Source organism: Phyllostomus discolor, chromosome 5, assembly GCF_004126475.2.
Source record: "Phyllostomus discolor isolate MPI-MPIP mPhyDis1 chromosome 5, mPhyDis1.pri.v3, whole genome shotgun sequence".
Taxonomy (NCBI): domain Eukaryota; kingdom Metazoa; phylum Chordata; class Mammalia; order Chiroptera; family Phyllostomidae; genus Phyllostomus; species Phyllostomus discolor.
The window spans coordinates 8,236,770-8,307,983 of NC_040907.2; the positions used below are offsets into that span (position 1 = coordinate 8,236,770).

The 71,214-nt window shown below is 53.4% G+C and overlaps 1 non-coding gene across 1 annotated transcript; it reads right to left on the reverse strand.

Annotated features, from left to right (window-relative positions):
• Positions 1-45,804: 45,804 nt before the first annotated feature.
• Positions 45,805-46,027, reverse strand: LOC114498356. The gene has a single exon (XR_003684779.1). It is a non-coding gene; the product is annotated as a small nucleolar RNA U85 (small nucleolar RNA).
• Between the last annotated feature and the right edge of the window lie 25,187 nt (positions 46,028-71,214).

Consider the following 71,214-nt stretch of genomic DNA (forward strand, 5'->3'; position numbering starts at 1 on the left):
TCAGCGAGACGGCACCTGCCAGGCACTCAGCATGGAGCAAGTGCCTGGTAAACAGCAGCTCTTCCTGAAGCGAGCACACGTGTCTGCCGCGTAAATTCGGAAAGGTTGCTCCAGCCAGAGAGACTGCAGTCATTTCTGGGGGCAGGGGAAAGGGAAAATGGTATCGGGAGCTTCCATAACAGAAAAGAATGTGAATGGTTTTGCATGGGCCGCCCCCCTCTGACATGCCACTAGTTTAGAGGTTCAGTCTTTCGGGAGAAAATATTTTGCGGGACTCGATTTTAAAATACTGCTATCCCTCAATGAGTCTTATACGTGGTCAAGACTTAACTCTGAGCCCCAGCTAGTGTGGCTCGGTTGGTTGGAGCACCGTCCCATACACCAGAGGGTTGGGGGTTTGATTCCCAGCCAGGGCACGTGGCTAGGTTGTGGGTTCAATCAAGAAGCAACCAATCAATATTTCCCTCTCAACACTAATGTTTCTCTCTCTCTCTCTTCCTTCCTCTCTAAAATCAATAAATATATTTTTTAAATTTTTAAAAAAGACAACACCGAATCTGGATGGATGCAAATGGAATTTAAAATCCCTAAAACGCTCCTCCCGATTTCTACTCCACCTTGGCCGCTCTCTGCCCATGTGTAAGGGGAGCACCGCCCCTTCTTTCTGAGGTGCTGGCTCTGCTGCTGCCTGTGGCTGTCGCTCCTGGTTGTTGCTCACAGGAGGCGATGACACCCTGTCCCCAGAGTAACCCGTCACGCTGGTGAGCTTGGACCCTCTCCCACCCTCCACAGAGAGGGTCTCGGTCTTCCTAAGCCAGCCACGGGGGATTCTGTCTCGTCCCGCCCAGTGACTGAGTCAGGAGTGGCACGGACTGTCTCTTGGCTATCAGTATGTGACAGGGAGTCCACTCTGTGGCTTCTGGGAGAGGCGTCCTCGGAAATGAAAAGAACTGAGGGGAGGACCTGTCCCTCTTCTCCACTGTACGCCGCTGTGTCTGTAAGCAAAGCCTGAACTGCCGTAGCCAGCGAGGACCCCCAAAGGGGTCCATCGCATCCCACGCAGTGGCTCAGAAAACACCCGGGTCTTCTGCTGGTGGTGCTGAGCCTCTTAGCACCGCCCTCTTAGCACCGCCCCCCCCAACCCCCAGATTTGCCCCATCCTCAGACTTCTTGGTAGACAGATGAGCTGCCGAGTGGCCTTTCTGTTTCGCAGATGCTCGGTGAAGTTTTCAGTTGCTTACAGCTAAAAGCACTCTAAAGGTTGTCCCATCTCAGGACAGCCCCGCAGAGGACAGCCGTGGGAGAAGGGGCACCTGCCTGGTTGGGCAGGTGCCTGAATCCATTCTTGGGACCAGTGTGGTGAAGGTGTTACAGTTCGAGACTCTGATAAAGAAAGAAAAATCAACCAAACTTCTGGCTTTCTCTGTTGCGAATTCATGGATGTGTAATATCAGGGGTAAAAAGAAAGAGGCTGCATTCTTTATGAAATAAGGAAAGGAACAGCATGGAAAGAAACAAAACCGTAAAGGCAGATATTCAAAGTTGCCAAATGCCCTCACCCCTCGGAAAACGCTCCTGTTCTGGTTCTCTGAATGAGGGAGAGAGAAGCCGCCAACAGGTGAATGCGCGAACTGCTCTAGAACCCGAGCCAATTGAGTATTCCTTAAACAGGAATGAAGTGTGGTAGGCACGGGGGGAGGGGAGGGAAATCAGAGCTGGTGGAGGTGTGGATGCGTCAGCGCGCCCCAGAGACACAGAGCCTATTGGGTGTCGCTATGTGTGGAGACGTGTTAGAAGAAATTGGCTCGCTTGAGTATGGAGGCTGGCGAGTCCCAGGGCCTGCAGGCTGAGTGGAAAGTCTGCAGACCCAGGAGAGCTAATAGGGTAGTTCTCATCCAAAGGTTGGCAGATCCAAGGTCTAGGGAGGGCTGATGGGTCGGCTCAAGTGTGAAGGCAGGAGGGGAAACTGTCCAGCTCCATGGCAGTCAGGCAGAAGAAACCCCCGCTTATTTTAGGGAAAGTCAGTGTTTGTTATCTTCAAACCATCAACTGATTAGACGAGGCCCACCCCAGTAGGGAGTGCAGTCTGCTTTACTCAGTCTATCAGTTCGAACGTTGAACGTACCCCAAAATGCCTAGGGTAATGTTGACCAAGTTCTGGATGCCTCATGGCCCAGCCAAGTTAACATATAAAATTAACCATCACAGGCAGCAACAACTTCTCTCTAAAAATAGTTTTTACTCCTTCTCATGAGTTGTCTTGAGACCCTTTTCATCCCAATTAAGAAAGCACCTCTGAACTGGGGACGCAAATGTGCACATGACACCTATCTTTTTATCCCGCTAGTCCGGGCAGCCTTCCCACCAGCTTCGCCCTGAGTTTCCCAGGCTGTGGCTGGCTGAGGAATTTTGCACGGCAGTGGACACATTTACATATCCGGATGTTCCATACCCCTCGCTGCTGAAAGTGCAGCCGCTAAAAACCTCACAAACAAGGGAAGTGGGGTGGAGGGTCTTCCCTCAGGGCGCTAGATGAATGCATGCAGTGCGTTCCGAGCATTTCCATGGTGCCAGGATTTGTCTTTGCATCAGGAAATTGCTGGCTCACTGGAAGCTACTTCTTAGTTATCTCTGGGTCCCCTGTGCCCCATCTCCGTGCTTCACTCAGTGCAGACATTCGGGAAATATGTGTGGATGTGGACATTAAATTATGCAGCTGTTTTGAGAAGGTGATTGCACCTCACCAGGTTTTACTGCTCTCCAAATCTCTGATGACATTTCAGCCAGTCCCTAGCACCTAGGAGACGTGGAGGGCCCTGACGTGGGAGTCAGAAAAAGCCGGGTTCAAATCCCAGCTTGAGCAGTTGCTGCATGCGCTCCAGCATGCTGCTTAACCTCTCTCCGCCTCAATGTTTTTTTTTTTTCCTGGAAGGGAAAAATGTGCCTTGCAGTTCAAGGTTATGCTTTATCTAGAAGACCCCTCCCTCTCCAGGTTATTTGATTTTTGATTTGTGTAAGTTAGACAACTGATAACAGTGCAAAATACTTCTTGTCTGCAGACACGTACACCATGCTCTGTCCTCCTGTAGGGACCCCGCTGACTTCCCGGGCTCCCTGTGGGACAAGCCCGTTCTGCCTCCAGCTGCCATGCACCCCGACATTCCCGGGCTACCAATGTCTCTTTGAATGAATTGTATCTGCATGAGAGTCACTGTTTCACTTGACGTGGGGAGATGATGGGGGTCTCAAAAAGCTGTTCCGGTGATCCAACGTGATGTCCTGCCCTTGACCCTCTCCGCCAAGTTCTTCACAGCATGGGGGGCAGCGACCCTGTCTCACCTGAAGTCAGGTCCTGTTGCTCCTTGGCTCAGAGCTCTGTGGTGGCTCCCAGCTGACGAAGTCCTTGCATGCTCTCGGGAACCCCCACCATTTGTGGGGCCCACTCATGCTCCCTGCACCCCTCCCAGCTGCGAGGGCCTCTTGCTACTCTGCCAGCACACAGGACGCCCCTGCCTCTGGACCCTAGCCCACGTCATCCCCCCACCACCCGGATTACTCCACCCTCGGTCATGTAGCTGACCCCTCAGTTCCTCCAGGCCTTGACCTGGCATCACCTCCCCTAGCTGTGCATTTGGGAGGTCATTCCACCCTGTTCCCCAACCACCTCTTCCCGTCCCTCGGTCCTGCCTCCTTCTCCTGAGCATGGACCACTCGGGGACATGCTGTGTGCCGTACTCATTTGTAGCAGGTATTTCCTGCCGCACCCCCCCCCCCCACAACAAGCATGTGAGCTCCCTAAGGGCAGGGCTCTCTGTCTGTGCTGTTCGCCGCCCTATCGTCGGCACCTAGAACAGAGCTTTGCACACAGAAGGCCCTCAGCTAATGATCGCTCTGAAAAAAACTCACACGCAGCCCTTAGCCCAACGCTGGGCAGGCAGGAAGGGGTCTAAAATATGCCGTAACAGGAGAAGCAAAGAAGAAGGTGCGGGCATCCAGGTGCAAGGGGTCAGGAGAGGAAGTCAGGGCTCCTGACAGAGTGAGAAGGGAGCCGGTGGGAGGAGCGGTGGGCTGAGGGCCGGCAGGGGGAACACAGAGCCTGCGGGACCCGAATCAGGTGTGATTTCTCACACGCTCCTGTCCGGTAGGCCCCTCAGTGCTTAGCTGGCACGTGCCGCGTTCCAGCCAGGGCCGCGTTCTGACGGAAGTCACCGTAACTTCGAGAGAGCATCAGTAATTGAGGATGGGTGGGGGGGATTTGAGGGAGAAGATTAGGGAGGCTATTGGAGCCCACTTCATGCATATTTCTGCCACACGCTAGCGATCGGGGAAAATTGGCACAAATCCGTGGAGATTGCTCTGCACGGAAGTGCTTGATTGCAGGAGCGAGAGATAATTCCTCCTCCTCGGTGGAGAGCTATTGATAGAAGGTCAGCAGATTCAGGGGCGGGGGAGGGGGCTCTCCGGCGCGGTCTGCGGGTTTCCTGTCCCCCCGCAGCACCGGGCGCTTTGCACAGGCCCTGCTTCCGCAGCCGTGGGCCCGGCAGCGAGCTGCCCGCGGAGGGTCACCGTGTGGGTCCCGGAAGCCCGACTCGGGGAGCTGCGTTCTCTCCGGGTTGATGTACACTGGGGCCACAAACTGAGGTTTGTTCATAAAACAGTTTGGAAACCAGTGGACTTTTTTTTTTTTTTTAAATCTTGCTTTCAATGAATCCCTCTGCTAATTAGTTTTAGCTTTAATTGATTTTGAGGCCCATTTTGAGACACTTAACAGTGGCTGGCAGCCACCTCCCTTTTGCCTGCAGGGTTCTCTGAGTGATGATGGGTACCCCGGCGGCGGTCGACAGTTGGTGGAGAATTAGAGGGTTCAAATGTCGGCCATCCCTGAGCCTCCAAGGTGGGACCGACACGAAGATCTCAGTGTTATGCACCTCTGACGTCTATCACTTAGACAAGAATGAGAGAGGGGGGAACAATCCCTATTTTTCCCTTTTTCCAAGTGGGGAAACCGAAGAGGCAGCAGGGAAATGTGCGGGGACAGGAAGGTGGTGTTCGAACACCACCGAGGGTGGATCCATTCGGGGGGGCGGGTGGCATCACACACATGATTTTCTCCAGATACTTGGAGCCCTTGGCCTTAAGATCAAGAAAGCTTAAGGAGCGGTTAGGTCAGGGACGTTACATTCATTGGAGGTTCGACATGGTGGGCGCAGAGGGCCACTGAGGAAGCAGGCTCGCGTTCCAGCACGAGCCAATCAGGGCTGACTGTGAGAAAGGACTTTCACTCAGTTGAACGGGTATTTACTGAGTGCATCTTGCATGTTGAGCTTTGTCCCGTGCTGTGAGAAATTCGTGAGACAACCTAAGGTGTGCTCCTACCCCTGGAGGCAACTTCCCTGTTATTGGGGAGATGAGATGGAGGAGCATGTGACACAGAGAACGGATCAAACCGTGCACCGGATCAGGGGCCCGTGGTACACATGATAAAGGATGCTGGCTGGTACATGTGATAAAGGATGCTGGATGGTACACATGATACAGGATGCTGGATGGTACACATGATACAGGATGCTGGATGGTACACATGATACAGGATGCTGGATGGTACACATGATAAAGGATGCTGAATGGTACACGTGGTAAAGGATGCTGGCTGGTACACATGGTAAAGGATGCTGGATGGTACACATGATAAAGGACACTGGAGCGGAGTCAGCATTGGTCCAGGCAGGATGCATGGCTGTGAGCCCTGAGCCCAGCCTTGGACAATGGGAAGGACTCAGGTAGATGCAGAAAAAGGCCTTAGGAGATTAGTTTTAAAGAGAAGACCCAGATTCAGCCCAGAATCAGGCCACAGATAATTTTTTAACTTGAATAACCTACCAAAAATCTTTAAAGGATGTTACATATATCATTCCAAATTCAAGTTTTCTTGAGAAACTGCAAATATCCAACAATCCCAGTCCCCAGTCCCACAGGACGCGACAGAGAAGCAGCTGCTGTCTAATTTGCCACAGTCTCCACCATTCCCTAAGTCTCCCCAGAGGTTGATTACCTTTCACCGTCTTGCACTGAGCCCGCTTTGTGTTTTTTTTTCATTTCACCTCCTAGCTCCCTACAGACATCTCATTTTGAGATCTGAAATGAAAGAAACGGCCCCAAAGTCAAATTAGTGGAGTGTACCCAGGGTCAGAGGGCACTCTGGTCTAAATCATATCGTAACAGGAGATCGGGGCACATGGGGGCTGAAGGCGGCAGCTCTGGTGGAGAGGACACTCAGGAACACTGTGTGTGGTCAGGGTGTGACAAGGACACGCACTGGGAGACCAGCCTCCGGTCGGGGGTGAGGCGCACTGCCCCTCTGGATCTAGCTGACCCCGGCGCCCACTGCGGAGGCGAGCAGAGGTGGATCCAAGCTATGGCCACGGGTTACCCGCCTTGAGAAAAGTGTTTACATTCTCGGAGTCTTCTCCAAAGCCTATAAAACAATGATGGAAGGAATGCCTAACAGTATTACTGTTAAACAAAATGAGGTGTGATGAGCACTTGGCCAGAACGCAGTTCCTAATGATGCTTGTCTTCGGTGTTGTCATTGTCATTGTTAACAACTAAGAAGGGTCCAGAGCAGTGGCCATGGAGGAGGGCATTTCTCTCCCCAGGGGCTCGTGGAAGTGGCTGGAGATATTTCGGGTTGTCAGGCTGAGGATGGCTGCGGCTCTGGCCACATGGCCGCCATCATAGGCAACTTAACTTCTTCAGAGCTGGCAGCGAGAGAGAGACTCTGGCAATGACAGGCATTGATCCTGTGTGACACTATCATGGCGGTAACATCTCATCACTTCCGCCGTGTTCGCCAGGGAGCAAGGCCCAGGTCCCTCCCACCCTGGAGGTGAGGGGCTCACACAAGGGGGTGAACGCCAGGAGGCGGGGATCACGGGGCCACAGACTCTGGTCCGTCTGCCACAGCCAGTGTGGCTAGAAGTCTAAGGTGCGCACCTACTACGCACAAGGCGTTGTTCTAGGCTCTCTACACGGACTATGGATAGCTGAAGCCCCCGTGAACACGCGAAGATCAGAATTATTTCCCCTCCACAGCTGGCTAGCCTGAGCTCCGCAGCGACTAAGTCATTCGCCCGACGTGCCCCGCTGGAAAACCACAAACCCAGGATTCCAGCTCAGACTCGTGTGACTCCCAGTCTTACTCCTTTTCCTTTTCCCGCCCAGGCAAACATTCGCTGATTTCCACGTACAGTTGGCCCTCACACAGTGAGCAATGCCAGGGGCTAGGGGCCAGAAAACCCGCCTATAATTTTTTAAAATTTCATTTTATTGTAGTTTCCCATTGCTATGTAACCCCCTCACACCTCCCCTCCACCCCCCCCCCCCAACAATCGCCACACTATAGTCCAAGTCCAGGAGTCCTTTTTCCTTTTTGCCCCACCCTTCCACGCCCTCGCCCCTCCACCCCTGCTCCCGCAGAGCTGCGCTTACGACTTAGGATTCTACAGTCGGGCCTCGGAACACCTGGGTTCAACCACCTGCTCGACGGGAAATCCACGGTTGGAAATCCATAGTTGGATCAGAAGCCCAGGGCCAGGAGGGCCCACTGCATTTAGTGCAAAGAAAAAAAAAATCTGCTTATCAATGGAACGGCAACGTTGAAACCCTTGTTTCTCAAGGGCCGACTCTGGGCACGTCAGCTGTCTTGATTTCATCCCCGGAGGCGCTCCACCAAGAGAGAACCTGGTGCAGAAAAGGGCCCCGCCTCCATGAGGCCCCCCGCTCTGCTCCCCAGAGCGCCCGCACAGCCCCTGCCAGAGCCCCAGGCCCTGCCTGCTGGCCCGCGCTGTTGCTGCTTCCTCCCCTCTCCTCCTGCGGGGGGCCATTAAAGATAGAGCTCCCAGAACCGCCATCCTGCCCCAGAAGGCCCCGCACTTCCCCTCCAGGGAGCCCTGCTTGCATTTTTAAAGGAAATCCAGTTCGGCGCCCATAAAAGTCCTCATTACCCAGGTAAGGTTGGCAGCTGGGGACTCGGAAAGAGCCGAAGTCTCTATAAACCACCCCTGGCAGGCATCCATCTCAGCCTGAGACACAGAGGAAATGATCGGAATGATGCCGAGGTGATGTTTAAACATCTGTAGCCCCCACCTTGCTGTTCTAAGGCCTGGGTGTGGGGGTGTGCCCCAGCCCAGCAGAGGCCTGCACGGGCTCCCCTGTGCCCCCCCAAACCCCCACCCTCTGGCTGTGAGCCATTCTCCCTCAGGACAACCCCAGTGAAAAACAACACATCAAAGGTGGGTTCCCTTGCACATTTCTCAATTCTGTTCCTTCGGAGGGGTCAGCGAGCTTGGGCTGGCTGGCCGGCCGGCCACATCCAGCCAGTGGCCTCTTTCTTGAGAACCCTCAGGCTAAGAATGGATTTCACATCTTTAAAGGGTGGACAAAGGAAAACGAACCCAAGCGACAGAGACTACGTTTGGCCTGCAGACCCTCAGACATTCACTGGCTCCTGACGAGGAAGTTGGCTGCCCCGGCTCTAGACTCTAACTGTGTTGTGCACGGGCCTTCCTGTGCGGTCAGGTAACCTGGGGAACCACTGGACTGAAACAACGAGGAGGGTTTGGTTTTGGTTTTGGTAAGCGTAGACCTTGTCAGAGCCGTCACGGATGCCGATTCTGAATCTCAAAGAAAGGGATATAGTGCGTGATGGTCTCGCCCTTCATTTGCCTCCGAACTTTTTTTTTTTTTCTCGTGGAATGAGCTTCAGGAACAGCACATAGTAAGGCCGCCTTCAGGAGGGTGGCATTGCTGCAGGGTCATGGGGTCTGGGTGCATGAATGAGGCCCTGACATCGGCGTCCCCCTGGTGGCCCTGTGGCTGTTTCGGCCTCTGCCTCCTCAGAGCCAGAGAGCCCATGGCTATGAGGGAGGGTCCTGGGGGGCCGCCCGAGGGGCCTGGGGAAGTGCACGCCCCACCCCGCACCTCCACTCCTCTGCTGCTCAGTGGGGGTGCACTCAGCAGCTGTGCCCTAGGGCGGCTGCACCAGTCACGTGAGGTGCCGTTTGTCAAGCACAGGGCATGGCGGCTGGCACAAGAAAGCTCTGGAGAAACGCTGATTCCCACTGCCATCCATCTCTACAACGGGGATGGTGAGGCCTGGGGAAGGAGCGTCGTAATGTACAAGGGAGTGATTCATAAAGAGAGAGCAGTGTATGTTCCCAGCAAAATACTGCCCATCGTGAAAATGGAACTATTACCATTCTCCGACGAAGGCAAGCTTTACTCATGTTAATGAAGTGGATTCGCTTCCCAGGGCTGCTGTGACAGAGTCCCAGCAACCTGGGTGGCTTAAAACAAATACGTTTTCTCGGAGCGCCGAAGGGGTCGGTGGAGCCCCGCTCCCCCCAACCTCTGGGGAAGGGTCCTGCCTTGACTCCAGTGGCGTCGGCAGCTCCCGGCACTCCCTGGCTTGTGACGCCCTCCCTCCGGTCCCTGCCTTCTTCTTCACGTGCTCTCCCCGTGTGACTGTCTGCATGTTGGCGCTCCTCTTCTTACGAGGACACCCGCCGTGTTAGATCTAGGGCGCACCCTACCCCGGTATGACCTCATCTTAACCAATGACTCCGGCAATGGTCCTGCTTTCAGATAGGGCCGCCTTCCGGGGCGCTGGGGGTGAGCACTTGAACGCGTGTTTTCAGACGCACAATTCAACTCCCAACAGCAAGGTTTTGCAGCCTCAGCACTGCTGACAGTCGGGGCAAAATAATCCTTGTTCTGGGGGCCGTTCCATGCACTGCTGGGTATGTGGTAGCATCCTTGGCATCACCGGGTGCCAATCACATCCCTCCCCCAGACATACCAATCAAAAAAAGCTGTCTGATATTTCCAGGTATCCTCCGAGGGTCACACCTGTCCTGGTTGAGAATGATTGGGTTAAAAATACAATACTTTCAGCCCTGGCTGGCATAGCTCAGTGGATTGGGCTCAGGCCTCAAACCAAAGCATTGCAGGTTCGATTCCCAGTCAGGGCACATGCCTGGGTTGCAGGCCACGGCCCCCAGCAACCGCACATTAGTGTTTCTCTCTCTTTTTCTTTCTCCCTCCCTTCCCTCTCTAAAAATAAAATCTTAAAAAAATACAATACTTTCTAGACCAACATTAAACAAAAGTGTCCCCTCCGATCAGCCCGCAGAAGTGGCTGGTACACCAGTTAGGCTCGAAGCCTGGCTTATCCCTCTCATGGCGTGTGGCTGATAATAAACGCTGAAAATTCTGCACTGCTTAGCAGATCTTTCTGCGGAGATAAATTTCCCCACCTGGAGGCCACCGTTATCAGCGTCAGTTCACAAGCGAGAGCTTAAAATGTACATTGCCGGGAAATAAACCAAATTCGGTCACAGAATAGTAAAAGGGAAAACCGGTTGCTCCAGAAACACGCATCTGTTCGTTAAAGCTGCCTGCCAGTCCCCCGCAGCTGTTTGCACTTAAAAAGCCAAACCTCCAAACACAACCCCTTACAGCGAAAAATTGGTGGAGAACATACTTATGGAAGCCTGTGGAAATGGTTTGGCCTTTACGTGTGGCTTACTTGGGGCGTGAGTCTCGCGGAGCCCTCTGGGTATTCAAATGGGAAAGACGGCATTGTGAGCGCATCTCCACGGAGGCTGCTGGCCATCCATCCACTGTCACTGGTTCAGATCCTGCTGGGACAGGGCAGGAGGCGGCAGTTTCCTGGACAATGAAACAGACAGTCCTTCCTTTGTAGACTGGAAACTTGCAAGGTTTTCAAGATAAGTGTCATAGCTGCATGGGCAGTGATCCAGCGACTGGTCACCTGTGTCACCTCTCTCGGGGCGACAGAGCTAGAGAACCTGGACTGAGTCAGGAACAATGCCAACATCACTTCCCATGGGTATTCTTGGCTTCCATGCAGACCAATCAAAAGCTGAACCTCCCCTGGCTTCGTGCAAAGACAGTGACGGCCAACTGAGTCATGTGATTTGGGGAGGGTCTCAGGGAGACCTCGCCCCTACATGATTACCCCCACCTGTGCCACTTTTAGTGTATTTTCCAAGTCCTGCCTTTTCTCTCCTTTCCCTGGAGATGCTTCAGTTTGATTGCACCTGACCCACTGACCCCATTATATCGTTCAGAAGGACCAGGCCACGTGAGGTATGAGAGTCCTCGAAGGACAAAGGGGTGGGTGGTAAGAGCCTGGAGTGTGATCAAAGTTCAATTCCATTTCACTTCTGGGCCTCAGCCACTTGCAAAAGTGAGGTCAGCCTCGGGCCCCCTGGGAAGACCTGTTGGCTGACCGCACCTGCCCATGCCGGCAGACACAGCTCGCAGGAGTGCCTAGTGGGAGACCCCACACGCAGGGCATTCAGTACACGTTTGCTGACGGCTGCACGGGTGCAGGGCACGGAGAGAAGACAGGGAACAAGGACAGGTGTGGCCTCTCCTCGGCCACTCCATCACACCTGTCCGCGGCTCCAGGAAGTGGCCTCGTCTTTGGAGAGCAGCGGTGACTCCAGTGGGAAGGTGTTTACTGACGGAGTTCACCTAAAGCTGGGGTTCCGCTCCTGGGCACCAGCTGTGCAAAGCAGCTGTTTTCCAAGCAGCACGAAATCACACTGTGGCATCAGAGGGACTATGAACGGTCCATCCATTAAGCCCTCCCGTGATGAGCCTGGGTCTCGGGCAGTTTTACCAGCCACAGAAGCCACTCTCGCAACCGGTACCAGAACCAGACCTTGTAACCACCTTCGGGACCTGGAAAATCAGTTTGGTGCAGAGTTCACAAGCAGGCACAGTGGTCCAGGGTAATCTGCATAGATGGGTGTTACCTGTGATGGGTCCTACTGCCGGGCCTCCCACTCTATCCTCCTTTCAGCTGGGTGGCCCCTGCTGTCCTTTGTCCAGACCATGCAGCCGAATGCAAGCAAGAGAAGGTATTGCATTCATGGTCAGCAGCTGGGTTTTCATTGTGTCAAAAGCAACTCATTAAATTCACAACCCCTTGGTAAAAATCCACGTGCCTGTGGAGCATGTGGCCAGAGATTAGCAAGGGCTGAATCAGGGAAGTGTGGTCTCTGGACCCCCCAAAGCAGCCCTGTCCCTTCAAGAGGCTGAGTACTCAAAGAAACGAGTTTCTTGGTGCTCGTTTTACAGATGCTGATAAAAAAAATACTCCCACAGAAAACAGGACAAGGACGTGAGAACACAGCCCTGGTTCTGTTCACTCAGCAGCATCAATAAATATGCATCGGCCCCCTGCAAGGGTTGGGGTGCTTGGAAGCAGAACCAAGAATCCGGAAGACCCAGACCTTGTTCTCCAAAGAGAGCACATTCTACCTGGCTGGCGTAGCTCAGTGGATTGAGCGCGGGCTGTGAACCAAACCATCGTAGGTTCGATTCCCAGTCAGGGCACATGCCTGGGTTGCAGGCCAGCTCCCCAGTGGGGGCCATGTGAGAGGCAACCACACATTGATGTTTCTCTCTCTCTCTCTCTCTTTCTCCCTCCCTTCCCCTCTCTCTAAAAATAAATAAATAAAATCTTTAAAAAAAAAAAAAGAGAGAGCGCATTCCAAAGGGAACACCAGGAAACAGGAGAATTATCTTTGGGAGGCGGGGCGAGGTGCCTCCCTGAAAGACTGTGGCTGGATTCTCACAATGGAAACGCTCACTTCAAGGAGAGCTTCTGTGAACCGAGCACGGTTTCAGAGGCGTGCGCCGAGCCAGCTGCCTGCAGGGACCTGGCAGGGAGTCCTTGTGGGAACAGAAGAGTCACTTACGAACGAGCATAACCGTCCCCCTCATTCAGCGACTGTGTCTGCTTCGCGTCTTCATGTCGGGGCGGGGCGGGGGGGTCGGAGCGGGCTCGCGGTGGGAGAAGCAGCTGGCGAGTCTGCATCAGAGATGCGTTGTTAAATGTCCACCGTCTTCCGCTGGGTCAGCTCAGGCCACCCTGTGATGCCGTAGGGCGGGGCTGTCAAACTCATTTTCACCGGGGGCCACATCAGCCTCGCAGTTGCCTTCCAAGGGCCGAATACAATTTCAGCTCCTTAACAGTTAAGGAGTAGCTACATTTACACAGTCCTAAAATTATTTTGGCCCCTTTGAAGGCAACCTCAGGGCTGATGTGGCCCCCAGTGAAAATGAGTTTGACACCCATGTCTTAGGGTCATCGTGTTGCTTGAGGTCAATAGTAGGAAAAGGTGTCTACAGTTGCCACGGGATGATGACTGGCATTAAGTATATTTTCTTGGACTTCGAGCCTTTGGAAGTGGTAACTGAGGTCTGGAGAAAGTGATCGCTCCCAGACGGGGTTCCTTCACCTCAACCCCGCTGCCCTGGGCACTGTAGGGTGCGCAGCAGCACGCCTGGTCTCTACCCCCTGGGTGCCAGTCGCTCCCCCCAGTTGTGACAGCCAGACAATGCCCCTGTCCATGCCCACACGTCCCCTCGTGGCCCTGACACAGCATGGACACGCACAGTCAGCACCCCCACTCACTCCGACAGCTCTGTGTGCAGTTTCCTCAGCACAAGGCCCGCATCACGAGTGGGGTCCCACCCCGCAGCCCTGGTTAGTTCTGTCACAAGTGGAAGGGAAACTATTCTAAGTCATTTTACTTGTTCACCAAATACACGCTAAGCACCTATTATGTGGCAGGCACAGGGTTTTGAGCAAGATGGACAAGGTTCCTGCCCTCAATGAGACTACAGGCTCGAGGGAGGGTCAGTGGCCAATGAGTAAACAAAGTAATAACTAATCATAAAAAATAAAATCATGTGATAGAAACAAAGGGTAGGCACCGAAACTAACACAGAAACAGCCTATCTAGGCAGAGTAATCCGGGAAGGCCTCCCTGAGGAGGTGACATTTAGGCTCAGTCCTGCAGGATTCCTAGAAAGAAGCCATGTAAATAGCTGGACAAACCAGAGTTGATGCAAAAGAAGGACTGGACCAAAGAAAGTTAGAACAATAGACGAGGACTGTAAGAGGCAGTTTTCTAGGACTCGGATACAGCCTCGCAGGCCAAACGGAAGTTTGTCTTCTTTCTCTAGGGAAAGGGACGCGTCCGACACAGCCCTGGAGCCCTGGGGAGCAGGCATGCCCTGGCACGTTCCCTCTCTGGTCCCGGGCAATGTGTCAGGTGGAAAGAGGGCTTCAGACTTCACAGGGAACTGAGGATTCTTTCAGAGATCAAAGTTGTGCCACGGCCCTGAGTAAGAGGACATTTGCTGGGGGCGTGGTTGTCTGGGTTGTGTATGAAATGGATTTTGTATAAAAACGAAAAAGAAATCCCCGCCATTCTTGCAGAGCAACTGCGGAAACTGACCTCGGCCACCGTGAACGCGCTCCCCTATTAACGTTCTTGTTGGCAGTCACCGACAGCCACCGGCAGCTGGAGGGGGCTGGGAGTGAGCGGCTCTCCTGCAGCCCTGCAACCAGGTCCTGCCGAAAGCCCATTTCAGACATTTACCAACAAGTAGACACCAGACGGTACGATGTGTCCTGTGAGCCCCACACAACCCCACACGCCTCCCACGGAAGTCTCACCCGATGCGGACGAGACCGTTTTGAAGAGGGAGGGTGGAGTCCATCTCCCAGTGGCCACCAGGCCACCAGAGTCCCCCAGACCATTTGCTGGGCACAGGGCTGCCTGGGGCTCACGTCTCCAGCCCCATCCCAAAGGGAGATGGGAGAAGTGCCTGTGAGATTCTTGTATCTGCTTGTGGCAAGGTCGGGGGCTTCTGGAAAGTATTTTGGCAAAGCCACACATCTTGAACGCCATCAGCTCCACCAATGGAAACCCAGGTCTGGTATCTGTTGTGCTAAACAATGAGCCCCATGTCAGCCAGGGGAGTCCCACTGGGACTCTCCTTTGAGCTCACTAGCGGAGCCTCTGGTGATGATCAGGGTTCAGAAGCAGAGAAAGATGAAGGGGTGCAGTCCTCCTGAGTGAGAGCGGGGGTCACCACTGGGGGCAGTGCATTCCTGGCCGAGGCCCCGCCTGCCCCGGGAGCGCCCTAGACCCACCAGCAAACACCTCAGGTCACGCCCACTGTGCCGCAGGACCTTACGTGAGCCATGTGTGTCAAACAGCAGGCACAGGCCGAGTCCACAGGGAATGGGAGTGGGAGGAGGGAGGCTGGTAACTTGGATAAACTGAGTCACCAAGAGTGATCTCATGCATCATATCGGGACGGCCAGTTTCCAAAGAATTCAAGTCCAATAGACTATGCTTTTTCTAGGCACTGGAGCACGTCAGCCTTGGGGGGCAGAGGCCCAGGCAGGCTGTGAACTTGACTCAGGAACCTCTGCGGCAGCTCTGTGTTCGTTGTCTCCGGCCGTTTCCAGCAGACGACCCCTAATGTCACGACTTTTGCCAGAAGGCGTTTGTACTTCAGTGCTGGTTAATTGAACAGATAGATAATAATGAAAAGTTGTTATGAATTCAGCAATACTTTCAACTTGTCTTCTATTCATCAGAGCTGCATTGCACGTGCTTGACAAAGAGTGCAGGATGTCAGCCTCCACAGGAAGGGGCACCCCAAAAGGCAACCCCCCACCCCGGAAAGGCCCCAGGCGTGTTGGGGACCCCCTTTCTGTAAGCCAGCACAGCAGGGCAGCCTGTGCCCAGCGACAGAGCAGGGAGATGCCTCTTTTTCAGCTGAGTCCAGGGGGGACATAGGAGGCTCGTGTGTGTGGTGGTGTGGTGGAAACACTGGGTATCTTCAGCCCTGGGGCCACACGCTTCCTACGGGAGATGCTCACACCCAGGAGACCCTAGAACTAGACCCGCTGATGCCTGGGTGGCTCTGCACTCCCCGTCCGGCACACACCAGGTGGCATGAGGTCGCCGCGTGCAGTGACGTGAGGAGCTACTGTGTGCACGATCAACTCGGTGCAGAGGTGGTCCTCAGAGTCGGTACAGAAGCAAGACCCCCTTGCGAACACTCCCTGAGACCCCAGACAGGCATGACTCCAGGTCCTCAGCTGACACACAGGTGAGAGTGACGCAAACAACAGAAAAGGGGTCATCGGTTTGCAATGTGCGTGTACCCAACCAACACGCCATACACCCTCAACTGACCCAATGCTGCAGGTCGATTACATCTCAGCGAAGCCGAAAAACCATCAGACTGAAAAGGGAAGAGGGGTATGCCAGGACGCAGCACCCCAGCACCGTGAACGAGAACTCGGCGCGGCCCCACGTTCCTGGGGAAGTCTTGCCGTCTTGGTCATCTCCGAGGGTGCACATTCAGAGCCTGATATGCACGGCCCGGCACATGCAGGGCACCCAGAAAGAACACATTCCTGTCATTCCTGTCACTCGGCCCCACATCCTGGCTGTGCAAACTCAGGCAAGTCACATGAGCACGCGGAGCCAGGTAAAGGGGAGGACCCAGGTAGATGGTGTAGTCAGCACTCGGTCGATGGTGGCGAGCATCTTAGCCATGAGATGCAGGGCATCAGATAAGGGCAACCACAAACCAAGAGGCAGGAGGAGAGATGACGCGGTCTCGGCCGTGCACGTTGTCATTGGCAGAGCAAAGGCCCCCCTGGTGTCGTGCGTCTGCTGAGTAGCAAGTGGAGCTCAGTGGGTAGGAGATCCTCCCTGTCAGCCAGACCGTCCTGTGTTCTTTATGTTGGAAAAGAGATACTGTCTTGCATAACAATTGAAGAAAGGTAGCGACTTTACCCACGCTCCCTTTCTTGTTCCTTCTGAGTGAAAGCTAACAGGATTGAGAGCATTTTGTTGCCGTGTTTAAGTGGGTGACATTCTGTGCTCAGCACAATACAGGCGTTTGACAATAGCACGGGAGTGGGAACCGGCCCGCCATACAGATCTCCCGAACCAGTAATTAGATTCCCATCCATCAGTCGGCCGCTGCGCAGGCTTCTGTCTATTTCGGAGATGAGAAACACGACACGTAGGAGCCTCGGAGCACCTGGAGAGGGCAGGTCCGGGGCCACCGCATCAGCGCGGAGACCACGTGCTGTGACAGCCCCTCAGCCCCAGTCCCCTTGTGTTCAGAGACATGCTCTCTCCACGGCAACAGCGGCAGCCAGAAAACGTAAGAACTCGCAACGCCACCAGCCTCGACCCGCTTGGGCTTCCATGGACCCCGCCTCCTCCAGCTCCGTGTTCACCGTGGGGCAGGTCACCTGGTGGCAGAGAGAGCTGCCCGCACAGCTGATGTAACACTGAGTGGTCAGTGGGCCTTACTGCCAGGAACGAGGTTGCAACACTCAAAGTCTGCTAGGGGCAGGGAAGCGGCCTCCTGCGTGGGGAGAGCCCCCGCTGGCTAGCACCCATGCCGGAGGCGGGGTCCCGGGCACACGGTGACACTCGCCTGTTTGATTCGAGTCCCAGCCTCTCGGCCTCTCAAACGTCGGAATCTGGGGCTGGGCCGTCCTCTGTCCTGGGCACGACCGTGCTGCACGCTGCAGGGTGTTTGGCAGAGGGGACGAGAGAGGGCGGAGAGGGAAACGATCTTTCTGGGACAGAAGGGGGACGGTGAGGGTGTGCGAGAGGCGGCGATGGGCGTGCAGGGCATGCCCAGCCGCGACTGCCATCTTTCCTAGTCACTGTGATGACGACAAGGAGAGATCAGACGGTGCCTTATCTTGACTTCAGGAGGCGATTTATTTCCGACGGGGCCGGACCCGGTTCCTGTTTGTGTAGTCTGTCCTCAGGCACTCAGTGAAGGCCCGTGCAGGGCGCTGGAGACACAGCACCCACCAAGAGGGCCACGTCTCTGGCCTCCCTGAGCTTCGCTCCAGCCTACGGTTTCCCAGCCAGGGCACCACTGACACTTGGGGCCAGATAACTCTTCGCGGTGGGAGCCGTCTGCGCCCTGGAGGAGGTTTAGCAGGCAGTAGCAACGCCCCCTGCTGGTGACAACCAAGAATATCTCCTGACTTCCACAAATGTCACCTGGGGGTGGGGGGAGTTGCCCTCCTGATAACCTCTGGTCCAGCCCAACGGAATCAGAACCCTGTCTCCTTCTGGGATTCCCCGGGGGCTTCTCCTAATGGGTGTTGCTGGGGCACCACCGGGGTCTACAGAGTAAGCGCGTCCCCTTTTCAGTGAGGAGGGGGAGGGTATGGTCCCCCTTGGCTTTCCTTCCCCTCTAGGGGATGAGGTCCCCCATCCACACAAGGTCAAGTGCAGGGAGACAAGAGCAATCTGCGGCCCCTCAGGCTCTTTTCCCCCAGCCGAACGATTAGTCCAAACACACACGAGTATTGTTTTCTTAAAGGCCCCCTCGCAGCTGCTCTGGGCTCTCTTCCCGCAGGCGCTCACCAGGGCCAGCCTCCGTCACCTGGCCAGTCAAATGGCCAGCCTCCGGCGCGGCACACGGGACCGGTCAGAGCCCCGAACAGGCGCTTTCTCAAACTTCTCTGCCCAACGAACCCTTGTGTGCATGCACTCCTGTTGGTCTTGCGCACGGACGTGGAACCCCTGGGATGACACCTGGAAAGCACTTGCGCACCTGGCCCAGCGGGGAGGGAGGGGCACCCAGTGGTAGGTGCCGCTCTGTCCTTTTCACTGTGATGCTCTCTGGGACGCAGCGTGACCCACGCCTGCTCGGACAGTCCCCAGGACGCCATTGCTGCCCTTCTGCGCCCGAATCGGCACATTCCCTGCTTACAGAGGTCATGCAAACATCTCCTATGGAGGAGAGGTTGGGGAAATGCAGCCAGGAAACCCTTTGGAGACTAGTTTTCATGGTCCCGGGGGCCTTAGAGCTCTGTCGTCAGGCTCTGAGGGTCAGAGGCAGCCGTCCCCAGTGGCACGTATTTACCGGACACCACGCAGCTGCTTCAGGCTCTTCTGTTGTTGTCGTTGTTGTTGTTTTTAAAGATTTTATTTATTTATTTTTAGAGAGGGAAGGGAAAGAGAGAGAGAGAGAGAAACATCAATGTGTGGTTGCTGGGGGCCATGGCCTGCAACCCAGGCATGTGCCCTGGCTGGGAATCGAACCTGCGGTCCTCTGGTTCGCAGGCTGGCACTCAATCCACTGAGCTACGCCAGCCAGGGCTGCCTCAGGCTCTTGATGCCCTCCCACCCCCAGACGGGTGGGATGGGAGGAAACCTGGCTTCTCGTGGTGGGGACGTCCACCCCAGCAGGACCAGGGTGTGCCCCGGGGAGCCCGTCCATGCTCGTGGTGCTGGGTTTCCCGTTTCTCTGGTGTGCTCCCTGCGTGGGGAAGCTGGCAAGGGTTAAACATGGCACACGCTCTGATGTCCAGATTCGGAATAGTAATGGCCTGGGACCCTGGGACCCTCTGGCCATCCCGCCGTTTCAGCAGACAGATTGATTTCCGATATTCCCCTGGCTGGACTCTTTCAAGGCTCTTGGTGAATAAATAATGAGGGAGCCTGGGCTGAGGTGGGGTGGGGTGGGGAGGTCACCTGTCCGGTGGTTCAGGGAAAGAAGTGAGGAGCTTGCTGAACTCTGCGCCGACATTCTACAATAATAGATGCTGGCGTGTGGGTGATGCTCTTCCTACTTTTATGTCCGGGGCCTTACACGTCTGACCATACATACTCAGCCCCAACCCCCCGGGAAAAGGGTAGAAGGTAGTTCGTATTCGCCCCACTGAAAATAAAGAGCAAAATCCCGTTGCATATCGATACCCACTATTTACTGGGCCTGGTGTTGGGTGCTTCACCTCTGTGGTCTCATCGGAAGCTCATGAGAACTCCATGAAATAGACAGAAAGTGTTCCTGTTTTGTAGCTACGAGGACAGCAGCAGATCAGCTGGACTAATACGATCCAGGTCACCAGCTGGTGAGGGACAGAACAGGGACAGGGTCCAGACCTAGGGACATGAACCTCTCCTTGGTCCGGTCTACTTCTTTTTCTAGGAGGGTCCAGGTCTCGGCTGGGAGCTCTTGGGTGTCAAAGACTGTCCAGCTCATCTCTGTCTCCCCAGGACCTCGCCCAGGGCCTGGCGCAGAGCAGCGGTGAATCCGTGAGGGCCGGAGGGTGCCGGGCGGGGGAAGGGGGAGGAGGAGAGAAGGGGGTGGAGGCCCCAAGGGATGAGGGAGAGGGGAGAGGGGAGGGAAGGGAAGTCCTTCGGTTTTAGGTGCATCCACCCATTTCTGCAGAGGGAAGACACCAGCGTCGGTGTCGTTACGTATTGGTGCATTGGCCGCACCATTGCATCCCCTGCTACCCCCACTTTTTTTTTAAACCACTTGGAATAGTCAAGGTCCTGGCAGGAAATAGATGCACAGTCAAACGGGATGACTGAGGGGAGTTTCATTTAGCATCTAGTTACAAAGGTGCGGGCGGGTGTAAAGCGAACAGTAGGAGCTAGTGAAGCTCTCTGGGCCTGGTGGGGGCTCTTAACACCTGTAGGTGTGAGGGAGGGTTCAGGGAGGGGAAAGTCCTGCTGGGACCGGCAGAGGAACGCGCCTGCTGTCCTGCTGTTGCCAAGGCACCAGGGGACTAACATACCCCAACGCCTTTCCTCTCACCTTTCAGCCCCCTGCCAGCCCCTCCCTGACCCCCACGGCCAAGCCCAGTGGGAAGCTGGAAGGCAAGGGCATCCTTCATCAAATACATCAGCCTCCCCAGGAAAGATGGAGAGGGGATTTGAGGGGCAGCAAGAATATCCCAGAGTTAGAGGAGGGGTGTGTAAGCTATCTAAGCACCCGAACAGCAGGGGGCGCTAAACCGGACTGGGCTCTGACAGTCACAGCACGACGTGCCTTTGCAGGGCTCGCGCCATCCACCGGAGCACACCAGGGCGGGTCTTGGGAGAAGGGAGCTCCTGGCTCCGGGGAGGCTCACACAGTGTATGCAGGCTTCTCTACCTCGGCCACACCTGGAGGGACTGCCGTGCCACCGGCTATGGCTCCCCCGGGGAAGAGCTGAGTCCCTGCCAGTCACGGACCCTGATTCAATGGCTCTCAGACATACGGACTCAAAAAAATAAACCCGGGGAGGGCGAACCATCCTTTACCCAACCCAATGTCTAACACCTTTTCAAACTTGTGAGCGTGCCAGGGCTTTGGAGAGGCCCTCCCGTCGGACTCACTCTTTTAACACGGAATACATTTCCAAACAATCTGACAGATGAAATTGCACATAATTAGCCCGGGCTCCGCCAACTTGAAATTACAGGGGATGGCTCCTGTGGCAGTGACCTTGGGTTTCTGGAATCGAGTCACACATGGAGAAATGGGCCGGCGCTGTCCCAGCCTTGCCCCTGTGACTCATCGTGATGAATGCGAATGAAAACTCTGAGCCGGTCCTAAACACCCGTGACAAAGGTGGGGGAACGCGTGACTCAGCACAAGCCTCGTGGCCCGGACCCGCGTGCAGCAGTGAGCCTGCAAGAGCGCCGCCGCTGGGGTGCCTCTGGCTGGCGTCCACCGTCTTTTCAGACAGGTTCCCTCCCCTCTGCTCTGTGAGGCTTTTTTTTTTTTTTAAACTTAGAACAAGACTGACACCTGAAAAGCACAGGAAGGTGTATGGGAAGTTGGTGTCTCCATCTCTGTTCCCATATGCTCCTCCTTCAGTGATTTGTCACGTTGGATATTGACGGCTGACTTCTCTCCTTTTTCCAGAGAGAGCCTAGAGCCCTCCCTCCTCTGTGAGGTTTGATTTCCTTAACGGCCCCACTTGACTCCTCCCTGCATTCATTCCCCCCATCCTGTGACTTCGGGGGGAGGGACTCCCAGAAGGGAGAGTCTAATTGCCCTCCCCTCCTGTCTTGGTCGGATCTGCTGCCACAGCAAAACCCCATAGGCTGGGGGGCTTCAACAAGGGACATTTATTTCTCGCAGTCCTTGAGTCCGTTAGTCTGAATTCATGGTGCCGGCATGGCTGGGTTCCAGCGAGACCTCTCCTTCATATTTGCACTCAGCTGCCTCCTCATTGCTCCCACATGGGGTGGAGAGAGCTCTGACCCCTTCCTCTGCTCACAGGGACACTGATCCCGTCACAGAGGCCCCACCCTCACAATCTCATTGGAACCTAATTGCCTCCTGAATGCAACAGCATTGACTCTGTAACGTCATGTGACTCACTCTGACCAATAGAATAAGACCGAAGTCACAGGCTCCCAGAGCCCTCTGATCCCTCTTGCTTTGTTGCAGAGAGAGCTGAGTTTCCCCAGCTAAGGTGGCCCAGCCATTCCCAGCCAAAGCAAAGCTCTCAGTTGACCCGCAGCTGCACGAATGAGCCTAGGCAAGATCAGCCGAGCCCAGCTTACACCAGCTCACAACTAGCCTACCTACAAACACATGCGTTAGTAATGAATAATTGTGCTTTTGTGTTGCTGAGCCTTGGGGTGGCTTGTTATGTGGCAATAGTTAACTGACACTAGCTTGGCTACTGGATAGTCATTTTTTTTATACTCTTCCTAGAAAGGAAACTAGTGTAGGTTTAAAAACAGGGAGTAGATCCAGACTTCTCAGATTTTATTCCTGCCTTTGCCACTTTCTGTTGCGTGACCTTAGGCAGGATGCCTCCATTTCATCGCCTGTAAAAAGGATCTCGTAACAGTATCACGTAGGGCGGTTACGCGCGTCAAATGGGGTGATGCATAGAAGGTGCTCTGAGCCAGCCGTGCCCCGTACAGAGCAAGCACCGGAGAAGTGTTTCCTGTCGTCCCTCTCAAAGGACTTGGGACTTGGCAAGAGCGGGCCGGAGGCAAAGTTGCCTGATGCCCAGGTAGCTCAGCGATTCCATAAAGGGCTTTGATCTCATGTCTTAGCACGAGACGAGCTCCCCGTTCCCAAACTAGGGAACGTGACCAAGACTGTGTGAGAATTCCCTTCGGTGACTCTTTGTTATCTTCTCTGAGAAACGGACACGCCTCGTCTAAGACACATCTGAGATGCAGACCTCAGCGGGATTCTTCCCTCTCCGGCCCACCTCCAGGCCCGTGGGGTTCTCGCATGTTTGCAGCCAGAGTACCCGGGAATTTCATCACTCTGCAGCTGGAGCTGCAGCTGCCACCGCCACCCACAGGCTGCCACCACCGCGGAGGCCCACCCAGGGCGCTCGCCACCCTGGACCAGGATTTTTTGGTAGCAGCTGATAGGTTAATGTTACCTGTCCGCCCCTTAAGCAGCCTATGTGCTGCTTATCAACATGTTTCTTAAACAGTGTTTTATCACGGAAAAGTGAGTTTGATGATGGGAACCCCAAACGACCTCCTGGTCGTTGGTAAAGATAATTAAAGGGCATGTAGGCCTGCAGGACCCTCCACAACGTGCAGGTGGCCACCAGTGGAAGCGATCCTGGGCCTTGAGATGGGCTCGTGGGTCAGCAGCGGGATGCACTGAGGGCAATCGCACGACCGTCTCAGAGCCCTCTGTCCTGTGTAACAGCAGGACACACTGATGCTGCTAACGGTGGGAACCTGCTGCCCTCATTGCCCCACCTCCGAATGGTGGCACGTGATGTGCCCGCACCAATCACTACCGGCCCCCCTCCCCCAGCCCCTGCTCTGCAATCAAACCCAACCCGTGCGGCCCTGTTCCATGCCACCTCCTCCAGGAAGGCTTCCCTGAGGCTCTAGCTGTCCGTGACCTCTTCCTCCTCTGGCTTTGCCACGGCCCTGTACCAAGGTGTCTCTCCAGTCCCCGATGGGGCTGTCAGCCCCTTGAAGGCGGCAGCCACGTTGTGTCCTTCTCGTCGTTTCTCACAGGACCTGGCAGACTCACAATGCATCGAGCTCTCCGTGAATACTCATCGAATTAAAAAAAGAAGAAGAATGAGTGATTTCACAGCCGTCTCATCCATTTAGGAGATGATACCCTCATTCCTCCCCACGCATGTGATAATCCCCTAACCCAAGCTTCTGGTAGGCTCCGGCGGCTTGTAGAGGTTCTGAACCCTGCCTGCTGTCCTCCTTGGGGCACCTGAGACAGAGAAAACATGTTTAGGGAGCTCTGTTTGCTCACCTGTCTTTCTTGAATGGCAGCCGAGGCAACATTTGTCTTACGAGAATCACACAGGAAGAACTATCAGCATCTTTGAGAGTAATGTGAAAATAACGTGGCCAAGTCCCATCATCAGGGAGTCGAAAGCTTGTCCCGGCGTTGTGCTCCTTGCACTGTAAGCTGTCATAAACCGCAACATCACAGGACTCAATAGACATTTAGGAATCTTCCGGTCCAGTCCACCCATAAAAGTGGGCATCCCCTGCCCGGGGCAGTCCACGTGCAGCACAGTGGGCGTGGCCCAAGGACGTGGGACCAGACCCAGGGCCGGGGCTGCCGCCCAGCCCTCCAGCTCCTCCGTAGAACACACTCCCCGCCCCACGCTGAGCCAGATGGAAAGGGACGGGTGGGTCACTGTCTTCAAGCCACCCTGTCACTGCAGCAGGAGCTGTAATGACTTGTGTACAGAGCAATAAACCTCTGCGATAAGCCCGTAATGCAGAAGCTTTATTCGGCCCATTAATCCTCAGTAAATGTTGCTGCCTGCTTGCTCTCTCCCGGGCCCCGTCCCTGCGGCAACGCCCATTGTTTTGGAGCCTAAGTAATACTGTTTCTTGCGAGGCGCCGCCAGATGTGGCTGGACCACAAGAACCGGCATCAGACACCGATGAAAAGTAAAAACACTTTTCTCATGATATTCCTGTCTGCCTAGTGGGTGCATGTGTGTGCCTGTGATAAGATGTGATAAGCAAGAGCAATAGTGTCATAGAGACATTCATTGGACAAATGCATACTGGGTGTTTAAGAGGAAGGCCTGTGGTGGGCACTCAGACAGGCGTGGGATCCCATACAAAAAGGAAAGCGTAAATCCCGCTGGCACGGAGCGGCAAGCTGGGCCGAGGCAATGGATTTCCAAAGAGGAGGCGAGGGGGCGAGGGGGCAAGGGGGCGGGGCTGGATGGAAACGGAACAGGGCTACACAGAGGTGGTAGCACTTAGTGAGACCTGGACACCTGAGGGTTTTTTTGAATTGGGAAAGAGAGAGGGTACCTTGAGCCCAGAGATCTTAAAGGTGAGTTTTACCAAAGCTAGCAAAAGTAGATAATCCCGTCCTTAAGCAAATTGTTTAGATAAAACACAAGAGTTAAAGAAGACCAATTTTATGACACTCTCAGTATAAGAACATGTAGCGATAAGCTAATCTCACTTGCAGAACGCACCGGGGAAAAAGTCCTAAATAAGGTATCAGCAAATGGAATCCAGAAGGTTATTAAAATAAATACATTGTGACTAATGAGCTTTGGCCTAAGAATGCAAGAATGTTTTAAACTCTATCAGTGTAACTCAGCCCATTAACTGATTACAGGGAAAAGGGCAGCATGATTAATTCAGTAGATGTGGTGTCGGTGATCAATACGTCTCAACACTTATTCATCATTTAAGAGCAAATAGAAAACCTCTTGCCAAACTGAAAATAGATAAAAAATTTTCTCAGCCTGATAAATTAACTGCCAAAACTTGAGGACAAATATTATATGTGATGGCGAATTGTAGAAGCATTTCCAGTGAAACGCAGGACCAGGCAAGGATGCCTGCTTTCATATCTGCTATTCAGCATTTCATCTGAATTCTTCACCAACGCAGAATGACAAGACAAGGGAAGAAAAATAGGCATAAGAATTGGACAGGCAAACACGACGTTTTCATTATTTGCAGAAGTTCAACTCTCTAGGTAGAGAACCTAAGAAGATCAACACATAAAACTTGAGAACCAAAGAGAGAAAGAAATTCCACAAGATTGTTGGATCCGAGGTCTACATTTTAAAAAGTCAACAGCTTTTCTAGAAATCATAACACGTTAGAAAGTATAGTAGAAAAAGCACCCTGTTCACTAAGCAGCAAATGTATGAGATAAGGTTAACTGCTAATAGTAATGGAGTCCCTAGCACTGTGGTAAGCCTTTACATGTTCTACCATATTTCGTTCTCACAGCAAGCCTGTGACCTCTTCTGACTATGAATAAACCGAACACAAGCATTACGAGAACTTCGTAGGCAAAGTTATATATGTCACTAAGCGCATGAGGACACACAGAAACGGACACGTATGCCCTGGTGTTGGATGACAAGACTCAGCGTATAAATGTCATCCATGATTAAGTCTCCCCAAGTTCATTCCTAAATGCATTCCAGTTTAGTCAAAGTCCTAACAGGATGTTTTCTTGGAACAGAGCTGGAGGAAGAGACTTTAAAATTCTCACCAAAGAGTAAAGATCTAAGAATAGCCAAAAAGAAACCTGAAGAACAAAAAGGAAGGGTCCACTCTACCAGTTGCCCAGATGAACGCTCTCATAACGAAAATGATGCAACAGTAATACAGAGCTAGATGAATAGATGGATACAGGAGAATAAAGGCCTCACAGATAGACATATATATATAATGTTATAAATATTGTAAATTGTATAAATATATGAAATGCACGCTACAGTTGACATTGCACACTGGTGGGGAAAACACAAACCATTAAACACTTTTACAAATGATGCTGAGACAATTTACTTTCCATGTAAGTGGGAAAAAAAATGAAAATATATCCCTACCTCACCCCGTGCACAGAAATAAAACCCAGGTAGATCAAAAACTTCGATGAAAAAAAATAACCCTTTCGATCTATTTTTTAAAAAATGAAACAAAATATCTTTATGTCTCCAGGCTATGGACAGGACTCTTAGTAAAGACCCTTTTTTCTCCCCACTTAGAAAAGTCAGCAAATGAAACAATCAATTTTGTTTATTTCCACGACAAGCCTTTTGCGAACAAAGTGAAAAGACAGACTACAGATGGGCAGGAGATATTTGCAATAGGCACCTGACCAGGGAGCTGGCGGAGGTAGAGAATTCTCAACCCATCTGAAAAAGAGGAGCAGCCACGAGCAGAAGAAACAGAACAGGAAAGGAACGTGACTTGGCGGGGCCGGTGCACACGGGAGGAGAGACTTGACCTCACGACCTCACGACCTCACGAGCCGTGTGGGAACTGCAACCAGCAACCAGGGGTCATTGCACAGCCCCCCCTCCCGCTGGGGAGAGCTTTACACCAGGCAATATCAAGCACTGGGGAGGGGGTGGGGAAATGACAACTTGCATATGATGCTGCCATCGGGACAACTTCCTTGCAGAGCATTTCTGCAGCATCTAGTTAACATCTAAACCGAGAAAGTGCACTCACCCTGGGCCAGCAATCCCATGTTAGTCCTGGACCGGAGAGCATTTCCCTGACATGCACCCAAAGAGACATCCATGAAGATGTTCGTTGCCGTGTTGTTGACTCTTGGAGAGGACACAAAAACTTAGAAACGGTTTCAGTGTCTATCCATGGGAGAAAAACAATGGACCCTGTTCATAAGATGATTGCTTAACCACGAAAGGAATGCACTAGTGAAAATTCTTAAAAAAACGTCGTCGTGACTGATGAGAAAACCCAAACTGGGGAACGAACACACATGACCACGGATGAAAACACATCGTCACTGGCGTGGATGTATGTAAAAGCGTGCGGGAAGGTGACTTAAAGGACACTCAGTAATTTTTGTAGGAGACACCCAGTGTCCCTGGGCTCTCCGGAGCCTGGCATTCTGTCCCGTTAATGTAAAGGGGAGTGGCAGCAAGAGCACCTGCCCAGACTCCCTGCTGGGAGGGCTTGTCTTACTAGGTGCTCTTGGGCATTCTTTACATTTTTTTTGCATTGTGTTCAAGTAGCTAAGAAACCTTCAGCTTTGAGGGGGGCGGGGTGGGAGCGACCATCTGTGCGCACAGGTGCACCCCACTCAGAGAACCCCCGAGTCCCGCGTGAGACGTGCTTGGCAAACTCGGGACTCTGCCTACCACTGCTCTGCACAGATGTGTTGTCATAACGACAAACACGATGATGTGAAATGCAGATCCTTCTCCTTTTGCTCCGATAGAAGCCAGGGAGGAATGCAGGACACTTTGTATTGGACCTGAGCCTGGTGGAATCCAAACGTGCGATTAGAAATTGGTTGGATGCCCGGGCAGAAAAGAAAGTGTTAAGATTTATGAAGTATCCGAACGAAGAATCAGATAGGTTCTCAGGAAAGGCTGTCCATGTAGATTACACAGTTTGGACACTTATAAACCCTTTTTTTAAAGCTTAGGAGTCTTGGGAGAGTATTTCTGTGTTGTGCTGGAGAGGCGTGGGGTCGAATGGATAAACGCTCTGGCTGCAAAGCCCAAAAGACCCGCTTTGCCACTTCCCAGCTGTGCGGCATTTGGGCGTAACTTGCTGTGTTAATTAGGGTTCTCCAGAGAAACATAACCAGTAAGACGTGCATCTATACACAGAGAGAGAGAGTTATTATAAGGAATTACTTCCCTCGACTGTGGAAACTGACAAGTCCCAGGGCCTGCAGAGTGAGTTGGCAAGCTGGAACCCCTTCGGTGGGAAGACAATGAGGCAGAAGGATTTCTCTCTTACTCAGGAGGGAAGGTCAGCCTTTTTGGGCTCTCCGGGCCTTCAGCTGATTAGATGAGGCCCACCCACGTGGGGAGGGCAATCTGCTTTAGTTGGTTCCCTGATTTAAATATTAGTCTCATCCAAAAACACCCTCACTGAAACTCACAGAAAAAATGTTTGACTGAGTATCTGGGCAGCCCACAGCCCAGTCAAGTTGACACACACAATCAACCCATCACGCTGGCCTTCTCAGGGCCCTGGGTTCCTCATCTGCACAAGGCAGCTAATCTTAGTAAATGGCTCATAGAGTGGAAGCGAGGGGGGAATGAGTTGTGGAGTGTGAAGAGCAGACGGAGGAGCCGGGACTGAGTAGGTGCTCAGTAAACGTTTATCAAATGAATTAACCTATCGAACTCAGGATGGAATGCAGTCAGACTTTGCGTTTCTCATTCTCTTGCCTTTCGTATGTAGTTTCACTAGTCATGTGTAAGTATCGAAGCAATAGACATGCTTGCTTTTGTGCTTTGTAGAAACGGAGGCTTCGGAGACTTGCCTTGCTCCCTCGGTACCAGCTGGCAGCCTTCACCCTCCCCCGGGCGCTCCTCTCTGGCTTCCCCATTCTGAACCACGCTCCTGGGAATACCCCTGTCTGCGGCCGCTGGGGCGCCGCTAAGGTTTTCTCTGGGACATGTTCGTATGGGGGGGATTGCTGGGTCACAGGGTATGCAAGTGTTCCATGTCACAAGGTCAAGCCAAATCGCTCCCCAGAGCGGTCAGTTTGCCCTTGTTGAATGAGGATGCGGTGATCAGATACCCTCTTGCAGCTGGTCAATAAAGGGGGTGTTTATAAAGACTCTCCAGCCACCGGCAAAAATAGCTCGTGATATCAGGTGAGGGGAAAGAGGGGATATGAAGTTAAATGTGATTACAGTCCCATACAAAAGGAAGGTGGGTCAAAGCAATATATTGATATGATCAGCATTGTAAGAAAAGGCTTGAACAGGGGTTGGAATCAGACAGACCTGGGGTCGCGTCTTCCTTTGCCCACCACCTGCCTGAGACCTTGAGCCAGTTACCTGACCACTCCATGACTTTGTGAGCCCATTGAAAGTGGGACTAATTAATCCCACCTTGTTCAGAGTGTTGCAGAAACTGAGTTCATGCATATAGTAAGTGCTCAATAAATGATGGTTTAAAAAATAGAAACAAAAATGAACCCCAAACATGCCTTTAAAAACCAGACAGACAGGCACTAGCATGATTACTGGGGCTTATGGTTGGTCTTCAACTGTGAGTGGTTTATTTTTTTCTAATTTTACAGCTCTTGGAAAGGGAATATATTGTTTTCAAAATTAGAAAATCAATCTGTTTTTTAGAGATCCCCTTATCTGGCACTCTGTGTGGATTCTGCGTGCCACTTTAATTCACTCTGTACACACCTGTCAGCTCAGTTTACCACCCCCATGGTGAGCCGGTGGGTGGGCCCCCCTGACTGCAGTCAACGCAGGCCAGTCCCTGGCTCCACAGGCCCCTTCAGGCCAGGGCTGGCACAGGGTGACCGCGACCCCATGTAAGGACCCACCAAGCTGAGAAATCCAATGACGTGATTGTAATGCAAGTTCTATGCAAACTCTTCCACCCCCAACTTCTGCAGAAGCCTAGGTTTGAGTGTCAGAGCTTATGCACAAGAACAAGGAAAAAATTTAAGCCCACGGGTCGGAGGAACACAGCTTCCCCAGTTCTCTAAAGCATCGTGGTCTTATTGCGAGTGTGTCCTGGGCATGGGCGTGGTCTCGTGAGAGCCTGCAGCTGCGGTACTTTTTCCTGTATCCGCCCAGCAGATACTTGCTGGAAAGTGACTCACCCTGGGCCGGGCATTGTGGTACCTACTGGAGACAGAGTGGGCCGAGCCAGGTGAGATTCCTGCGTCATCTATCCTAGGAGGCATGGTGGCCATGAACAAGGGCACGGAGACGTGATCGAGGCAGTTATATATCACGATCAATTCCACGTGGGAAGCGGAGAGAGTGTGGCAGGGAGTAACGAAGCCATTCTACGAAAAGGAAGTCCGAAGGGGCCTCGCAGAAGAGATGATATTTAAGCCAGGAGGACTCAGAAGAGCCAGCCAAGGGAAACGGTCCAGGCAGAGGGAACTTTTTCAACATAGAGGCTTTATCCAAGGAAGATGGTGATGGGGTCCAGGAGCTGTTGGAACCACCAGTGCAGCTGGGGGATGGCACGTGAGGAGGCAATTCTCCCACACGAACACTGGGAAACGCTCGACAAAATGTAGCAGACATTACTTCCGCAGCGCAGGTGGGCTCCCAGGAAAGTAAAAGTGTTTCAAGGGAGCGAATAAAAGAGCAAGCGGATAGCCATCTTAGGGAGAAAGGACCTAGAGTTGTTTTTTTTTTAAAGATTTTATGTATTTATTTTTAGAGAGGGAAGGGAGGGAGAAAGAGAGAGAGAGAGAGAGAGAAAGAGAGAGAGAGAGAGAAACATCAGTGTGTGGTTGCTGGGGGCCGTGGCCTGCAACCCAGGCATGTGCCCTGGCTGGGAATCGAACCTGCGATGCTTTGGTTCGAAGCCCACGCTCGATCCACTGAGCTATACCAGCCAGGGCAGGAGCTAGAGTTTTCAGTGCCTGAAAGGGTATAGAAACTGAGGTCTCAGACTCAAGGGGGGTAGGCAGTGAGACACGAGAACCTCCCCATGAAACCAAGGCCCCCGCCCCACGAGAGCGCGGCCGGGGAGACACTGCCCGTGCACCCAGGGAGACAGCAGCAGAGCTCGTGTTATTTGGTCGAGGTTCTGTTAAAAAAAATAAATAATCCTCTGAACACTAATGTGAAGAATTTACTCTCACATATGTTTGGGGTTTAAATTTATACTTCCCAGAATCCCCCAGTTCAGAAGGGAATCTAACGTAAGGAACCTAGAAGAAGTGAACACGGAACGTCCGGAGAAAGACATACCGCTAATCTGGGTCACACACGTTCCCCACGGAGGGAGCCCTCGTGAGAATGAGCTTTCAGTCCCGATTCATAGATGCACCAGGAAGAAATCACAATAGACCGAAGAACTAGATACTCCTTCTAGGAACTCCAGATGAAAGAACTATCTGAAAGACTACAAAATGTGTCTGAAATGATTAAAGCGCAGAAGAAGCTACTAAAAATAGAATATGATAGTCGAAGAAGGATAACACGGCAGATTTTTAAAATAACAGTAGGCTCTCTAAAGAAAAATAAAAATTGCCCCAAACACCTCAGACGAGGCATTGGCCGGCACATTAGTCGGATACGAAAAGAGAAGTGATAAACTGGAAGGTGGATGTGAGTACATTTCTCAGAATATATTGCATTAAGTCAAAAAGTGGAAGACATGAGAGAAAGGTTGAATGGAATAGAAAAATTAAATAGAAGTCCAGTTTGCTTATAGTAGGAGATCCAGAACTGGGGAACAGAAAGAATTCGTGGAAAAGAAACATTCACATTTATTGTGGCTGAGGATTTTCAGAATGTAGATGACAGACATGTAGAGTCGGCTGAGTAATGGCCGCCCAGTGACCTCCAGGTCTGGTCCCTGGAACCCTTTAACCGTTACCTTATAGGAGAAAGAGTCTTTGCGGGTGAGATTAAGGTAAGGATCTTGAAACAGAAAGATGATTCTGCATTCTCAGGGGGGCCCTAAATGTAGTTGCAAGTGGCCTTGTAGGAGGGAGGCGGAAGGCTATGCCACGCAGAGACACGGAGAAGAAGGCACTGGAAGTGGGGCAGAGAGAGGTCGGAAGAGGCTGGCCTTGACCCCTGGGGTCATGGGGTCGGTGACCGAGGGATGCCAGCAGCCCCTGGAAACTGGAAAGCACCAGGGACACATGCGTCTCCAAGTCCTCTGGAGGGAGCGCGTCCTTGCCAGCCCCGTCACTCTGTTCCAGGACACTGATTTGGGACTTGGGCCTCCAGAACTGGAGAGGAGAACGTGTTACAAGTCACTGAGATTGTGGTAATTTGTTACAGCTTCTCCCTGAAACAATACAGCGTGTATGTATACACTGGGAATGCACAGCACAGTTCCAGACGGGGCAACTAAGAATCATCCTACAACCAGATACACAGTAGTGAACCTGGAGAACGCCGGATCCAGGGACAAGGCTTTGAAGCATCCAGAGAGAAAAGTGCGGGGGACATCGACCAGAGAGGCAGTGTCTTTTCTCCAAAGGGTTACTAGGATCCAGAAGACATTGGGATACTATCTTTACATTGCCTACAAAGACAAATGATCGTTCATTGTGAGGGCACAATTAAGACATTTTAAGCAGGCGATATTATGGAATCTGGTAGAAAGGACTGGGAAGAGGTGAACTTCAGAAAGAAAGATGAAAAATCCAGGAAGATGGAGTGAGATGTGAGAAGCTACACCAACCGATGAAACTGGAAAATGCGTATTTAAATACGAATAAGCATTGACTGTATACCATGACAACAATAACCATAAAGTCATGACTTGGAGGCTATATAAAAGAAGCTTGAATTAAAATACCAAGTTGTAATAATAGGCTAGACAAGAGGGAAAACCACCTCCACCATTTGAAAAACGAAGTCTTTAATGAATAAATAAAATCTATGCAGTCTGTGCTTTTATAAGAACACCTAAAATGACAGAACTCCAACACAGAGCAAGTGGAAAGTTAAAACACAAAACTTTTTTGGGGGGGAGGCTGACATTCCCCTACAGCCCCACAGATAAACACGGAGTCGTGAACTTGTATGAGGGCTGGGAGGGGTGTCCTGAGGCAGAACTGACCCAGCCTGCAAGGTCAGGAAATGCTCCCCTAGGAAAGGGACTTTGAAATGGGACCTCAGTATGTACTGGGCTCATGGTGTCAGCCACCCCTCCCTCCGGCTTCTTCGGGCAAATCACTTAAGTTCTCTTTGCTTCAACTCGCTCCTCTGTAGGGTGGGGGTAGAAACCGTTCCTGCCTCTCCGTGTTATTAAGGTGTTCAGTGTACAGAACAGAGGAGGCACTAGTGTAATTATTTTCACAAAGGCTTTCCCACCCCCCTCAGCCTTTTGACCAACTGTGAAGAGACAAAAGGAAGAGCAAAGCCTCCCATATACACGCGCGCTGTGTGTGGGCGTGTGCTGTCAGCACGAGTGCCAAGTGCTGTCCGAGTCGCACTGGTGGGCCCTGCTGCGGGAGGTTTGTGACCTGGGGAGAATGCGGCTGGGTGTGCATTTGCGGTTCACCGAGCAAGTCCACCCTCATCACAAAGCAAAATCACACGGGCTCCTTCACCCCGCGGTTGTACCCCAGTTTCTAAGTCCTCGTTAATGCCCCTTATTGCTCAGATCCATAATGGATCACTCGTCAATGAGCTTCAGACTGTGTCCTTCCAAACGCACCCTACTGCAGGGGACCACAGCTCAAGACCTTCAGGGTGATGTCTTTCCAGCTGACTGTTGGCAAAGGCCATGCTCAATGGATTCAATAAATGTTTGGCCGGCGTCCTTGACGTGTGATCAATCAATCAGGGTTGAACGAGGGTGCTGGCACAGTTGTAGCCACGTTCTTTGTACGTCTCAGGTTCCGGTTTGGGCCAAGTCTAAATGCCATACATGATAACTCACCTGAATCAGAAACTGTCGGGAGGAACGAACTCATTCAATGAGGCCAAGTTAGCACGTTCTCTGTTCTTCATCCCAGAATGACCCTTTAAGATGCTAGCTCAGGAGTCTAGATGAATAAATAAACTCAAAACAGCCCACAGTTTCCATCGAGCGAACACATAAGTGACCTAAGCATCCAAGCAGGGCTTGCTCCCCAAATTCAAATGTCCCTTTGAACCGGAAACTGCGGTTTTGTTCAAGAGAGTCCCTGCCACGTCTTGTTATAAAGAAGGTGCAAAGACATGAAAGAAAGAGAAACATTCAATGAGGTCAAACAAGAATTCGGCACAAATAATCATTACATTGAACTCCGGCTCTTTTCTAAATCCTGCAAAGCCTCCAAGCTCGTTATATTTACATGTTGTGTTTGCACGCCAGCCCTTCTTCCTCCGGACGAGGGTGCAACTCCTGGGCCCAGTCCCAGCTCACCCCTTTTCCTTTCCACGCAGTAGCCACGACTGTCTCAGTGTATCTCTAAAGATTTAGGTCTTTTGCCAATACCTGGGATCCCTGATGGCTTTTGCTCTCCCATTGTGAGTCGTCCAGTTTTATGATCTGTTAGCAAAGTGCTAGGCGATTGGATCTGAAGGTACAAACAGAACGGAGAGGCTGGTCCCCTCTTGAGAAGAGCCGTGTGACATCCCATCAGCATCTCCGAGGGAGGGGCCCTACACGCCGCCCCCCCCCGGGTCGCTGTGCTCAGCTCATGCCAGGGGCTGAGGGCAGAAACATTCGAACCCCTGGTTATGCCTGCTTCCTTTTGCTTTCGTTCGGGTTGAGCAGAAAGTGGTGAATCTCTGAAGTCAGTTGGACCTGGGTTGGAAGTCCTCCTCCACCCCAAATCCGCTGTGGGATCCTCAGCAAGTGGCTTCGCTTTTCTGAAGCCTCCGCTTATACATCAACTAAAAGAGGGAGGGATCTCTTTCCCCAAAGTGTTGGGAGTGGCTTAGACGGGATACAACAGAAGCAACTGACTCTGAGTAGCAAAAGATATTCACTAAAAGAGAGTAAGTTTCCCTTTCCGAAATTAATGGAGAGGCAACCATGGTGGTAACAAATGGAAACAATCGTTTGTGTCTGAGGAATTCCTGGGCACCAGTCCTGGGGCTGGGAGCTTCCTGTCACGTGACCCTTACCCCAGCCACCTATAAGGTGGGCATTATCATCATCAGCATCATCACTTCTGTCAAATAGACTTCGAGAGGTGAACTCATCTCCCAGGTTCTCACAGCTAACAGAGCAGCAGAGCGAAGACACAAACCCATTACACTCCGAGTAAAAGCCAGGTTCCTCCCGATGCCCACAGTCCCCCTGTGATCTGACCCCCCACCCAGCTCCTTGACCTCCTCCTGCATCACTCTCCTGCTCACTCAGTTCCAGCCACACTCGCCTGGCTGTTCCTCAAGCCTATTGGGCCTCAGAGCCTTTGCACGGGCTCTCTCTGTCTGCAGTGCTCTCCCCTGTGTGACCACCCAGCAAACATCAAGGAACTTACCATGACTTTCCTATTCAAAATTCTAACACTTCCTGCATCTCCACCCTCTCTGCCCCGGGCCCTCCCAAACCCTTTACCTTGGCTAACTTTCCCCCCCTTTTTCATGTATCACTCTCTAACCCACTATGGGATTAATTTATATATATTTATTGTGTATGTGTTGAGTCTACTAGTTGGGAAGTTCCTCCAGAGCAGGGAGCTTTGGCTCATTGGCATATCCTCTGCACGGGAACAGCACTTGATAAACGTGCATGGTAGGCAATGAAGGTTTGTAGAAATAATAACACATTAGTAGATGAACAATCTGGCCCTCCAGGTCTTAAGTGCACCGCCCATCCTCCGTGCACAGCTGGGGCCGACATCTTCCATCCACGATGTCGCTCTGTGCAGTGGGAAGTCCGGGCAGCAAGCAATTCTCTGTGGCCTCCTGGCATCCCGCATCGTGGGGATGATACAGGAGTGGACCAGACGGCTGGTGCTCTCTGGGGTTTATCGTTGAACTGGAGGATGAGACACACAACTCAGACAAAGGATGAGACACTCTGTTCCCTTGTGGGTTGTGTGGTACAGACTCTGAACCCCGCAGATGCCCAAAGCAAGGTGCAAGCCCAGGCAGTCCCGTTGGGGAGGGATGCAGGAAAAGGACAGGACTAGAGCTCAGACTTGAAGGGTTGGGGACCCATTGCCAACTGAGGAACTTTTTGGACCAAGGCGGGAATGGGCGGGTGTATGGGAAGCTCCACCTCCCTGTCCTCAAACCTCGGCTCAGATGCCCGCTTCTCAGGAAAGCCCACTCTGCCCCCCCCTTCATCCCCCTGCCCCCGACCTCAGGCAGGCTGTGCAGCCACCGAGCCAGAAAACCGTTTCTTCTCTTCGGGGAAGAAATCATTACAATCGTAATTATAAATGTCCAATAAATATCTACGGAGTGACTGGACAAGTACACGCATGGGTGGGTGGACAGAGGAACGAGCCCGTTAAAGAACAGAGTCTGCAAAGAGGGGCCAGCACGTCCAAGCCAGGCGATGCTGTTGAGAGCCAGTCAATTGTAGCAGCAGCAGCAGCTGCTCTAGGCCTCCAGGCCCGCCGGCGCTGGCCGTGGTGCTAGACCGAGTCTCCGAGTAGCCGGCAGAGAAGGGCGTTGCTGGCTCCAGTTGATCGACGGTGGGATTCGTGAACTTATCCGAGGCCAAACCGCCAGTGAGCAGTAGGGGCCACACGGTCACTGAGCGCTGAGCCGCTCCAAGCCCCAGTCTGGAGGGTCGGTGGGGAAGACGCGGGCAGATAACGGGGACCCCAATGACGGCGTGAGGAGTGAGGTCTCCCCGAACCTCTCCAGAACCCCTGACTTTCCGACGTGCACACCTCTCCCCCTCAACTCCCAGCGTGTCCTCACGAGCCAAGTAGCAGAGAAGGGTGGTGGGAAGCGAAATAAACGCCCCCTTGAATGTCCCAGAGGGACAGCTTTTCCTCATAACTATCGAGAATGTTGCCAAACGACCCAAGGTCCATGAAACCAATTGCGTAAGCTGTGAAGTGCAAATCACAGTTCTGTTCTGGAGCAGTGGAGAATGGTGATTTTTTTTTTCCTGCTAAGACGGAAAAGAAAGGCTAGGGAGGGGCCCTCTGACATAACTCGCGGGCCATGGCCCTTTAGGGCACGACGCTTCCAGCCCGGGTTCGGTTCAGCCAGCCCCGGGGCCTCGTCTGCTCCTGGCGACACCTGCGTGGTTTCTGTCCTCGGCACACAGGTGACGACGGGGCTCCTGGTGAGTGCCAAAGTGCCCTGTCCTTTGGCTCTTGATGCGGTGTTGGGATGTGTGTAGCTTCTTGCGTGTACCTGTGTGTGCGTATAGCTGGGTGTGTGTACCCACAGAGGCAAAAGTCTTTCTCTTTGCTTTCCTTAGACCTCACAGCGCTCCTCCTGTAGCCCCATGTACTGATTTTTCGTGCTGTCTTTCATCGAGATGTCATTTGCTTCCCTGACACGGGTCGTCACGTGGAGCCCCGTGAGCTCGCACCTGTGGGACGGCTCCCCCAGTCGGTAACACCCGCCTTCCCCAGCGCCAGGCTCTCTTCTGCCTTCCAGTGTCAGGGTGTAGTTCTCCTGTTCTAGGAACTCCCTTAAAAATAATTGTAGGGCGTACACTCTCCGGTGGCCGGTTCATTTCACTCAGCAGAATGTTCTGAGGTTCGCCCGTGTGGTTCATGTTATCCAGAGTTCAGTGTTGACTGAATGGTTGCGTCTCCCCCGAATTCACGTGTCGAAGCCGCAACGCTACAGGGTGAGGTGTTTGGGGATGGGGCCTTTGGGTGACTGGGGTCAGATGAGGTCAGGAGAGGGGGACCACCTGTGGAATGAGTGAGTTTATAAGAAGAGCCGCCAGAGGGCGCCGACGCTCCCTGCCCACGCACACGGGAAAGGCCACGGGAGCTGAGCAGGAAGGCAGCTGCCTGTAAGTCCGGGGTGGAGCCCTCATCGGAACCCCACGGTCCAGCCCCTTGATCTGGGACTTGACCTTGATCTTTGAGCCTCCAGAGCTGTGAGGAAAAAAAAAAATGTCTATTGTTGTGGTGTGTTATTGTGACAGCAGCCCAACCAGACCCCATTCCCATTCCGTCCTGTGGCAGAAGTTAATCCAATTCATTCATCTGTCCTCCTGGTCACAGTCATGCGGGTTACTTCCAGTGTGAGGCACGTGCATAAGGCTGCTATGATCAATCTCATACAGTTCAATTCTCCTCTCTGTGCTTCCTGTCTGGCCTCCCACACTGCCTCTCCCCTCGCTGGCTGAGAATTCGTGCCTGAACTTGTCCACAGTCCCCTGATGCCCTCACAGGGGCACGTCTTAGAAGGACGCTTGGGCCAGATGTCCTCGTCCCCAGATGTGCTTGCCTGCGCTGCCCTCGCCCCCATGGCCCACCCATCAAAGACTGTAGCTGCCCTACATGAAAACCCCTCCCCAGCCTCGTGTGTCCATGTCCCCAGAGGGAGGGGGACAGGAGGAGGGGGCGAGTCGGGAAGGGAAGCTGCAGTGCACAGGCCCCCTCCCCCCCCCCCCCGCCCCTCCATCCCTCTAATGGCTGACAAATGTGTGCAGGCCTGCAATCTCACCACCGCCCTTCCTCCCGGCTCAGCCGACTCACCACATGCATTAGGGCGATGGCTGTGTGTGGCCCTTAACGAGCATCCACTGGGGAGAGTGCCCTCCGATCTGTCGTCCAGATCTCAGCTCGGCGGCAGAGGCGAGGGCGGGAGCAGGGGGCAGACCGAAGGCAAGGAAGAGGAGAGGCGTGTCGGCGGATCAATATTTCAGAGGGGAGCCAGATTTTGCGGGCAAAAGGAAATGCGCCCATACATAGCACTTTGAAGTAAAAATAAACACAAAATGACAGAACGCCCCCAGCCCTGAGGTCAGAATGGTCCAGTGATCGATTCACGGGGTGAGATGCAAGGACATGGAGCCCTTCCATCGCTGCAGCTGAAATGCCAAGCTGCTCGGGCCCCCCTCCCCCCGTCAGCTCTTCTGCACCCCGCCCCGCCCCAACCAGAGGAACCCGAGTGGTGTTTGAGACACTCCTGCACCTCTGTGATCGTGGCTGGCGGGTTTTCCCCCCTCTGGCCAGATCACAGGGGGACAGGCACGGGACCAGCCTGCAGGGGGTGCCCCGTGGGAGGCTTCCAAGGAAACCGGGCTCTGCCATGATGGCTGCTTCCTCCCTGAGGCCTCACGTCACCGCGGGCGCGCCCCTTCGAGAAAGTGCACTGACTCATAGCTGTTCTCCGCCGGAACTGCCTGCCCGGGACTGGGATCCATTTGGCAGAGGGACCCGGATACAGTGAAGCTCCACTGATCAATGACATCCGTGACCTGGCGACATATTTCACATCTGTTTGGTAACCTAATGTCGGGGATTCTCATGGAGAATGAAAAAGGGAGATTTTCCTTGGCATTGGGGGGAAGAACTTTTCCCACTTTTCCCTCGTTGCGTCATTTCTAGGGGATTATGTACCCTCGGGCAAGACCAGTTCTAATGCCACAGGGCCACCAGCAGGCGCTGACTGCATCACTATAGGTAACTGAGCTGGTCCCTGCACAGCGGGATGTAGAGGTTCTGTGGGGAACCCCAGTGTGCACTGGGGGTTTTAGGACACAAGGCGGGAGGAGAGTGGGCTTCAGCACACGGAGCAGGGTGCACCTCGGGCGTGACATGAGGATGCGCCCAGACCAGGGTTCTCGCCCCATGCCCCGCCCCCTGGCCTTGGTACTGGGGGGAGGATGGGACCTTCTGCACCAGCCGTGTCTCTCAGCCACCTCGGCCCCCTGTGCCCTGGGAGGAGGTTTATCGAAACGTCCTGAAGGAGGTGCAGGTTTTCTTCAGAATCCAGTGTGCGTGGAGCCTGACCACCCACAGCACGGAGTGGCTCCCTCTATGTGAATGGCCTCCTTCCGTCCGAGTCAGATGCTGCTGTGAGCTCCGCCTTGCAGAGGAGGGACCTCACACACACACACACACACACACACACACGGCCCGACCCTCCGTGGAGGGTCTCTCAGGCAGAGGGTGGTGGAGCCAAGGTTGACTTAGACGCTGATATAAACTCAGCTCTCATTTTTACTCTAACCTGAACCTTAACCCTAACCTGACCTCGCTGATAACCTGACCCTGAACCTGACCTTACTGCCAGACTTACACACAAACCCTCACTTCAAGGCTGACTCGAACTTGATCGCTAAACCTGACGACAACAACAACAGCAAAAACACAGATTAGATGACGGTGGTGCTGGTGACAGCTAGTGGCTCTTTGTGCCAGGAACTTAGATACCCTTTCGTGTTTAAATCTTACACTCTTTAAATCTTAAATGCTTAAGAGCCAGGTGCTACTCTTATACCCATTTTACTGGGAGGAAAACCAAGGCCCTCAGATGCCGAGTCACCTGCCGAAGGCGAACAGCCGGCCAGCGCCGGGAGCAGGGTCTCACTCCGGTCCGTCTGATCCGGGGCCCGTTTCTCAACCAGCATGGGTGCAGAGACACCGCCAGCACACTCGGCTGTTTCTAATGTGGTTCTGTTATCGTTACTTTTTGGTCCTATTTTTCTGCCTGACCCTTCTCTCCTCAACCACCCTGGATCGAGACCCTTTGTCCTCCAGGGGAATTTGACCAAAAACATGTGCCCTTGTCCTCCTCCATGAAGCTGCTTCTGAAACCACTCAGGTTCCCTTGACGCGTCCCAGGCAGAGCCCGCGTAGAGACCCGGGGAGTCAGACAGCCCCGTGTCGCCTCCAGATAAAACCCCGTCAGCCTGCGACCGGGGCACGGCGTCCTCCAGCAGTCAGAGGCGTCCTGGCTCCCATGCACAGCCCACCGCCCGCCGCCTGGGGCTGGGGCTTGCTACCCGTCTGTTCCTGCTCCTCAGCGCTGGGGACATGAGCACAGTGACAGCCGTGAGGATAACTTCCAGAACAAAGCTAGAGCAATGTGCATGTTTACGGGTCTCCCTTCCCTTTCCAGCCCTCGCCGAGGCCGGTGAGCCCTTTTCAACCCCCACGGGAAACGGTGCTTCACGCCAGACGCAGAGAACTCATCCGTGTTCTCTCTCTCTCTCTCCGCGCCCTTGGCCGTCGGGAACAAGGCACTGTGAAAAATGATGGTCCAATTTTCCCAACGTGATCCATTTGCCATAATTTTTTTAAAAGGAAGAAAAGGAGGGAGCACCGTCAAACACCCGCTCTCCTGTCCCCCTCTCCTGCCTCCCCCGGTCAGAGTCCACGTGCTGGAGGACTGGCCGTGGCCCACGTGCCCGGCAGCCCCGATCCCATGGATCCCAGGCGCCAGGACGCATCTCCTGCTGTGGGTGTGCGGATGGCACAGGGTGGCACCGGACTTCAAAGGGAGCACGATACCTCCCCTCTCGCAGTCCTGCCCTGGCTACTGAAACTAAGGGGACAGAGTTTGAATGACAGCCAAAAGGAAGATGAGGAAGAAAGAGGAGGAGGCAGAGGAGGTGCAGCTGCCATCGCCAGAGAGGGGAGGACACCTGCCCTTTCCCTCATGTCCGAGGCGAGCGAGTAGCATGCCTAACCAGTTAGCTCTGGTTGCAGATTTTCCTCCTTTTTTGTTGCCCTGTCACCCCCTGTTTTCCCCAGTTAAGCTCCAAGAGAGAATCGGAAAAGGCTTTATTTCCCCGAGGCTGAGGAAAAGTGGAGAAACACAGCCACCTGCCTCCCCGTCTGCGGTCACCACTTTGTGGGCGCTTCAGACAGCCCGAGTCCCAGTCCACAGGCACGTTCCGTCTTCGTGTCGGTCTATTCCCCACGGACAGTAACGCGGGCTAGGCACCGTCTTCTGTGCCAGTGATGCCTTCAAACAAACGGAACCGAACCAACGTTCCTGCACTCGGGGGGGCTGACCATCTAGTGAGACGGGACGTTCAATAGACAATAGACTGGGCACCTGGTGTGCCGGACGGAGAAGCAGAGGAGGGGACAGGGAGCGTGGGTGTCAGGAAAGATGCTCGAGGGGGTGGGGGAGGAAGCCATGAGTCCTCTAGACAGAGGACTCGGCCAGTGCAAAGGCCCTGGGGCAGGCGGCCTGGCCAGTTCGAGAAGCTGCAAGGTGCCAGGGTGTGGTTGGAGCACGAAGGGCGAGTTGGGAGGTCAGACAGGAGCCGTGAAAGTATCGGGGAGCCGGTCACGTGGGGCTCTGCCAGCCACCGTGAGTTCCCTGGCGTTCACTGCGTGAGGTGTTCTCTTAACCTTGTGCCACGAATGAGAAATTATCATAGGAGCCAGGATGTGTTTGCGATGTGCTGGCTAGACGCCCTCCACATCCCCCTGTGGCCGAGGAGACCCCCCAGGAGCGTTCTCCATGGTGGGGCAGCCTCCTCTAGAGCCTGCTGCCGCCCCACGGAAGCCCTCAGGGCTGGCAGGTCCCGCACCCCGTGCTGGAAGATCTTCTGCCTCTGCTTCCTCAGTGAACGCACCCAGCCTTGGGCCTTCATTGCCCTCCACAGTCTGCCCACGGCCAAGTGTGCACACCCAGTGCCAGCCCTTCTCCCGGACTCCAGACGCACACACCCTACAGCCCGCTCCCAGTCCCCACCTGTGTGATAGGTGTGGTCTCATAACGTCCACAGCTACACGCCCGGTTCCAGTGTGAGTAGTCAAACCTGGGTACGCCCGGCCTGCCCCTCCCATAGCCTCCCCACCTCAGAAGACGGCAGCCTCCCCCCGACCCCCCCCCCCGAGCTGTGCAGGCGTCCATGACCCCTTCCTTCAGTTGTTCACGCCCCACGTCCACGCCATCAGCTAGTCCCGTCGGCTCTACGTTCAAAGCATGGAGACCTGACCCCGTCCCACCGCCGCCTCTGCCGCCACCCCGATCTGTGCCGCCACTGCCTGGCTCTTGCTTTGACCATGACCACAGCCTCCTAACTGAGCCGCCGGGCCTCACGCACTGAGACTCTCTCCTCAACCTAAAAGCCCAACGGCCACTCCTGTGCTCAGAGCCTCCACGGCCCCCATGTCTCTCAGAGTGGGAGCTCAGGCCCACAGCCGCGCTGTCCACTCAGAACCTGCCGGCACGGAGGGAGGGTTCTGCGCCTGTGCTGTCCAGCGTGGTAGCTGCAGGCCGCACGTGGCTGCTGAGCACTCGGAATGGGGTCAGGGCTGCTCCATTCCTTTCTCGCTGTAATTGGATTACACTTAAACCGTCCTGTGTGGCTGGCGGTGGCTGCCCTGCTGCACAGTGTGGACCCACCAGGCCCAAGGGAGTCAGCCCCGCCCTCGGGCTCTCGTCCTGTCTTTGGCCTCTTCCCCTGTCCCCTGACTCGCACACCCGCCCCGTCCCAGCCACGCTGACCTCTTGTGTTTGCCCCTCGGAAATGCCGGCCTCAGCCCTGCTCTGGGCTCTTTCCACGGGTGTTGTCTCTGTATGAAAGGCGCCCCCCGGACAGCTGCGTGGGTGGCCCCTGGCCTCCGTCAGGCCTTCTGCTGGAGCCCACCCCACCTCCCACCGCGTCCGCTCCCACTCTACCTGCCTTACCCTCCTTCCCTTTTTTACTTTACTGCTCGCCTGCCGGCCAGTGGCATCATCACTTACTTTTCAGGTCTGTTGTTTTATGTCCACCCTCTGACATGCCCGCTCACCCAGGGTGGCCACCGCTGAGTCACCGGTGCCTTGGAGGGGGTGTCCAGTGCCTGTTTGTTAGAAGGACTCAGTCGGGGAAGGCTGGCCCCCTCCCTGTGGTGCCCCATATCCTCTTTGGGGCGCGCTGATGTCTGTGGCTTCCTCCTGGAACGTGTGGCTTCCCCAACTCTGTCCATTCATCAGCCAATCAGAGAGAGCCCGCTCCTTGCCAGCCTGCTGTCAGGTGCTAGGGACACCGCAGGGACCAGGGTAGCCAAGAACGTGTGCCCTCGGGGGGCTGACATTCACTTCAGGACACAGACGCTGAGCAGCAAACGGAGAAAGCAAAGGTGTAATCAGCGTTAGGTAGAAGCGAGGGTCAGGAAGGAGAGAGCGAAGGCGTATGGGGTGAATGGAGAGCGTGGAGGCCTGTCTGAGGGAGGAGAAGGGCCCAGCTCAGTGGAACCGGGGAGGGTGTCCCACGAGGAGGGAAAAATGAAACGAATGGGAGCGGCAGACGCCGAGGGCCCTGCGGGGAGGAGGGCTGAGGTGCTAAGCTCTCAGGGATGCGATGCAGGTGACTCGGGGGTGCGGGAAGGGCACCCAGCAGAGACGGGCCCCAGGTCCGCCTGAGCCTCAGGTCCGCCACTCCCTCTTCCGTCCCTGAAGCTGGCTTCGGTCCCCGTCCCCGCTGAGCGCCCAGGATGTCCGTATCCTACAACCTCTGCTTCGCGGCACACTCTCGGGTGAGATCTCACGCAGAAGCCTCCAAATAACCAGTGTGAGTGGAGCTGTTCTGGTGACAGGTGGGAGTCCACACCTTTCCCACCCCTCCTTGGGTCTGCTGAAGGCCCCTCGGGGACCTGGGTGAACCCCAAAGATTCCGGGAGCTTTAGTTAGAAGCCCCCTGCCCCTGGCAAGCGTGGCGTCAGGGAGCTCGGCTCTGCCTCCTCTGGTCCGCGTCTGTGCGGGAGCCTTATCACCACACGCAGCCTGTCACCTCCTTCCTGGTGGGACATGTCCTCCCTGACGTCCCCTGATGGGGCCCTGAAGCGTGGAGCATTCTGGAGCGGACCGTAGATGGCACCTAGCATGACTCTCTTAGTAAACGCCGGGAGTTGGCCGCCCCACCCCATCCGGTCCCACTTCCTGGCGTCTAAGACTTCTCTGAAGAGCAAGTTTTAACACAAATGCAGGCTCCACAGTCGGGGGTGGGGGTGCTTAGAGACCTGCCATTTTAGCACGCGTCCCAGGCGACCTGAGTGCAAGGAGTCTGGGGATCCCTCTTCGAGAGGTGCTGTCTTGGAGGACATGCAAGTCGCCCGTCGCGTGGAGTGGTCCCGAGTGGAGCCCCACCTCCAGTCCGCTAACTAGAGTCGTGTTATTTGTTGAGCTGTATTCCAAAAGCAAGAAAGATTCCGCGCAATTCAAGGGTCAGGGTAGGCAGCTGGCGTTTCAATTAAAAATAATCTGTGATGGTGTCAGACTAATGTCATTACCTGAGGGACAGTGACCCCCCCACCCCACCCATAAATTACCGGGGTGAGGGCTCCAGTGCCCCATCGCTGTGACAGGGGATGTGGAGTTCTCCATCGACAGCCCTGATCTGTGTGGCAGAGAGAAATCCTGTCTCCGGACATGAAAGGTCGGGCACGCTCTGCTCTCCTCCTGCTTTGCACGCTCCCTTGTCAATTCCCAGTCACGTCATCTGTCTTCTGTGTGCAGATGGCTCCTCAGGCAGGAGCCCCATCCTGCGAAGTCCAGAACCCCCCATGCCCCATTCAGCATGCAGCACATAGTAGGAGTTCAAGGAGAGTTTGTGGGTGACCGATTCAGTCACCATCGGAACCAGCCACATCGCCAGCATGGCCCAATGTGCAAAGTGAAACTGCAGGTTCAAATGTCATTAAAAATTTTCAAACATTATTGAAACTTTTGAGACGGCCACGGCATGGGCTGTGGAGCATGGAACCACGCTCGGGGATCCCCTGAGTGTGGGGACGGTGGGTCCACACAGATCACATGCTCATGAAGCCGGCCCGGGTCATCACTGCCTTTTCTTTCCCCAGCCACCCGATGGCCAGACCTGTGTTTCCTCTCTCAGTGGCCACAGTGCAAGCCACGTCCTTTGGGACCCTCCATGCTGGTCCCACGAACATGCCCTGCCCCTGCTTTCTCACCCCAGACACCCCAACTTCTTCCTGGCAGCGGGGAAGAACCCTGTCTATGGGAGAGAGGTCGTTCCAAAGCAGGAAGGACTTCTTGTTGGCCCGCCCTTCCAGAGAACACACAGACCTCTGTGTCGCCCCTGCACGGCCTGCGACTCCCCGGGACCCTCCCCCCCCCCCCCCCCCCCCCCGCCCAACACACACACACACACACACCGATGAAGGCAGGGGCCGCAGGTCTGCAACTCGAACAGCATAAAAGCCGTCCGCTGCCTCGGAGGCAAAGAGTGGCTCAGACAGCCTTCTTCTTGCCTGCTGTTGGCTCACCCACCACCCCCACCACCCCAGCCCCCAGCACCCAGCACCCAGCCGCCCAGCCCCCAGCTGCCCAGCACCCTCTAAGCCACCAAGTTGTAGCGGCCTGTTTCCTTCTCAGCGCCCCTGGTGGACTGAGTGCCCAGGGAGGACAGGGGCCAGGCCTGAGAACCCCCAGGGACTTGAACAGACCCTGGCACATTTTCAGCACTTAATTAGTGTTTGTTTAAACGAATGCAAGGAAATTAATAAATTAAGCCCAGATGGCAAAGTTGGCTTCTTATGGCTTGTGACGGGGTGTTTCAAACCGTCTTCTGGATTATCTGCCATGAGAGCACTAAAAGTGTATTTTAAAAAGCAAAACACTGAAGCCATGTTGAACCCCTGTTAGCGTCTTCCGGAACCTTCCTTCCCGCCACAGGTGGTCCTGGGAGCAGCAGCAGCAGCCTCACCTGGGAACTTGTTAGAAATGCAAATTTGCAAATTCTCAGGCCCCTCCCCAACCCCCTGAGTCAGACACCCTGAGGGGGGCCCAGCGGTCTGTGTTTGAACGAGACTCCGGGTTATTCAAACGGCCCTCCCCTGACAGGACCAGACGGTGCCCGGAGGAACACAGTTTGGGAAGCAGGACTTACGGCATTCTCTTCCAGGGGCGCTTGGATTTAAACACAAATTAATTGCTTGCAGCAGTCTTGACAATGTCAAAGAACTAAATTCTGTTGTGGAGTTTTACCTAGTAAGTCAAAATCCCGTAAGGCTGGTTCTTGATAAAGACGTTTATTTGACTGGGCCAGGAGGACACTTGGGTGAGAGTAAGAGAAAAAAGGTGAATGCTCATATTAAGTGTCTTTGTTTTTTAGTGCTGTTTGTGGGGAGTTAGGAGGAGAGACATATACGGTAAAGGAAATACTGGTGTGTGACCTAAAGCCCTACCAGGGCTGTGACCTTGGACAAGTCAGACAGTGTGAGCCTTCATTTCTTCACCTGAACACACGGAGGTGCACACGGGGCTGCCACGAAGGCCGGGCGGGCTGTGCTCTGCACGAGAGCACCCGGCCGATCAGCAGGCTTTGCCCCTCCCAGAGGAAGGGGCACCTGTGTGTAACTCACGCAGACACCCCACCGGCCGGCCCGGCCGAGTCTCGGTGATCCCTGGCGCTGCCTGCCTCGTCAAGTTGTGAGGACCCCAGAGATGGCGAGTGAGAAGCAATTTCACAACTACAAGGGCTGGTATGAATACGAGATAGGGCTCTGTTTTGGTCGTTGCTGCAGCAACATGCTCGTATTCTGACAGTTCATCCAGCCAGGCCAACCAAAGGCCTGATATGCTCACGGAACACAAATCACTCCCATCCACAGGAGCTCACGCGGCCGGCACGTGAGACACCAGCAAGACCTCTGCGTCTCAGGACTCTGCGCCCCTGTGGAGCCCCCCGCGCCCGTGAAGGTGCTGCCCCTTTGTGAGATCGTCCCAAAGGCCTGGCAGGGACCTGTCACAGTCTCTAGGATGCTGTAGCTGAACCTGCGCCACCAGCTGGTCCGGTGCTCAGTGGTAGACCGTCAGGGGCTCTGCTGGGTGGGGCTGAGCCGGCCTGGGATGGGGGAGGGCCCCCCACCCAGAACCCCAATGCTCTTCAATCGGGCGGTGGGCCCTTGGAGGGGAGCCGGGCCTGGACCCCGTCGATCTCATGCGGACGAGGGGAGAAGACCCTCTCTGGCCTTTGCATTGGGAACGCAAATGAAATTCTTGTGTGAACCCAGCCAAATTCCCCGTCGACCTGCTTCCTAAAGTCCAAAACCAATGCATAAAATCGAGCACCAAAAGCACTTTTTGTCCAAGCAAACTGTCCTTGCTCATTGCCACCTTGTGGCAGCTCAGCACTATAGCACCAGCTGAGGTGAGCGGACACGCACCTTTGGGGCACTTGGGACATCTGTAGAATTTTCCGTCCTTGGGATCGCCCCCTTTGTTTTCTCTTCCTCCGTCTGCTGTTGGAGAAACAATGAGCGCATGTCACTGAGGTATCTGGGTAATCGGGATGAACTTGGCCCACCAGCCCCCACTTTTCCTTCCACCCACCCTGCCCCCTTGACACAGAACCTTGTGAGGCTCCTTGCAGCCCCCAAATGTTCTGGTTTTCCCCAAGGGGACCTGGGCTCCCCAGGGAATATACTAAAAATAGGCCTTATTTTGTGTTGTTTGTTTTGCAAATCGAAACTCCATCTCGGCCCCGCCCCTCGGGGCTCCCTGGGGACTGTCTGCACAGGGAGATAAGGTGGCTGGCTGGGTGCCGCAGGGCTGCCGGGTCTTTAAACACGGTTTAATTAAGTTCCAGCCAACAGGCGACTTGTGCAGCCCGTGGGCTCTCGGGAGATAAGACACAAGACACATCCGGAGATGAAGGGCAATGAAATAAATCAGAGGCAGCACAGCCCATTTGCAAATGCAAATCCTCCCGCCAGGAGCCCTGCCCTCCGCTGAAGGAGCCCAGAAGCCTGGTCCTGGGATGAGAGGCCGCTGGCAACTTCTGCCCGTTCTCCGTGCACAGCTCTGACGGCGTCCGAGCGTGGGAGTCACTGGGATGGGAAGGGCAGGCGAGCTGCCCCAGTGCAGGGGAGCATGCCTTCTCAATCCCAGAAGCTGATCCCCAGGGGCTCTTTCCTTTGGATCCTCCCCCCAGGATGTGGGGGCATGGAAAGGGCGTGGTCTCTCCGTGTGACCAGTGCCTGCCCGGTGCTGCCTTCCTGAGAATTCTAACCACATTCTGCCGTCTTCCAGGGGCAGGATCTTTCTGCCTCTTTCTGCAGCAGCTGCCCGCCCCCCTGTCCCGTTCTGCACGTGGAATATGAGTTCCCAGGGCTTTGGGGCTCCTCCATGGCACATATATATATATATAATGCAATACGTATTGTATATTATATATGTTACCTATGTTATACATAATATACATTATATATATATATATATATAAATACATGAGCATAGCCCCCACCCAAGAAAGCATAACTGTTTCTCGACTCAGTGCTGGGTAAACTGAAAGCTCCAAACCTGAAGGGATGTCTTCACCTCAACTCCTTCACTAACGGCAGAGTGTGCTTGCCTTTGCCAAGGCACCTAGATCTTAGCAGTAGAGTTCTTGACAGATTTCCTGGCGTGTGGTACAGACCCAGAGTAACTCTCACACTTGGAATTCACGGAAAACCTCTATAGACTCTACAGCAAGTCTTTGAATAACATCGTTTTGTTAAAATATTGATGAAAAAAATCAATTCCCAGCCGGGTCCACAGGCTGTGTGGGGTCGATGCTCTCCTTGGCCCCCAGTTCCCCCCCTCCCCCTGTGCCCCGAGTACCTGCACAGGATGGGAGCTGACGTGTCCGAGGTGTTCCCGTCGGGGTGAGTGAGGGTACGTGTGAGTGTGCCCTGGGGTGGAAGGGCCCCAGCCCCCCACAACCCTGGGCTAGGACAAGTGGGTTGGAAAATAATCATCTAACTTGTTTTCATTCATCTTTCTTAAATGTATGTGTAGCTGATGTTTCTTTCGATTGTTAATATTGGAGGTGCTTTAGGTCTTTCTTTAGGAGCTTGGCGGTGTTTTCGTGACCAGAAATATGCTGTAGGAACTTAACTCTTGTGTATATCAATTAGCCTATGGTAAACTGCTTTCCTAATAGGCCATTTTATTTAAAGGCGTGGTTTTCAAGCACCTAGGGACAGTGGTGAGTGGGGGCTTACTCTACACCCCTGGAGGAAACTGGTGTCAAATCCACCGGTACAGTGAGCTTTGCCCTGTGGTTTCTTTGGAGTCACCCGCCCTCTTCCTCTCCCCTCTCCAAAATCCACGATTTGCCCGCTGGGCAACCTTGAGAAGCGCATCCTTTCATCTGCCATCTCTGAGCTTCCATTTTCTCCTCTATTTGAAGACAGTGTCTGGGGCCTTTAGAAAGCCCTGGTATCTCATCATCCATATATTTACTACGCAATTCATTCCATTTTTAAAAAAGTCTGTTTTGCTTTCACCCAAGAGAATTTATGTATCAACCCCTGGTGGGTCTGGATGGCAAGGACAGGCCAAGGGCACGCAGCTCCAGGGCGCAGTCACGACAGACCTTCAGGACCCGGGTTTATGACTGCGACAAGGCTCTCCAGGTGTAGCAAGCGGCCATTTGGCTGAAGCAGAACCTTGAAACACGGGCACCGTGGCAGGAGCGTGTGGGCAGCTCTGCACAACAGCCTCACCCCCGAACTCATCTCCACTTGTAGGTGCACTCTCGTGAAGTTACCCTTGGCCGAATTTGATGGGGGAAATTACACACTACAGTGAGGCCCAGGCATCACGGGGTTCCCAGGAGAATCGGGAAAGGGTCGTCTCGAGGTCTGTTGCTGGGGCCAGAGACTTAAGTGCCTACAGACACCGGGCAAGTGACGGTAATGAGAAAAGCAAGCCGGAATTAATGTTTTACAGTTCCCCTTCGCAGTGAGTTATGTGCCTTTTTCTTTAGTCTGCTTTTAATTTTCCCATCTTTGATAGAAACATGGGCAGAGGGAAATATTTCTCCATTATAGGAGATATTTTTTGAAGGGCTCCTTAGCCATAATGTAAGGGTAATAATTGAGAATGTAAATGTTCAATTATTGCTTAATGAAAAACAATAACCGCACCATGCAAGCCAAATTTATTCTTTATTAAAAAAAAAAAAAAAATACTAGTTGGGACATCTGGTCTACCACGGATGTAAAGCTGGCTCTACCTCCTGTACTCTGTATTCAGGAGCCTATCTATCGTAAGCCCAAATTCAGAATATAATGGAGATGGGGGAAAAACACATAAAACTTTTAATGTAGCTTCTTCTATTACCATATTCAACAAAGACATAAAGGGACCTTCCGAAGAAGAACTTTCAGAGCGTGCATTTTTAGGACGGTATTATAGTGAGGTTCTAGTATATTTCACCCGCAATGAGCCCTTCCCTTCAACTGGACAGTAGGGTGGCATAAACCAGTCTAGGGAATTCTCCATGGACCTTTACAAAACTGAGAAATTTTGGATTCATTTTCTCTCTGTGCAGGAGGGAGCTAGGGAAGAAGCAAAGTATAACTTTGTCCAAAAATGGAAATGGGAGATTTTTCTTTTGCTTTTGTGTTGTGAGACTTTTTAAATTCTTCTTTCTAGTAATTCACTGAAACCCAGGGAACTTAAATAAAAAAATAAGAATCAAAAAAATCTTTCATACTTACCTAAATTTCACATCATTTATTTGATGAGAAATTACTTGTCTGTTAGCAGCCATTTATCTACTCAGTCGTCACAACAGTTTCCAGTTCCGACTTCACCTGAGAGGATCATCGCTGCCTCTGATTTAGAAGTTGTATCTCTTCAACTAGATACTAATGAACCACTTGAGGACAGAGATGCTGTGCCTCATTCTGCATTCCCTGGATCATCGGGAACCTTCTCCTCTGCGTTACAATGACACGTCTAATAGTCTCCCCCTTGAGAGAGCATGTTTATGCGCCTCTGCATCCCAGCCCACAGGCATCGCCGTGCCTGTAATTAGTAGGAGCCCAGGAAATGTTCATTGACTGAATATCTAAACGAATTCTACCAACCGTGAGGCATCTGCCATTATCGAGGAGAGCGGTGATAACTACAAAGGTGTTTGGCAACAAATAAATCACCTCTTCAGGTATTACTGGATTGAGAAAACAAGAAGGGTGTTTTCCCTGAACTGAGGCACTGTCAGCCATCCTTGGTCAGAACAATAGACTCAGGTGTGAGTTACCTATTGCTGTAAAACAAACCACCCCCAACCCATAGCGACAACAAGCGTTTGTCACTTCAGTTTCTGGAGATCGGGAATCTGGTAGCGGCTTAGCTGATGCTTCCAGCTCAGTGTCTGTGATGAGGTGGCAGTCAAGCTACGATCATCCGGGGCCACCGTCACCCAAAGGTTTAACAGGCTGGAGGCAGGCGGCGTCAGTCCCCCACCAGCTGGGCTTCTCCGGAGCTCTGCTCAGTACTCAGCAGTGATTTTCCTGGGAGAGACAGATGGAGAACCAAGAGAAAAAAGAGAGAGTGTCCAGGACAGAGGCTCAAGTCCATTGTCCCCTGTGCTCAGGAATGCCACACCACTGCGGGGGAAGACTGGACGAGGGTGGGAACAGCAGGAGGCAGGGATCCCAGAGTGGGCGCTTGGGGGCCTGCATTCATTAAATGGGGATATTCAGTACCGGTGTTGATTGCAAAGAGGCATGGGGGCTTCTGTCTTGGAAAACTGTAAAATTCTCTTTTCTGCTGCTCCCTTCCCTGTGTCTCCTCCTCTCCTCTGCACACTGGCAGGTAACACTGAGTCTCTGTCGAAGGATGAGGAATATTAGCTTATTGGGGTGAAAGTCAACAGTGGTCTGCAAGGAACCCCTCTGCAAGCTGAGCTGGCCTGTGCAGTTCCAGAAAAGGCATCGGCTTCATAGCCTCTGTCCTCCCAGCCTCGAGGGGCCAGCGTGAATTCAGCGCTTGCCTCTCATCGTGGGATCAGGACGGAGCTTGCCACACCAACGGGAGGGGTCCCCAAGTCAGAGCAGGTCTGCTGGGCCCGACTCCTCAAGGGCCCAGACTGTGCGTTCCGCCTATGGCCCTCTGGCCCAGAGGGCATCCGGCTGCAAGTGCAGAATGGTCGTCCTCCGTGAACTAGAGCTGGCGCTTCATGGATGCTCGCTGGGCGAACAAGGGGCCCCGGGTCAGGTAGCATCTTAACAGACCAAACTCCCTGATGCTGTCTTGGTCCTGGCTCTTGAGGGCAGGGTTACCAAAATTTCAGGGGGAGCTGTGGGTTTAAAATACCTCATGCCAATGTGTATGTGAGCGTTTGGATAAATACCGCCTGCAGTTTCCTGAGCTTCCCTTGCTGGAGACCTCATCAGGTTTCGTGACAATTCATTTCATTTTTTCCTGGCTGCTTATTAGGTTCTCTGGAGAGAGAACAGGGTCTCTCTTGTTCATGATGACCTCCCCTCCACCTCCGTAACTGGTCCAGCGCAGGGCTCCTGGTGGGTCTTCAGTATAGTCGCACGAAAGAATGAGGGAGCAATCCTAGAAACTCGTCTCATTTAAACTTGGACTCAGCCTTTGAAAGGTCTGAAGTCAGCCAACTCTGGAGAAGTCCAGACTGGAAGAAGAGGGAAGCTATGGCAACCCTCGTTTCCTTTCTGCTCCTCCAACTGGGTGGCCCCATTGCTTGCTTCCTGCCTGGCAGCGCCAGTGGCTGGACTCCCCCGAGGTTTGGCCCATGTCCTCAGCTCCAGTCCAAAAAGCAATAGACACTGCCGAGCCCTCTCACTCCCGCTCCGCACTAGTGGGCCTCTTCGGATACTTGGTCATTTGTCCACGCCCTGTTATCCAGGACCCCCTGCTGCCCTGCGAGTTGAGAGTCAGGGGGTGGGAAGAGAGAGGAAAGAAGGGAGAGAGAGAGAGACAGAGAGAGAGAGAGAGAACAAACAGGAACACTTGCGTGTGTGCATAGCTTCCAAAATTCTCCTCCCCTGCCTCTGCGCCGCTCTTCGGGGAGCCGAAGCTGCCCAGTGAGTGTGAGGCAGACACTGCGGTCAAGGGCGAGACACAACAGCAGGTCCCCGAGTTCTTTCCTTGAGCAGACTGAGGGAGGGTGGCGAGAAAGGGATCCAATCACGATGACGCGTCGTTTTTGTCTTATACCAATTCCAATCGATCGGTAATTGGCTGCCCGGATGGCTGTGTCATGAAGGATTCTGAGGCTGGGCTCCAGCTCAGCAGAAAAGCACGACCGGATCAATCGGCGCCGCCCTCCACGGGCCCAGGAAGGCGGGGTGGCAGCTCCTGAGTCACAGACGCGCTGCAGCCTGGGGTGTTGGTCCAGTGTCGTTAGAACAATGGGAAAGCTCGAACGTTCTGGCCTCCTTATTTACTGCAACATAAACATGTGACTAAATAGCATCAGTGTGGGGAATAACTGGGCTGTCTTTGCACATGCGGAAAGGGTAGAGGGAGAGAAAGGTGAGGGTTGCACTGCTGTTGCCCATGTTCTAATTTTTTGGGGGGGGGGTTTCTTCATTTTTTTCCTTTCTTTCTTGCATTCAGGTGACCCCATGGAAACCAGAGCCACATGAGTAATTAATACCCGACACGTGGAGTGTTAGGCAGATCATGCACTTAGAGAGTAACAGCAAATCAGTTTTCTCTGATCCAAGTTTCAATTAGTTGGTAGGGACGGCTCTCAGGCTCCTGACTTTCTGACCCCAGAAGGTGCTTGGACACCTGAGCCCCGGGGCTGTTAGCTGACACCATGCAGCATTGCCATCCTGGTAGAACGCCAGGACGCCAGTTGCCCACAAGACAGCATGTGGCCAAGCACCCAGGGACAGAAGAGGTGCCCGGCCCTCTGGGAGGGTCCTGGGTTTAACTGAAATGAGAACAGCACTACCTACAGGCTTCAGCAAGCTCTCAGAATGGACCCTTGAACAAGAATTCTGTTTTGTCCATGCAGCGCTGGTCAGTGACAAGAGCCCTGGACCCTGTGGTGCAGACCCAGGCTCCAGGCTTCGAGGATGTCAGCTCGTGGTGGAAACCTAAGCACCACACACACATCCCCCGTCTGGATGACAGTTTTCTCGTCTGTATCTGAGCAGCGTGAGTCAGATTGCAAACTGGTAGCTGGGGAGAGAGTGTAGCCTACGGGAACGTATCACTTGGCTTGCCAGGTAACATTATAATCTAAAAAAAAATTAGTTCCCGGCAGTTACAAATTAGGATTTTTGCATTAAAAAGCCTGACAGCTCTTGAAAAGTCTGAAACATGAGGTTTATGTCCCCTCCGGGCAGCAGCTGGCTTCCCTCTCAGACGTGACACACGCTCTCCGGGTCGCGCAGACCCCTCCCACCCCAGGTGACTCATCCGCTCGAAGCGCCCGCCTGGATGGCTCTTGCTGGCGCTTGAATTTTAGACCCTAAGTCTAGATGATTTCTCGGGGTCCCTTCTGCCTGGTCCAGACGAACAAGGTTGTCTCGTTGTGTTACATAGCCTATTGCTGTATAACAAACTTGTCCAGCACCGTGGCTTCAAGCAACCATTCCTTCATCACATCTTATGACTCTGCAGGCTAGGACGCCGACAGGGCCCACGGGGACGTGCTCTCAGTTGCGTGTCCTGTCGGCGGAGGTCATGTGCTGCTGTTTCGCTGGCGGATGAGCTGCTATGCGGGTCCAGGGTGGCTCTTCGCACGTGTCTTGGCAGGGATGGCTGGAAGGCTGGCCTGTGCTTGGTCTGTCACCTGCAGCACCTGCATGCGGCCTCCCTGGCCCCACGTGGAACTGAGGTAACCACAGCCACCATGGCGGTTGAGTGCTCCCTCAATGAGCCTTCCGGAGACCCAGGCAGAAGCTGCAGGCCTCCGGAGACCTAGCCTTGGAAACCCCAGAGCATCCCTTCTGCCGCCTCTTGTTCTTCAAGCAGGTCGCTAAGGCCAGCCTAGCCACAGGGAGGGGAATTAGACTCCACAGGAAGACTAGGAAAGAATTGGTGGTGTCTTGGATCTACCCCAAGTCTATTATCCAAATTCTACTCTCCTGAGTTGGAAGATACTCCTTAGGCTAAAAAAAAAGTCTTCTAATAACTTGCTATGTTTCCAACAGAATCATCCCTGAGCCCAGAAGCAGAAAGACAGGTTTGTTTAAGAGGCAGCTCCCTGTAGACTGTGCCCCTGCCTTTTTAGCTGTTCCCTGTGGTGTGTAGTATTACACAGGACACTCTCTGGGACACGAGAAATTGAACTTCAAGCTTTCATAAGAAAGAAAAGAAATTATTGATGCATCCCAGTGAAAGCCGCTACATAGTTAACTATGCAAAGCAGTCTAAGTGTGTTTTTTGAAATTCCCTTTCTTCTATCTGATGTAAAACACAGCCACACAAAGAAATAATGAAACAACCGAGCCAATGCTTTATAACGTATAAAAACGCAATTTGTATGACAAACATAGCAGGGAGGAGGAGAGAGGGAATTGTGCTTTATTCGAAACAGAGTTTCCGTAGGCTATGAAAATTAAGTTAGCATTAATCCAAATTAGATTATTTTTAAGTTAACACGTTCATTACAATCCCCGGGGCAACCACCAAGAAAAATAACTTGAAATCTATCATAAAAGAAAGAACACAGGAAGTAAAATGGTAGATGAAAAATAACACAAAATAAGTCATTCGTGGAAAAAGGAAACAGAAAAGAGACATGAAACACACAGAAAACCAGTAACGAAGCGGCAGGTGTGAATACTACCTCGTCAGGAATTACATTACATGTAAGTGGGTTAAACACTCCAGTCAAACGGCAGAGAGATCCCCAGAGTGGATTTCAAAATGAAAATAAAAACAACACGATTTCACTGTAATTGTCTACAAGGGACACACTTCGGATTCAAAGCCGCAACAGGTGGAAAGGGGAAGGGTGGGCGGGCCAAGAGCTGCTCAGCTCACGTGCCCGAAAAGCTAAGAAACAGACCTTGTGCCGACCTCTGCTGGAGCGAGGAGTTTGGTGATGTTGTCACGACTCAGTGTCCGTCCTTGAAGCTCCTTCTTTGTTAGCTCCAGCTCAGGTCATGTGGCGCCTCCCCGGCCCCGGTGCCCCCCCACTTCCTGTCCCCAGAAGCTTCAGGCCCAGCAACTCCAATGAAAAAAATAAACTTCTATTTCTGTACTGCACTAGCCGACTTCCCGTTCTGCCCTTCGCTGGCTTTCTTGGGTCAAACGTCCACACCCGAGCCAGTTTCCATGCCCAGACGTGAGTCCCGTGCCCTTACCTGGATTCGGGGGCAATTCGGGGCCTCTGCTGACCAGTAGGCCTGAGAGCGGGTGAGGGCGGCCGTGCAGTGAGGTCCAGGGGGCCTTCCAACTGGAGCAAAGGAGAGGGAATGCTTGGCTGGCCGCTACACCACAAGCGCCCACCACACGTGCGCTGGGTCGACTTGGGTTGGAAGGGCGTTGTGTAACCATGGAGAAAAGCCAAGCTCAGACACCTAGGAGGAGTGCAGACTGAGGCCTTAGCGTTCCTGTTTCCATTGTCCAGAGGAGTTTCTCCGTGGGCTGTAGAAACCCTTTCAGCCTGCCGGAGGGACGGAACACACGGAAGCGCGGGTCCGAGGGATCAGGGAGAGGGAGGACAGACCTCGTGTTACAGATCACCTGCTCTGCGCGCCAGGCTGCTTTCCCCACCGAACGTACCCTCTCCCGAGCTGTATGAACCTCTCCGAACCGGGGGGACCTCTCAGCCTTTCTAGCACGAGGGAACCGAGACACGAGAAGGTCAGTAATTTGGCCGATTTGCCCATTTGGAGAGCGGTGGAGTCTGGATGGCCACGCAGGTCAACAGAGCCCCGGAGCCCGAGGTTCTTTCCCCCGAACCTCATTGCCCGAGTCTTACTGCGCACTGTGCCACAGCCCCGTGCCTCCCTGCATGTCTGTGCCCGAGCAGGGACTGGGGAGAAGCCGAGAACACGTCCAGGGTGGAGGCCGGCTTCACTGCACCTCTGGGCTGGGATGGTAGGACCAGAGCTCAGTCGGAGGGGTAGGGGGTGAAGACTGAGCAGCAGCAAGGCACGCAGTCAGGATTTCTGGGCTTCCTTCCCCTTTACTGGAAAAGCATTTCAGCATCCACGTCTGATCGTGGGTGGTTTGTGTGACTTGTACGTTCCGGGTTCACCCGGCTGGGCGTCTCTGAGGGAGGCGTCAGCAGCAGTCTGCATGAGCGAAGGCATGTGATTCTTGCTTTTATTTGTCTTCTGGTTCCAGTGTGATACAATCACACCCAATTCTCTGTCTTTGGCTTCGTCTCGGCGTCGGGGCTGGGCCCTGTGGGATCAGCATAGTTGTTTTCTTCCCCTTTTCATTCTCCTGCCCCCTCTTTGGCAGGAGTGGATGACCAGGGTTGAAATCAGAGAGTTCCCTGCGTCCAGATCTTTCTTCAAAAATGCTTCTCTTCTTTTTGATGGGGTGAGGCAGCAATTCCCATAATACGTTCTGCTGAACGCAATTACCAAGAATCTTAGCCATAAAAAATGTGGGGTGCTGCTATCCGATGGTGGGGGGTGGGGGATATATGTCACAGACCAAAAAAAAAGCATCCATTATATTCCCTTATGAAGTTATAAAGTGTTGCAATAGATCTTCCCCACCAAAGTTATTTGGCCGGCCGGCCAAGGACAGCCGCTGTCCGCATGTGAAATGTAGTGCTTTTATTTATCAGGAATGAAAACCCAGCTCCCACCCACGGCGAGGGAAAACTGAAAATTAGGAAGCTGGCTTCACAGGAGACATGAAATCTCTCCTATCGTTTCCATTTCATCCCATTTTTTTTTCATGAAATGAAAGGTTATTTTGCTAGCAGAAAACTGTTATTGTTGCTGAATTTGCTAAGAAAATTGGGCAGTTTTTCAGAAAAGATGGCAACGGCAAATATCCAGGGTGGCTAGAGGCGTTATTTTGCTACCCTCAGCAGCATTAACAAGTTAAAAAAATACCTCTAGCTTCCGGAGTGGCAATAATGAATTTTGGTCTGGGCAAGAAGGTATAGATGGTAGATGTGTTTTCTACCCAGCACATCCTGGTGGACACTAGAGTTTTCTAGAAAAGGGGTCGTGACGTCCGATTCTTATTATCATTAACGATGGGTTGCTCGACGATGTCTCTGAACCTTGTTGTGCAAATCTCCCCGGAGGATTTGAGACCAGCAGTCAGAAGGAAGGGGCTGTTTTCCGTGTCCTTGCTCGGTGAGCTCTTCCTTATCGGCATTCCGTGTAGGTTGGAGGCTTTGAATAATGCCTTGTTTTGTGAAACGCCAAAGAAGCGGTGTCATGATTGGGCGCATAATGGATGGAGCCGTGTCCGTAGGGCGAACGCTGTTCGGAGGAAATAAGTGAGTCTCGGCGGCGATAATGGCGAACAGCAAAGCTATTGTTATTGACCATTTTATAGGAGCGGGTCCTTTGTAAGGCTGTGTGCTTCCATATTTCATGAACAATTGTGTTGAGAGATGTCTAGGAAGGCGCAACGGAGAGAATGAGAATGAATGCCGCGCGAGACGGCCGGCTGGAAAGTCCTGGGACGGGAAACAAGAAGTGGAGATACAGGCAGGATGCTCTGTCAGCTGGAGGGGGCAAGCACAAGCAGACCCCTCTAAAGAGGCGTGTCCCTCGTCCCCTCTGTCCTTGGGGTCCCTTCAGTCAGTTCTTGGGGACACCAAGAAATCGTTAGGGAAAGTAGGAAAGATGTGGCTGTGGAGACGGACCGAAGCAAGGGAAGGAAAATGACAGGAAGGAGAGCCGGCCGCTGTGCCCGCACCAAAGCACAGAGAGGAGGCCCGTGCGGAGCCCGCCGCGGGACCAGGCACGCCTGCCGGGGACCGCGGGCGCTCTCCTGGAGAGAGTGCTGGGCTGAATGGGGTTTGTTTCTTTCAGCAGAAGAGCCACGCTGGCCCACAAGTTGTCCCCCTTGCACTGAGGGAGGGGAGAGAGAATGCTTTTCTTCTTGAAGAGTCTGCGTGGGTGAGCGACTTGCCCTGTCCACCAGTTTACTCTGCAGGCCACGGAAGGCAGGGGCGACTACAGGGAGGGCGGGGAGCCGTTTCCCCAGTGTGTCTCCCCAGCACCCCCACCCCTCACTATGGAGATATAGCGGACAGTCAGTCTCCCGTGGCTCCCAGGGACCCCGGCCTCCTGTCATTTACGTGTGGTCCCCTGACTCGCTGAATAAGGCTGGTGTGTATGACCAATAAAACACAGCCTAGGACAGAGTGTGACTTCTGAGATGAGGTCACAAAAGGCAGTGTGACTTCCATCTCGTTCTCTTGGATCTTTTGATCCGGGGGAAGCCAGCTTCGGAGGCTGCAATGACGCTCAGGACCTGTGGGGCGGGTCATGGAGACCCCCACAGACAGCCGTGTCAGCACGCCAGCGTGGGAGTGGGACCCCAAACACAGGCTGGGCGGTAGGCGACCGCCACCCCAGCCAACAGCGTGACTGTAAACTCGTGACGAGCTCCGCGTCAGAGCTACCCAGCTGAATGACTCCTAAGTTCCCAACCCCCCTGGGAACTGTGAGATAATAAATGTTCTTTGTGTGAAGCCACTAAATGTTAGGGTGAATTCCTATGCAGCAAGAGCTAATTAATAGAGCTGGCTATATAATTCTTGATTTGGAATTTGCTTCGGTAATTATAATCTTGAAGTACTTCGAACTTGTATATGGAAAGCTAATAGAACAAATAACATAAATTCAGGTAAGGGTAAAATTACATATACTAAATATATTTTTAATGTAATCTTTATTGTATTTTTCCCATTACCATTTAGTCCCTTATACCCTCCTGCCCCCAGCAATCACTGATACATACTAAATTTAAAAGTACATATCCTATGCAATAAAAAAACAGATAAAGTGGTATCCTGTGTGCATATCGTCTGAGGGCTAATGCTACATCACTCACGAGGCCTAACAGAATTTGCACCAGCGCTGGGCTTTGCTCCGAGAGAGATGGAGACGCCATTGGATCAGAGGATTTTGAGGTGTGGTGGGGCCTCGCTGCCACGTCCAGAAAACAGCCTCTGCGCCCAGACTGCTCCGTACCTGGGTGTGTGCTGGGGCGTCTCCAGCGACGGAGATGATTTGCCCCCGCCCTCAGGTGCTTCCAGGCTCACTTGTATTCAGCCCCACCTGGAACACTACCACGCCTCCTTCCCCCTCGGTCTGCGCCTCAGTGCCCATCCGAACACCAGGAAGAGAGAACTGGGGGGGAACCCGAGCATTCAGAAAGTTGCAACAAGTCCACTCCCTGGCTCTGAGGCCGTGGAACTTGGGTCTAAAGAACCATCTTTGGAAATGTCACAGTGTCACGTGGACTCTCAGAAACCCTGGGGTTGTATCAGCCATTTGTGCTGCCGTGGTAACAAATGGCCCCCAAAGCTCAGGGCTTAAAACCATCTGGAGTCTCTGGAGCCACCTGCCCAGCCATTGTGAGGCCACACGTCCAGGGCAGGTGGAGGCGTGTCTGCTCGTGGCTGTCACCGTGGGTGCAGGCTGACGGGGGGGCTCCCAGCCCATGGCATCGCCAGCCCGGGACTTCTGCGTGGCCCCGGAGAAAAGGGGGCTGGAGATAAATGCTTTGGCCCTGCAGTGGCATGTGGCGTTTCTCTTTCCATCTCCGTGGCCGCAACCAGCCACGTGGCAACACCATCTTCCAGAAGGTGAACACATGTTATTTACACATTCCTAAAAATAGAAGAGAATGGAATAGCCACACATATCAGTAATGCCTAGAATGAGAAAGGTTTTTTTTCTTCTTTTTCTCCATTTTTTTATTGGAAAGAGAAAGTCGAGAATCACAATTTCAGTTCCTGAGATCTTTGTCTCTCAATCAGCTAGGGACAGAGCTAGGTGGATACTAAACTGGCTTTTCTTTTTGTTTTGGGTTTTTTTTTATGATTTTATTTATTTATTTTTAGAGAGGGGAAGGTAGGGAGAAAGAGAGAAAGACAAACATCAATGTGCGGTTGCCTCTTGCATGGCCCCCACTGGGGACCTGGCTCGCAACCCAGGCATGTGCCCTGACTGGGAATCAAACCTGCGATGCTTTGGCTCTCAGCTCACACTCAATCCACTGAGCTATGCCAGCCAGGGCTAAACTGGCTTTTCTTATTCTTAATGAATTAACACCTATTTACTAAGGACCTATCATCTGCAAGCTACTACGCTGGATATTTTGGAAAAGATACAAAGTTAATTACACATGACCCCTTCCTTAAGGAGGCACACGGCCTCTCAGTGTAACATAACTGTGAGCGTAAATCGCCTAGAAAAACCATCATTTAATATGTTCCAGAGATAAATGCACTTTTCGATTTCCTAGTGTTTTTCCCCCAAGTAGATGGGAATGAGTGATAACTCAACGAACTGCCAGTTCCAATTTCTTCTCTGGCTTTTCCTCCATGACCGGGGACAGCAGCCTGGCCCAGGATTCTGGAACACGCCAGACATCACTCAGATGTGGGATTTGTCTTAAAACAAGGTTGCCAGACACAATCCAGGATGTTCAGTTAAGTTAGAATTTCAAATGAACAACAGATCATGGTAGTATAAGCACGTCCCTTGCAACGTTTGGGAAATACCTCTCTCTACTAAAGAGTTATTGGTGGTCCACCTGAAAGTCCATGTGTTGCATTCAGATTTAACTGCCGGGTAGCATGTATTGTCATTGACCAGCTTTGGCAGCCCCTGCCTTAGAAGTCTCCTTGTCATCAGGGGAGCCCCAACCCGCTGTGAGTTCATTCTGTACCGCTGCCCTTGCCCCTACCACACAGACGTGCCACGCCAGCCACACTGGCCTCGTTTCTGTGTCTTTCTTGCTCCTGGTATGAGTCTACCCCGGGGCCTTTGCATGTGCTATTTGCTCTGCATGGAACGCCCTGGTTTTCTGGAGAGGCTGACTTCTCTTCTTTCCATTTCTCAGTGAGACCGTCCCTGCTCACCCCGATCTGAGCCACCCCCTCTTGCCCTGGCCTCATCACTCTCTACCACGTGGCTGTGTTTATCTCTAACAGTTGCCAGTCTCTGCAACGGTCCTACTTTCACGGTGTGTGTGTCTCTCTTCACTATAACGTAACCTTCCTGACAGCGAGGACTGTGTCTGTCTTATTCTTCACTATATCCCAGCACTGACAACACATAATAGGGCCTGGCACACAGTAGGTGAACCATAAACATTCATGAATTGAGTTCCACTTCAGTTTTCTTTCAAGGCTCCTGCCCCGTAGTGTGTGTGTGTGTGTGTATCTGGGGAGGTTAGAGAAGAGGCAGCAGACACCCAGATGATGTAATTCCTGATGGGAGCAACTGTGGTGAGGGATAAAGCAAGCAGAGCAGTGGGCCGAAGACCCAGTGGGGACGCCAAGGAGGGTGGGTCCTACTGTCAGGGGTGTGGTGAGGAGGTGACGGGAGCTAAGTTCTAGATCGTGAGAAGGAAGGGGTCACCCAGGGGAAGAACAGTGGGGCCAGAGCAGCAACGGGAAGGTTCCTAAGGCAAGAACAGACCTAGCTTGTTTGCAGAGCAGAGAGTTGACCAGCCTGGCCACGGTGATAGGAGCCAGCCAGCAGCCAGTGAGAGAGGTGGGAGGGGGGCAGCCAGGGCAGGCTGGGTCCCCAAAGGCCACACTGGAGGCCTTTAACCAGGGGAGGAAGAGGCCCCTGGACAAGGTCACTCTGGTGGCTGTGATGGAAATGGACTATGGAGAAGAAAGCAGGGGGGCGTGGACACCAGATGGGGAGTCATCAGCTGTCTGGGTGACAGAGGCTGCTGGGTCAGTCTAGGTTTTCTCACTGGCAATGGAGAAAGAAGGGGGCAGATCAATGATAAAATTTGGGGGCCAAATGAACAGAAATTGCTTAATTAATTAATGGAAGAATGAGTGGAAGGGTGGATGAATAGACAGTGGACTCATTAGTGGCTGGAGAGTGGTGGATGGATAGACAGATGGACAGATGGGTAGGTGGGTGGGTGGGTGGATGGATGGATGGGTGGGTAGATGGATGGATGGATGGGTGGATGGATGGATGGATGGATGGATAAATAGATGTATGGGTGGGTGGGTGGGTGGGTAGGTGGATGGATGGATGGATGGATGGGTGAATGGATGGGTGGGTGAATTTGTGGATGGATGGATGGATGGATGGATGGACCGGTAGATGGATGGATTATGGATGGACAAACTAATGATAGGTGGTGGATGGACAGTAGGTGATGGCTGAATACATTGATGGATGGACAGCAGATGGACAGGTGAACAGATGGATGATGGATGGATGGTAGCTAGGTGAGGAAATAGAGCATCCTGTTCACAGCCCAGGCTCTGGATACAGATCAACTGCCTTTTGAATCCTGTAGCTGGGAACCTTGAAGCAGTAGCTCCACTTTAAGAAGCCTTACCTTCTTTATCTGAAAAAACGGGACACTCATAGGTGCATTATCCAAATGACGTGAAGGGTAGAACGGCAAGTGTCTACCCACTCATCACACCAATGCTGGAATGGGGTGTTACTTACCACCAGTGTCCTGCCTATTACTTTGTAACGTCCAGGTCGTCTTTTCGTCCCTCTCAGCATCCCTTAGTTCCACACGGTTCGGCCTCCCCGGCTGTACCCAAACCCAGCACAAACAAAAACAGTTCTATCAAACGTTCAAAGTTTTTTTTTTAACAAGAGGAAGAGACAGTGTCGTGTGGGAAGTGCTATAAACTATTTAGTGTTTCACTCTTTTTACTCGCACTCCTGAATTCCCTTTGATGGTTTTTTAACATAGGGAGGCTCCTGTGAGTATGTGTGAATAATTAAACATTTTTTTGGAGTTTGAATTTAAGTTGGAAGGAGCTCCCCTCCCTGTCAGAGATGTGAGGCAAAGAAAAGCCCAGTGTGCATCTTTTTACACTAAATAATTTTGTGTGGGGGGGGTTGTATTCTGATTCCTCTGTTCTCAGACAGCCTGAGAAAACAGGCTTCGGAAGGTTCCTCCCTGCCGTCCTGTCTTTTGTGTTATTTTAATGAACCTTGAATGACAGGGAGAGGGGAGGAGGAGGGCGGATGAGGATGCATTAAATACGCTCACACGTGGAGAGCTTCATGGTCGCTCTCCTGTAGGGTGCTTACAGCCCCCCAGGATGCAGGGAGGAGGACCCCTCTGCCCATCATGCAGGTGCGTCAGCGGAGGGTCCCGCGGGATATGGGTCTTGCCCAACTGGTGGAGCAGAGACTCACACTTAGTCCCGTCAGATTCCAGCGCTGGCCTCTTAGCCACGCGCCTGGGCTTCTCCTCGGTTGGCCGCGTGGCCCCGCATCATTTCTCCGGGTTATTTACTGTGTTTATTCATTCTCCTCCCTCCTCGTCGGCTGACAGCCATTGATTTCCGTGCACAATGTGGTGCCCTTGGCCTCGCGTAGTTTTGCAATTTCTCCCCCAATTTCCGAGTGAACTTTTATCCTCCCTTTGCGTAGGGAAGCTTGTCTTTGTTCTTCGGGCAATAATGGATGATTCCGTAAATGGCAGGTCCCGGCGTGGGAGAGACGCGAGGGCGACCTTTGGTAGATGAAACGTTTCCCCCGCCCGGTGCTCTGCGGCACCGTGGAAGGCGGACCCGAGAGCCGGCAGCAGGGGAGGAATGAGCAGCATGTAGCTGAGAGCTTCTCAAACTTGTATCAGCAATCACTTTCCCTGATATAGTTACAATCACCGATAATAAGTTCCCACTTAATTGCAACAGTGAACACCTCCATGCGGTTCAGACAGCACGGTTCAACTTGCTTCAAGGTGCTTCAGGGTAGTGGCTTGATTCTCGGATGCTGCCGTTCCCATCCAACTCCAAACCTAATTCCTGTCTAAACCCCCACCAGTCCCCATTTGGATGGCAGCCTTGCAGAAATGTGTGGCTAGATGGTGACCACCCTGGCAATGGGGTTCCAAGTTCGTTGCCACACCCCAGGTGCCCTGGTTCCTGCCTGCTGCCCCCCATGCTCTCCCTCGCCCCCTTTTCTCTGGCTGTGGTGGCCCTCTTCTCGTTCTTCGGCTTTTACCAAACTCGTTCCCCCCTCAAAGCCTCTGCACCTCCTCTTCCCTCTGCCTAGAATGTTCTCCCTGTGCCCAGCCATCTCCTTTTCATCCTTTTGTGTCTCAGAGAAAATGTCACCAATCCGGAAAGGCCTAAATAAGATACCTCAGCTAGCCAGGTAATCTTTTTTCTCTCTTAAATTTACTTTTCACCAGGGCAAAGTCTTGTCTCGTTTCTGCCCTCCGTGCCTTGGAGGCCAGTCTTTGCACTTCCTGGGACTCCTGCCACCCCACCCCCTGCCCCACCCACCGTCCTGGGCCTGACTCCGTCCCTGGAGACCACCTGGCTCTGCCTCTGGCAGCAGACCTGCCAGTCAAAGGTCCCGAGTTTCTGCCACTTCCACATGGGAAGGAAGCACCACAGCGCAGAGCGTGGGCTGGTCCTGAGACACCATCAAAGGGGCAGTGCCCCTGGAGGACTGGGTGTCCGGTGGAGCCAGCTCTCCACGGAGCAAACTATGGCCAATGGGAAACAGCACAATAAACGGGGCAGGCTGGGGGAGTCAGCAGACAGAGGGCCTCTCCTTCCTTGCTCCCAGGAAGCCCTTGGAGGCTTGAAGTCCTTCTTGCACACCACCCTGAGCAGTCGGCCTGTGTGCTGAGCACCTAGCCCGCCTCCACCGGAAGTCTGCGTGATGACACCGTTCTCATTCTTACCTTCTCTGTCCCGGGCTTGCACCTCCCCAATGAAACATAAGATGTTTAATCTTTGCCTCAAGCTCTGTTTTCTAGAGAATTCGGGACAAGGCAATGCCCAGTGTTGGGAACATTTCTTGGTGCACAAAGGGTCCTTACCAATATAGAGAGAAAGGAAGGAACTAAGGAAAAAAGGAAGAGGGAAAGGAAGGGGAGGGAGTGGAGGGAAGGAGGAAGGAAGAGAGAAGGCGTCTGAGGCACTCAGCAGCCAGTGGGATGAATGAAACTTCAAAAAGGTCACTATTTCTCAATCCACAGGACAACCTGTTCTACATATGCCTCGAACCCAGCATGTCTAAAACTAAAGTGACCATTCTCTTCCTTAACATTTTACTCACTTCTTACTCTCCCTCCCCAAGTCGCAAATCCTTCCGCACCCACCTTCCTCTAATCTACCGGTACACCCTCCTCATTGTCCTTCCCGGGCATCCCTGCAATTCCGTCCCGACCTTGTGCTCCGCAGCCGCTGCCCCAGCTCAGGCCACCGTAACGTCTCCCGTGACTGGTACCCCAGCCACCCAGCTGGCCTCCCCACCCGCCCCAGCCACGCCCAGGCTGAACTGTGCTCAGAATGGGTCCCAGTTGTAGTTCCCCGGGAAGCAGAGCCTGAGGGAAGGGCTTGGATACGGGGCTGTTGGGAGAAGAGCCTGGGAAACAGGGGTGAGGACGCAGGAAAAGACTCGGGGAAGGAGAAGAAGACGTCAGTGTAGGGGTGTAGTATCAAGGTTGCTGTGACTACCAGCAGGGATTGGTGTCACAGGGCCCCCCGGGAGGCATCCCGGTGCCTCCAGCCGTCACGCCCCTGAGGGCTGGGCACAGGCCCCTGCGGTGGTGGCAGAGGCCCCGGGACAGAGAGCGGAAAGGACAGCCCGAGCGTCTGTGAAACTGTCTGCTGCAGCTGAAATCAGAAGCAGACGGAGGGATGTGACACGGGGCCCCAGATGTGTCTCCTGCACAGCGATCTCTAAACTCGAGAGTAGCGATGACGCCCAGTGATTAAGACTCCTGACACCTCCCCTGAGCCCCTTCATGGAGCTTGTGAGACCTTCCGCAGCCCCACCCCCGCCCCTGCTACAGCCTCCCTTGGGGATGACTCCCATCTCCGAACTCATGGTCTGCTGTCTGCGCTGTCCACAGTCCTCACCTCCAGACTTTGCTGATGCTGTTCCCTCTGCCTGAAATTCCCTTCCCGTCTGCATTCCTCCCTAGACTAACTGGTCCTCAGGATTCCTTCCCAGACAATCCCAGGCAGAGTTAGATCCCCGCCCATATTTTTATCATTGCCCCCCGCTGCATAGTTTATAACTAGCGCCCGTTCAGGGGCTCCCCCTCCCCCACCACGCAGACAGTGAGCTCCTTGAGGGCAGAGGAGCGCCGTCTTCAGCTTGGCTTCCCAAATTCCCGGAGAGGCCGTGGGGCAGCGGAGGCGCGGCTGAGTGGATGGCTGGCTGGCTGGCTGCATGCACACATGCTCAGGGCCTGAGGTCCGACCCGTGAGACAGAAAGCCATGATGCCTGGCCAGGCGGGACCCAAGGCAAAGCAGAGCCTGAGCTGAGGAAGGCATCTTGATGCAGCAGCTCACTGGATCCGGACCCAAACCCTCTGCGCCATCTGCTCCCCGGTGTTTCAGGACGCGCAAGCCGCTTCCCAGGTGTCCCCGGGGGAGGCTGGCCGCTCTGACGGCTGACGCACTCCAACGAGCCTTTGCCCGGGAGCTGGAGAGCTGAGTCACAGTTACAGGCGCCAGATAAGAAGATGGGATAAAAATGCCTTTAGCCTCCGGGCACCTGAGGGACCAGTGCTGGGGCATCACACCGGTATGGTGAGACGACCTTCTGGTGTCACCTTTCCTCCCCCGGGCTCACAGGCGGGTATCCACCCTGGAACAAGGGTGGCCGGCTGAGCCGTCCACCTGTAGTCTGAAAGGAGACCGTCCACAGGTAGGACGGGAGCTGCACCGCGTGCAGGCAGCTGCGGCCCCCAACACACACGCACTGACCCCTGGGCTGTGCTGCCACTGCCCCTCCCCCGCTCGCTCACACACCTGCAAGGGAGACAGCCACCCGGGAACCCAATGGCAGGGTGGCGTCCTGACAGCGGCCGGGTAAGCCACACCGTGAGCAGGGGTTGCACAGCTGTGCAAGGGGTCATGGGAGCTCCAGAAGGCCTTGGCGTTGGCAGAACATTCTAGGATATTCCAGGATAAATGAATGTACACTGGGTCGGCTGTCTTTCCATCGGGTATTTGCTATATTTTATCCCCCAAACACAGCTTTTCTTCTTGACCTAGTCGAGCAAGTATATAGTGAGTGCGTGAGTTTCTGCTGTTGAAGAGGGAGGGCTGTGGTGCTCAACCACCCAAGTTCAAATCCCACCCCTGCCTCTTGTGTGTCGAGTCATGAGAGGCAGTTTCCCCGCCCACGCAGTTCCCGCCCCAGTCAAGCGGGATGATGGAAGCACCTCCTCCATAGGATTGTGTGCAGGTGAAAGGAGTTAGTAGGTGAGAACGCTCTTAAAGCACCTGGCAATGAGGTCAGCTACGGTTACTCATGCTTTTGTTGTTGTCCTGTTGTTTCTGTTACTAGGCAGTGGTTCTGTGGTAGTGCTGCTTTTCTAGAAAATTCTAAGAAAGAAGAGAGCTTGGTCTAATCAAAGAAGGCAGGTTCCAAGTTCTATCCACAGGACCCCAGAAATCAGTGGTGGCGATCACACTGGATTCCTATAAAGATGCACTTTTGATCCCAAGTTCTCAGGCAGCAGGGAGCAGGCCAGCACGTTGATTTACTGGGGGTCTCACCCAGAGGGGCACTTCATCTTTGGAAATTAATGACTCATGGAGCTCTGTTGTGGCTCTTGATTAGTCTCAGGAAAAAAAGTGCAGCCCGCTTGGGAAAATGGGGAATGTGTGCACGGGGCAACTAGAAACTACGGTGAGAGAGAACGCTGAGTAAGAAGTACGTTTGCAAGTGAGGAGAGGGGTGCTGGGGGATAGGCCTGTGCCGGGGCCCTGCCTCCCTGCGGAATGTTCTGGAACTTCAGGCCCCAGGTGGAACGCTGAAAGTCGGCAGGTCAGTCAGAGCGATGGAAGGCCCAGGAATGCAGTGCGCTCGAGACACCTCACGGCTCTCCCTGGCCCCGAGTGGCCAGGGACAGCGCACCACTTCCCTGAGTGCTGATAAATGGGGCACCGAGAGCCAGTGGGCACGGCGCCATGCTTGGCGGATGAAAGGCGATGCAGCAGTGAGCTGTAGGGGCGGGCGGCCAAAGACCACACAGGCAGGTGGTCACCTCCTGGGCCAGGGACAGCCACCGAGGGACCCCTCCCACCTGAAAGAAAAGCACAGAACTCCAGGCCAAGATGAAATTCCTGCCACAATGGGAGAACCAAGGCCCGAAATCACTTCAGGTGTAGAAATGTAGTTCTGTCTCGCAGACACTGAGAACAAAACTAAAATCAGAGGGCCCTGTAGGGAGACAGCAGCTAGAGCTCATGGGTATGAATGTGGGTGCTTTGAAGTATTAAAGGCCGGCCGCTGTTCTGCCTCTTGTAGGCTGATCACGTACTTCTTCTGGACTCTGTTTGCTCATCTGTGAAATGGGCATCATAATGATACCCTCTAATAGACTGTATCTATTAAGTAGGAACATCACATGTAAACCCCCGGAGGGCTTGTTTCACCCCGAGTCTCCAACACGTGCAGGTTCATATCATCATTAGAAGGGGAAGGAGGTGGGGAGGGGCCTTGGGGCAAGACTGCTTGTGGGGGCTCTTCACAGAGTTGCTGTCAGTTCTGGTGGGAAAGATTCAGGAGAGCGCTCTCTCATGGGGGTACATGGTGAGAGCCTCAGGGGCCTGCAGAGGGGGCAGAAGGTGGGGTTTGTGTGCTCTAAGCATGGGGTTCCCGTGCACTCCAAGGCAGTCCAGCTAATGCAATTTTGTGGTCAAGGGTCCTGGGTCCCGGCATCCAACTGCCTGCATGTATAGGACTTACAGGCTGGGGCAATGTCCCTGACAAGTTACACAACCTCCCTGTGCCTTAGTTTCTCCATCTGCAAACTGGGGGTAATAGTAGTTCCATTCCCGAGTAATCCTGAGGCTTCCACAAACGCGCAGAGCTCCGGGGAGCTTCCCTTGCTGCCCGCGGAGGAAGCACGCCGTGAACATCAGCGCTCACCGCTCTGAGTCCGCTTCCAGCCGAGTTCATACTTCAGGCTCTCCCACCTGATCTCTCCGCCAACAGTAAAATCCATCCAAACTCCAGGCCATTTTCCAGCAAGGGAGAGTGGCATCAGAATAGGAATATTACAGCCGCTGGTGTTTAGACGGAGGGAGAGGGTGGGGCCTCCCACGGCCCGCAAGCCAGAGAGTGTCTGCCTCTCGTGCTTCAGAGAGGAGCGCAACCCCCAGCAGGGTGCCCACCCCCCACAGTTCGGGGCTCACAGCACGGGGACGCTCTCGGGCACGAAACATCAAACCCATCACAGAAGGAACAGAGGACAGCTTGTTTGCAACAGACGGTCCACGCTTGTGCTTCTTCCTTGAATCAAACGTAGGGGGAAAGTGACTCATCTCTCGTCCCAATAATGCTGCATGACAGACAACCTCCCAGCCTCGGTGGCCTGCAGTAAACATTTGTCTTGGCTCTCGGGCCTGTGGGCCGGCTGCCCGGTCCCGCTGATC